Source organism: Myripristis murdjan, chromosome 18, assembly GCF_902150065.1.
Source record: "Myripristis murdjan chromosome 18, fMyrMur1.1, whole genome shotgun sequence".
NCBI classification, from domain to species: Eukaryota; Metazoa; Chordata; class Actinopteri; order Holocentriformes; family Holocentridae; genus Myripristis; species Myripristis murdjan.
In genome coordinates, this window is record NC_043997.1 from 20,862,113 (window position 1) to 20,913,294 (window position 51,182).

General features: G+C 42.3%; 3 protein-coding genes, 1 long non-coding RNA gene and 1 other non-coding gene across 6 annotated transcripts; 2 read left to right on the top strand and 3 right to left on the bottom strand.

Moving 5' to 3' along the window:
• The first annotated feature begins 577 nt into the window (after nt 1-577).
• On the top strand, nt 578-27,547 carry LOC115376454 (tudor domain-containing protein 7B-like). The gene is given in 21 exon segments (XM_030076027.1): nt 578-948; nt 2,078-2,284; nt 3,673-3,817; nt 7,789-7,996; nt 11,881-11,963; nt 13,728-13,936; nt 14,089-14,305; nt 14,308-14,405; nt 14,656-14,963; nt 15,050-15,242; nt 16,033-16,144; nt 16,609-16,811; nt 16,933-17,067; nt 18,561-18,644; nt 19,815-19,949; nt 20,220-20,330; nt 20,776-20,924; nt 22,190-22,470; nt 22,676-22,859; nt 23,550-23,710; nt 25,252-27,547. Coding segments are annotated over 21 exon segments (3,477 nt in total). The 5' UTR covers nt 578-915; the 3' UTR covers nt 25,473-27,547.
• Nucleotides 27,548-27,622: 75 nt separating this feature from the next.
• LOC115376455 (calcium-binding protein 2-like) lies at nt 27,623-33,054 on the bottom strand. Its single transcript, XM_030076028.1, has 8 exons — nt 32,974-33,054; nt 32,504-32,581; nt 32,237-32,378; nt 29,966-29,996; nt 29,022-29,165; nt 28,678-28,787; nt 28,216-28,363; nt 27,623-28,022 (listed from the first exon to the last, which is right to left on the bottom strand). Exons 2-8 carry the CDS (start codon nt 32,578-32,580, stop codon nt 27,994-27,996), a joined length of 681 nt encoding a protein of 226 aa, XP_029931888.1. The 5' UTR covers nt 32,581; nt 32,974-33,054; the 3' UTR covers nt 27,623-27,993.
• A 1,210-nt stretch (nt 33,055-34,264) lies between these two features.
• LOC115376156 (uncharacterized) lies at nt 34,265-35,982 on the bottom strand. Of its 2 annotated transcripts, none has more exons than XR_003929783.1 (3): nt 35,833-35,982; nt 35,031-35,141; nt 34,265-34,855 (listed from the first exon to the last, which is right to left on the bottom strand). It is a non-coding gene; the product is annotated as an uncharacterized LOC115376156 (long non-coding RNA). The 2 variants fall into 2 exon arrangements; XR_003929782.1 differs by lacking the exon at nt 35,833-35,982 and adding an exon at nt 35,660-35,794.
• Nucleotides 35,983-39,112: 3,130 nt separating this feature from the next.
• LOC115377152 (U1 spliceosomal RNA) lies at nt 39,113-39,276 on the top strand. Its single transcript, XR_003929907.1, has one exon. It is a non-coding gene; the product is annotated as a U1 spliceosomal RNA (small nuclear RNA).
• A 2,169-nt stretch (nt 39,277-41,445) lies between these two features.
• On the bottom strand, nt 41,446-48,262 carry tmem88b (transmembrane protein 88 b). Its single transcript, XM_030075631.1, has 3 exons — nt 47,715-48,262; nt 44,910-45,314; nt 41,446-41,756 (listed from the first exon to the last, which is right to left on the bottom strand). The coding sequence occupies exons 2-3, from the start codon at nt 45,306-45,308 to the stop codon at nt 41,472-41,474; spliced, it is 684 nt and encodes a 227-aa protein (XP_029931491.1). The 5' UTR covers nt 45,309-45,314; nt 47,715-48,262; the 3' UTR covers nt 41,446-41,471.
• Nucleotides 48,263-51,182: the final 2,920 nt, after the last annotated feature.

Here is a 51,182-nt window from a genome sequence, read left to right on the forward strand (position 1 = left end):
GCGAACTTGGTGCCGCGCTCGCTCGGATGTGACAGGAGGACGGAACTCGCTGCTGCGCGCAACGACGTCGCCTCGCCGGGCAGCACACCGGCTCCGGGACGGTCCGCTGCTGTTACTGGGTCTACTGGAAGAGTGTAAAGTTAGTTTCCTTTGTCACGTACGCAGAAAGGAGAGGACAACTTCATCCAAATAGTTAGTTAGAGACAGAGGGTGTGGAGTGGCAGTGTGACGCATTACGTCACTCCACAGTGTCCCGGTCCCGTCCGCTGTCTGCGCTGCAAAAAATATCCAGCCTAACAAGTTATCGCACCTAATATACAGTTTTACGTGTTATTCTCATAACACGTTTAAAAATACAATTAGCGTTAGCAATTTGAACTTTTCAAGTGTCTTGTTTCCAACTTGTTTAAAGGACCTATTCGCTTCAGGTGTCAATTTCTTGATGCTAATGTTACGCGTCTTTTACGTCTGCCTTAATCCAGATATCGACTCAAGTTAATAGGAAATTTCCAGAATAAGAGCAGCTCTTTGCGGGGAAATAAGTTGAATCATTTCACTCCGAAGTTTGTTCTAATAAAATAAGCCCCGAGGACTGAATTTGAGTTGGGAAAAACTCCTGTGATGTGGAATTTTTTGCAGTGTGTGCATTCCTGGATACCCAGACTCCACATAGCACCGATTTCAGAGACTGTTTTTCAGCCTCAAATCACTTTAATCGTTTTATTCGACCATTAACGGTGTATACCCCAGTAGGTCATTCATTGTTAAAGGCCATGGGCTGGCGCATGAAAAGTTACCCACTGTTTAAAGGAGAGAGGAGGCTGAGGTTATTGAGGGTGTGTCTCCACTTTGGCCAGAGCTCGGAGTTGCTTTGCGGGTCGTACAGAATCAGTGTCAGAATCATTGGTCCGGAGGATGAATAACAGCAATATCACCAAGATAACTAAGGTCCGTGTTTTAAACCAATATCCCGTTGCAAATTCCTTTGTAGGGCGTCAAACTGTGGCTGCAGCGAGGCTGAGAAAGAAAGTGTTTCCATTATAGAGCTGGAATGTAAGAGGCTAACTAGGAGAAAAAGTCAGCTGCATCTTTAATTGAAAGTACTTTACCAAAAAAAGCCTGTCTCCTGGTGTTCAAGGATGATGGTAGTCTTTAGTTTAACTATTCTACTGCTTTAAACCAAAGAAGAATGACAGTAATTGCTTATTAGCATTTTTTCTCTTGACTGAATGAGGGCAAGTAACTTGATGTGGTGCTTGACAAATGTTTACTTGGGTTTAATGATGGATCAAGTGGCTTCACTAAGGAAGCGAAACCTTAAGCAAACACAGCAATGAGGATGTTGCATCCCCCTCCATTCATCGAATATGAAAAGAAAAATTGTAAAAAGCTGCAGTACCAACATCTCTCTGCAGGCATGGCAGTGTGTAACTGGGTTTTCTAGGCGAAGTGAAAGCCACTGAGTTGTTTGCTCTGGGGTGGCATAGGAAATCTGATCAGCAGTCAAAATTAAAACCTGCCTAACAAGTCACCCATTTGGCTCGCATGCAGGGTGAATCCAGTCCAAGTGTAAGCTGTTTCAATAAACTGAACCACAGTGAATGAATTTGCCTTCGCAGCAGCAGCCACTCAGTCCTAGTACACCAACATTTACCCACCAACAGTTACCCACAAAGGGTTAAAAGGCTGAGGAAAACCATAATAAAAGAATGAGCCATTTTACTTATAAATGAAGTCAATTGAAAATGACTTCAATTGAAAATGGACTTTGTAAGGTGTTGTTAACAAGACATATTTGCCACAAAAAATCTAATTCTTGATTGATCGCTGACTTATGATCATTTAAGCATTCATTTAATCACTTGTTTGTTCAGGAGAGGTACAGCAGGACAGGTGGAATTCTTCATTATCTGTCAGCTTTTTCTCTTCATTTGCATTTATTTGCTCACATGGTTAACCTGAAGTTAGCTGTCTCTATCTGTTTGTGCGTTAATGTATTCCATGTTTCAGTGTCATGTTTGCATGTTTTCTTGTTTTGTGTATTGAATTGCTTTCTTTTGGTTTGTTCTTGTTGTAGATGGCTGACGCGGAGCTGGTGAAGAAGATGCTGCGGGCCGTCCTCCAGGCCAACAAGGGCGGTGTGTCACTGTCCCGCCTTCAGTCGGAGTACAAGGAGCTGACCGGGGACCAGATACCACACAAACAGATGGGACACAACAACCTGGATGCACTGCTAGCCAGCATGCCCTCTGTTGTCCGCATGGAGCGCAACCGCTCTGGAGAGGTGTGTGTGTGTGTGTGTGTTTGCTGGGAGGTGGGGTGGGTATGTAGATTAATGGATGGGTGGATAATTACACTCATTAAACCATTGTCGCAAAGTCAGGGCACTCTTTTCTCCTTCTTATACACTAAACCCAACTGCAAGTGTCACTTCGAACAAAGAGCGCAAAGCTCAAAGGGCACAAGGAGTGTGAAATCATTCATGCAACTGATTTTAATAGCCACTTGCAAGCTATTTAATTAGTGTTGCTAGTTAACTTGAAGCAAGTAAAATTGGACAGGAGGAAGTTAGTAATTGCTCTGCTTTTTAAAGAACAGATTGAGGAGCTTGTTCTGAAATGAAAGCTGCGGCTAAAGTGAACTGCGAGGATGAACCAACAAAGAACAGTGAAGTTCACAGGCATGGAGACGCCCCCTGTTTGTATGAATAAGAGCAGGGCTTGAAATTTTGTGGATTGTGGGAGGGTGGAAGTGTAACGGCAAGAAGGTGGCACCAAAAATAGAGCTCAACTCTACTCTATGTAAATTTCAGGAGAGTTGAGCAGGCACTAAACTGAATGGCAGGTGTCCGTTTGTTATCTGTTCACGACATATCCACTTCCACCACCATCTGCCTGTTCAAACTGAGAGAGCGTTCCAGAAAAACAGCTCACATGTAGGAGCTTAGTAGTTCATTTAATCAACAGTTTATTCAGGAATTGGCAGGAGTTGGCTCTATGCCAACTAATTTTCCTACATCCATTTCCCAAGAGTCATCCATTCATCCAATTTTCAAATGTAGTGTTAGCAATTGTCTTGTCAGTGGCAGTTGGCATTGTCATTGGATTGTCACATTCAGAGGCTTACTTCGCTCCAGGCACTGCTAATTTTGTCTTTGTCTGACACTGACATAATGAGGGCTCATAGTTTAGACATGTTCAACTTGGAGCACCTACAGGAGCACCCCCAAAATCCCTGCATCCCAAATCCCAAGACATACACCTACTGTGACCAACCATTTCACAATAACTGTTAAAAAGAAGTCGGTGTGCTGAAAACCAGCATCTGATGTGATTGTGGCCATAATATGCAAATGCACACATACACAAATGTTTATGCAAAAATTTTACCTTCACACTCAAAAAGTTAATTAACTGATCACAGCAGTAGTTAAATAGATATGTCAGTGCGAAGCTGTGTGCATGCCATGACCTCAGGACAAAGTCAACCAAATTGACTCCACTCCAAGTTTGTCCTCCCTCGTCTGGTTAAAAAATGTGTTACCAAAGGTCCATGAAGTGATGCCAGATAATTATCTTGTTGCTGGAGGGGTTATAAGCTTTGTTCAGCCATGTGGTGAGTCTCCTCTTTGTCACTGTCTGCCTCTCTCTCTGTGCCTTCTCCCCTCTCCAGATGGTGTACTTTGCCTCAGTGGCCAATGAGACAGCCCATGTAGCCAAGGTGGTGGCTCGCCAGCGCAGCTCCAAAAAGACGGGCCGACCCCATCTGGTCAACACCCAGATGAGGGTCAAACCATCCGCCCCACTCGTCCTTAACGGTAAGGTTTTGTCTGAACTGTGACGTTGATCATTGACTAAACACACAGCTGTTTTCCTCAGGGATTGCCTAGATGAGAGCTATACCATTTGTTTTAATTATCAAATGTAGCTGGTTGTTATTTTTTATCGTCTTCAACCTGCCCTCCAGCATCACTTTAGTTTGTTTTTCTCTGTGAAGGTTGGATCTAGACACTCAGCCATTTTGGTCAGAGGGAGGCTCATTTTGGCAGAGCTACTACATTCCAAGGCAAACCAAATTATGGACGGTTTGAAAACGTCACAGAAAAACTCTGTGCAGGCTAGAATGACATAAAATTGTGTCGGTTAGATGGACTGCAAACTTTCAGTAATACAGGTAGAAACAGAGATGGAAAGGCAAGGGTGTTGGATTTTTTTTTCATCATCCCTCATTGGAGGACAACCTTTTTTTCTTTAATACTATAACAATATTAAAAAAAGAAAAAAAAAAACTAAAAATATATATGTCTTGGATGTTGGACTTAATGGTTTTACCCTTACAATATTTATGAGGCTGTAATCCAATTTTCCAAAATGCACATACCACCTGTAATCTTGTAGAATGTCCCTTTTATAAACCCCCACTGAGGAACATGAAATTAGCTTTATCAAATTACACAGGATCACTTTGACTGAGTTGCTTGGTGCTCCTTGCCATGGGACAAAGGACGGTTATGTAATATTAGATGTATTTTGTTTGCTTATTGTATTTTTAAGTCTGTTAAGTATTGCTAGTGCATAATTACAGATGTCATAATGTAAATAAGTTTAAATATAGAGTATAAAAATAATGTAGGACATTCTAATAAATTATTTTCCCCTTCATATGAAAATGAAGGATTACTTGGCTGTAACGTAACTTTGCACTGTTCCAAACATGCTTGACTGCATAGCACAGATAACTGAACATGATATGCAATTACTTCGGATAAACACTCTCACTAATGTAACTACTACTACTGTAACACAAAAAGCTTCCTCTGATTTATTACCTAATGATCCTCCATTGTGCCTCCTGTTTTCATTTTGCTGCTTTGTCCTTACTGTGTTTTTAATCACACATTTAAATCACCCTACCAATCCATTATACCCTCTCCAAAGCCTCATTAAAAAAAAAACATATCCAGCTAAAACAAAAGAATATCCAGCTAATTTAATTGCAGCCCAGCGAATTCAACTAATTACAGTGAATGAATGAATTCAGTTCAACCAAAGACAGAAAGAAAAATGACTGGGTTTTGTGGTGTTTTTTTGCAGAAATTATGAATTTGTGTGTAAATGGAAATGAGGGTATAAATTATCCTCAGTGAAGGAATAATATGCCCTGCATGCCCTCTACCCCACACATACGCGACAGCATCCCATGCCCTCGATAGCACTTGTGGCCAAATAAGTCTCCTGCAGCCAGTGAAAACCCACTAAGACTGTTAGACTTGCCAGACCTTTTCCACCCTCCCCTCGGGACTGGTGTTCCGGTGCACCAGTGGCTCAGCAAGCTGGAAGTGAAAAGTCCACAACACGGTGTTTATATCAGTACCACGATGATGCAATATTAACCAGATAGTGTCTGCTGGCCTGCGGTGCAGCGTGACAGGTTGTGGATGAATGACTGCCCTATTTTGCCTGTTGCTCTGCCGGGACCTGCAGTTCCTGAGGTGCTAAGAATAAAAGAGAAGCAGAACACACACACACACACACACACACAAACACACACAAACACACACACAGGCAAATTGACAGATACAACATAAACTTGATACTTACAGTATGTCTACACGGGTATATCGAGTTCACATCAGTGCCTGCATGTGCCTGTTCACATTGTTACACACATGCACACACATTTCTCAATACCACATATATTTGCACACACACAGATGCACACACACATTCTTTTGAACCTGTCTTCATCTCTTCTGTCATCTTCAGTCGCTGTGCAAACATTCCACTCAAAACCCACCACACGTTCACATACAAACTTACATACACACACATCTATATACACACAGGCGAACGCACACACTCATTTTTCATCTGTAGCTCCATTTGCAGTGCATACACCCCCACTAGACTGTGATGCTGCAGAAAGGGCAAATCAGTATTCTCAGAGAGAGAATGAGGTGGTGGGAGGTGGTAGTGCAGGGAGGAGAGAGAGAGAGAGAGAGAGAGAGAGGAGAGAGAGGAAGTGAGAGGGTCATAGGAAATGAAAGGGAATGAGATGGTGGTGGTGGTGGTGGTGGGGCCTAGGAGAGACAAAAGAGAGGGAGAAAGAGAGAGGGACTTAGACGACAGAGGGAGAAGGAGGAAGGGAGGGGGTAAGAGAGAGAGAGGGGAGACAGAAGATATGGAAGGAGGGAGTCAGACAGAGGGGGGGGTGTTGAGATTTCAGAGTAATACAGCCTCACAGCAGCAGCCAAGATTCAGTTGCAAGCGAAGAGCAGCTGATTCACAAAGCAACACAACCGCTCTCTCTCTCTCCTCTCTCGCCCTCTCTCTGTCTCTCTTTCTCTCTCTCTCGCTCCCTCTCTCGCCTGCTCTCTCTCTTGCTCTCCCTCTCTCTCTCTCTCCCCTCCTTGCCTTGACGGGCTGGGATATTGATATTCAGGCAGAGACAAACCGGTGACTGTGCTTCCATGCTGGTGAGGTGACGTTGCGTCGGCTCTGTGCTCCGAGTGTGTGTGTGTGTGTGTGTGTGTGTGTGTATGTGTGTGTTTTTGTGTCTGACCTTGTTTATACAGTATTTGTGTGTGCACTCAAGCTTGTGTCTGCCTGCCGGTGTATTTGTCTATGTGTCTGCAAGTGTCTGGGTATCTGTGTATGTGTGTGCATGTGTGTGTTTGTGTGTGTGCGTGTAGCAGCCGGCTTATGTGTCACTGGGTGTTGACTTAGTTAACTTCTGTTTTGATGGAAGAGGAAAAGGTGGCGGGGCTTACTGCCATAGTGATACTGAGCACCCACAGTGCTACAAAATGCCCTCTAGACTAATTGATTGATTGAGTGATTGGTTTCCAGTAGCATATATAAACAGCATATCCACTCAAATCCATTAGGCTATCAAGTGTGAATTTAAAGACAGGAGAGAAAGAGAGTGTGACAGAGAGATGGAGCAAGAGGGAGAAACGAAGGAGAGGTAGAAACAGAAAACGCCTATTGATCCATTTTCAGGACGTAGGCTGATGAAGCTGCTTGCTTGCTGCACTCTGTCACTGGGATGAAAGAATGAGACTCTGCAGAGAGAGGATGAGAAGGCAGGAGGAGCGCTGGGAGGAAAGTACTAGATTTAGCTGAGAAAAAGAGAGATGAAGGGGAGAGAGAAGAAGAAGAGAGGATGAGGTGAACGGGGAGAAAAGCATTGGAAATGACTAAGAGACACAAACAGGGAGGAACCATGATGATGTCACTATTCAGAAATGTGATGTCATGCCAGCCGGGCTGCGTGTGTCTGAATGAATGAGATATCGTGAGAGTAATGAGAGACTGGACTGCTGGCTTTTTATAGGGACTTTAATAGATCCCAGTTACTGTATTTTGTAATCAGATTAGTGTAATACTCTTATTTGCTATTATATTTACCTCTGTACTTTCCAGGTTACTCAAAAGTGATGTTATTATGTGCATTTTTAAAATCAACCAAGAGGCAAGGGTTCAAGGGTTGTCAAATGTTTCCAACCCGCAGAGGACCGTGTCATGCCGCAGTTCAAGAGAAAAGAAAAACATCACCATGGTTTGAGTTTTTAATCATCATTGTCTCAGGGTGATGTCATATTTAATGAACGACATGGCTTTGTTGCTGCTGGTTGACTGGCTGATTAAAACAATGCTGTTTGTCTTCAGATCTGTTGTGTCGATACATACTGAAATATAGATACTGCCTCAGCAGCAGGCTTAGCTGTGTGTGTTTGTGGTCATGTATTTGCGTGTAAACTGCATCTGCTCCTCTGTCTTCCCACAGCCAAACCCCAGACCTCTCTGAGGCAGCCGGACCACCGCGGGCGAGGTGGGGGGAGAGGAGGCGGCGGCGGCCGGGGGACGGGACATGGAGACTTCAGACAAGCGAGGGACATGAGGGACACCCAATCAGAGGGCAAGGGTGGGGCGCATCAGAACAAGTCGTCCAATCAGAACACACCCACCAGGAAAGGAAACACACCTTCGGAGAAGTGAGTCATGCAGATGGGTGTAAGCAGAGGGATACATAACAGAATTTTACAAAATATTCCCTTGAGTGACTTTTGACTTCACCCAGATTATAAATTTGCTTTTGAATGGTGCATGCTGTGATATAAGAACCAATATATGAGGCAAGATGCCTTAATATAGGTCTAAAAGACACAAGGCAATGCAAATAAAAAAAAAATGTTATGCAGAAAAAGTAAAGTAAAAAAGTAAATACTGGGACTGACATGAGTTTTTTTTTTGTTTTGTTTTTTTGCTGTAATCTACAATATAACAACAATTTCACATAAGTTAAAGAATGGGATTTGATTCAGTTGCAGCTCTTTATCAGTCTCTCCATGTTAAACTATGGCTAACAATGACAGCAAAAAACCACTGCTGTTCTGTGAGGCTTGATGTGAGGCTGTGTGTGATCACATAAACAGCAGGCCATCATTAATCCATAGAAAAGGAAAATCCAACCAGAAGAATGTCTTAATCATTGATCAGTTTAACCAATTTTGTTGTATTTAGTCACTTTAAGAGTGCTACAGTTATTTTACAGTAATCTATGCTGTCAGTTTCAGCTATCCAACTTAACTAATCAAGCCATGATGCTATAACCATTACATAAGAGAACATTTTTAGGCTTTGGTAAGAGAATCAAATTAATGACTTGTATTGCCTGCCCTGGTCTTAATTCATTTCCCATTAATTTGCCTCGGCTGTAAATTCCAGAACAGCTTTTCAAAGACGCTTGCCATGTAAACACCTTTTACACTGCTCTATGGTTGTGTGTGTGTGTGTGTGTGTGTGTGTGAACCCGCAGTCCCCACATAACTGTTACACTGACAGAATTGAAGTGCTCCCCAGGGTGGTAAAGATTCCCAGAGTGATGTTCTTTTGGCTGTGTAGCAAAGAGCGAGTGAAAGAATGAAAGAAAGAAAGAAGGAAAGAAGGAAAAAAGTAAGAATAGAAGAAAGAATTGGCTTAAGATGTGACAGTGCCTACTTTCACATGCCCCCCTTGTGTTTTTTTTTTTTTTTTTTTTTTCTTATTTTTAACTTCTGTCTTGCTTCATTTTATACTTCATCTCTATGCCCTCAAACTTCCTTTTGGATCTTTCCTGTTGTCACCTTCTTTTTTCCTTTCTTTCTTTCTTTCTTTCTTTCTTTCTTTCTTTCTTTCTTTCTTTCTTTTTTCCTTTCTTTTTTCCTTTCTTTCTCTCTTTCTTTCTTTCAGTGTTGTCTCTTGCTGTCCCTTCCTTACTGTCCTCTCCCCTGTGTGGTCTGAGTTGAATCAGAATAGGCTGCTGGTGAATGGGACACTGCCTCCCTACCGCTGCTTATTCAGCACTGGGTCTGATGATGCGCTCTCGTTTATTCTGTCGCTTTCTCTCTCTGTATCTTTTCACTTCACTCTCTCACTTCCTGTCTGTCTTTTTCTCTTTGCCAGCACTCTTTCATCTTCTCGTTCTTTCCCTGATCCACTTCTGTGTATTCTCCTTTTTATTCCTTTTTTCCACTTTATCAGTCGATATTGCACATGCTCACCCAGAATGCCTCCTGCTGTGCATCCTGTTCTCCTTACTTAAGCATAAAACTCAACCCTGTTCCTTCTTCCTCTCTGTTGTTGCTTCTTATCTCTCCTTTTATCCCCCCTGTCTGTTTATTCCAGGCCCAACCCATTTGTAAAGACTTGATCCATTGCTGTTAAGACAGTTCACCTGATCAGCCATCTAGAAGCATCGCTAGCTAGTCCATCTAGCTGCTTTGCTTGGTCAGTGAATCAGGATGAATTCAGCTCACTGACTTCAAACCGGTTCTCTCAATCACATCCATCCATGGCTCTGTGTGTCTGTCCGCTATAAAAACAACTGACATCAGTCCCTTGTCTGTGTCACTCCACGGGTGTCCCGTGTACCGGTGGCCCTCCACAGCACAATGGGACGGCAGGGTGGGAAGCCTGGTGTGTTGGCAGGGGACACGAGCCCGTCACTGGGGGGACGTGAGCCCTCGCTAATCCCCGTTCTATTCTCTGGTAGATTAACGCTTCTAAACCGACACAGAGTGAATCAGCACATCTCTCTGTATCCCTCTAGATCTACCGCTGGGCAGTATGCAGCCTTTGCAAGCGTTATCATCGTTTGTGTGTGTGCATGTGTGTGTGTGTGTGTGTGTGTGTGTGAGCACATGTGCCCTGTGGGATGCCTGGCAGTGCAAGAACAAAGTAGTATTGAGTATTCAGCAAAGTGGATGAAATAGGAGAGCCAACATAGACTTACAGTTTACCAAAAAACTTTTATGAAATGCAGAGGAAAGGGTAAGGGGAGAAACTGCAGCTGAGATCCTTCTTAGACTGGCAAGATTTGCAATGACACCAGCAACATCTAATGCAGAGGGAAGTCTGCAGTCCAATAGTTTGCAGAAATCCTCTGTTTGCCTTTTTTTTTTTCATCAAAGAGTGCAAGGCAAAATCCGCAATCAGATCCCTTGGCTAAAGACTGAAAGTAACACTGTTTGACTCAAGGAATTAAATTTTGACATTATCTATTTACCTTCATGTCAACTGAAACACTGTTGAAGTTTCTGTGTTAGTGTAATACACAGTTAACTGGAGCAGCTTTGTAGTGGCCTTCTCCAAAACAACTGGGCGTGAGCAGATAATCACAAATCATTTTTGGTTCAACTATTCCTTTAAGGGCAGGTGGAGTCAACAAAAAAGAGAAAAGCCTACAATCTTCCCTAAGTGAGATATCACATATTCCTCCAGATTGCCCAAAATTAAATTTAGACGAAAATACAAAACGGTTTTCCTTTACCCACCACTTCCACCAGCAACTAAGAAAAATAAATTTATGTCTAAGTCGTGTGTAGTTCACCAATATGTCTTGTATGATTTCTGAGTAATGGGGTCCATCAAACTGTCAAAAATTCACAGTCATCTGTTGCTACCACATGGGGCCACCAAATTGGAGAGAGCCTAGAAGTCTAGCACAAATTTTAGAAAAATAAGGGGAAGAGAGGAATTGAATGGAGAGAGATGAGAAAAATGAGAGAAAGGCTGAAGCAAAGCAGTCACTGTACCCAGTGATCTGATCTGAGAACAGGCATGATAGTGGAGGAGGAGATAAAGAAAGGGTGGAGATGGAGAAGATGACTACCACTGAATGCGATTCACACACAGGGGGAAACCATCCAACAGTGAACATGTGCAAGACAGCAATCCCAAAATTCTATTACAACCATGTTATCTGCACCAAAGGAGGTGTATTTTTTTTTTTTACACAAATCATCTTTCTGTGAATTCTTATTCTTTGGTTGTACAGCAGGTCTGTGGGGTTGGAGTGAAGCTGCAGGCACACAGTGCAGTACAGCAGCCACTCTGATGACCAATTCTTTTAGGCCAGCGGGGATGGAGACTAACTTCTTATTCTGCAAATAACATAATTTGCAAATAGAGCACTTGATGTATTCCCCGTGTTTCCCCATTATTGCACATTATTTTCATTTTATTATTAACTTTTATCTTTACTTGCATCAACATATGAAGACAAAAACCTGTTGTTGAACTACCTGGCATTGAATCTGATTCTGATTCTGTTTCTGTCTATCAGTTTGATTCAGGGGTTGTGGTGCTGTGTAAACCAAGCCCCTTCCTGGACAGAGATTAGGCTGTTTGGCTAAGCTTTTTAATGCCACGAGGGTTCTTCTTGATAATCCCAGGGTAGACGTCACCTCAGGAGAAATGAAAACATCTGACATGCAATGCAGAAACGTAGCTGAGCTTTTAAAGAAATGTGTTAGGAGTGACTCTTTTCTTCTCCTCTTCTGTAACGGTGGCCACTGAAAGTGAACATTTCCTCCTTGTTCTGTTCTTGTGTGTTCAGGCCAGACAAGAGGATGACCCTCCCGTCACGATTTCAGAAGGAGGTGCATGCTCACCTTTCCAGAAACTCCCCACAGACTACTTGTAAGTAGGGCAGTTGCCTTTTGTTTTCTAAAAATACAAGCCATTTTGTATAGCTTTGTCCTCTGAACAGAATGGAAAGTTACCGGGAACTCAGTTACCTCAGACACATCAACTAACAGCCGTGGCAGAGCTTGGTTGTGTGGCACCCTGGACGAACAGCCCGCCTCACTCCCCTCCACCTACGTCCCCAACCCCCCACTATTTTACTATTTATAACAATTCTGTAGAAACCAGAAAAACGTACAAAAATGCGTGTGAAACGTCATAGTATTATGAATTGTGGTTTATTTGGTAGCATTTTGTGATGTGATCGATTTTGCTTGTACTGTGCAAAGTTAGAGGTGTGCTGTTTTTGATAAATTTGTCCCCCTTAGTTGAGGTGACATCAGTGTCAACCTCCCCCCACCCACCCTCCTTCCCATCTTGTACTTGGGTGTGGTGGGTGATCCTCCAGGCAGTACAGTAGCCTGCCTCACTTACAAACCGAGAATCAGGACATCCACTTTGACAAGGCTATGACATGACGTCGTGCAAATGAGCGATACACAGACCGATAGCGCAATGTCACGTCAACATTAAAAAAATAAATAAATATCATCTGCCAGGTGTTATCTGTGTATCTATCTGTGTAAGCTTCCCTCCTCTTTAATCACTCTCCCACAGGCCTGTGCTTTGCTGTTTGCTTGGTTGAATAATGGTTAGATTCTGCATAGCCTGGAGCTGAGCACAGGCCTGTAATGAACTGCATAGCTTTGAGACACATGGTAAAGTCCCCAGTCATTTCAAACTTTGTCATTTCAGGTGTCTGTAGGCAGAAGGGACTGTTAAAGCTGTGGCACCGGCTGTTTGAAGAGCCTCTGCTTCCTGGATATAAACTCAACTTTACTGATACAGCACCTTTCATGCAAACATGAAGCCCAAAGTGCCTCACATAGCAGGATTAAAATGCAGAAAAAATAGACAATAAATAAATGTTGGTACACTAAATTACAACAGTAAAACAATAATAAAGTAAACCGAAGTTATTAAAATGAAATAAATAAATATGATAACATTATGACAATAAGATTAAAGCAGACACAGAGCAATTCAGTAGAATTTAGGCTGCAGTCCTGTGAACTTAAATGAATTTGCAAGGAACTTGAGAGCTTTGGGCAATAGCTAAAACAAGTGGGTACCAGTTTCCCCAGGATAATTTGGGGAATAATTTGTAATTCTCCTTGCAAACCAAATTTACATCTTATGCTGTTAGAAAAGTAGTTGGGTATATAACTCTTTTCTAGGAAATGGAGCCTAGGGTCTGAAGTTAAACCACCAAAGGCTGAGACAGTAGTTGTTAACATCAGCCTTAGGCAACATGTTTTAATGGAAAACACAACAGTCTGGCCGCTCTTGTAGTTCAGGGTTTAGGAAAAGAAGCCCCAAGCTCCACTGGTGGATGTCTCCGTCTCTTTATCTCTTTCCTTTGAAGTAAAAGAAGAGAAAATGTTCCAGTCTGTGAAGGGGCAAATCCAGAGGCAAAGACAAGAATATTCCAGGTTTCAATATGTGCCTCATTATCACTCCTCCTTCTCTTTTTTAATTCAAATCATCCACCTCCCTCAAAGCTCAACAAGTGCTTTCATTTGTGGAGAGGCAAGCCGTACAATCCAGCACATCCAGGGGCAAGACGATCAGGGTTGTAAACACAGTAATAGCCCCTGTGTGTTTCATCTCTTTTTCCTCTTCCATTTTTTTAATGTTCCATTTATCTCAATCCTCCAGCTCCCTCCAACCTGAACGAGGGCCCCGGCTCGGGGAAAGGGAAGCCTTACAATCCGCAGCAGGTTCAAGTTCGCATCAAAGAGATCCTTGGGAAGTACAGTAATGGGTTCTGGGTGTCCAAGCTGCCTCAGATCTACAGAGAGCTGTACAAACAGGACCTGCCTAGCGAGGCCATCAAAGACCTGGAGAGCTGGACGCACATTTGCACTGTATACTGACTTTATATTATTGTGATTATTTGTGATGCTTTGCTATCATAACAACAACTATGCAAATGTAAATCGCCGTGCTGATTTCATGAATTTTCAGTTACATTCAGTAATGAATACAGATAATCAGTCCCTTTGGTTTGTCTTCCAAGGTAGAGAAACCCTGCAGCAGCAACCCATCAGAGCTGCTCCTCTACCCTGCCAAGGAACAGACATCGCCGCTCCCTAACCCTACAGACAAAGCTGTGCAGTCCCCCACCCCACAGAGACAACCCAACGCCCATCTGAGCCGCACCAGCTCTCACCCTCCTCCTCACTCTCCCCCGTCCTCGCCCTCGTCCCCCAGCCCTCCCCCCTCCCCGGTGTCCCTCTGCCCGAATTGAAGCAGAAACTGGAGGAGCTACTGGTGAAATACCCCAATGGCCTCTGGGCCCATGCGCTGCCCAAGCTCTTCCAGGACACCTACAAGGTCTGTAATATATTTTCATAAGCTGGCTATTACATGTTAATGAGCTAGCTGCAGGTCAAATATGAATTTTATTGTCATTAGTAGTAATAATTGTGTTGGTAGACAAAGTTGTAATGATCCCTGTGGGGAAACTGGGTTGATGCAGCAGCGAATAATAGGGTATCACAAGACACTGACAATGATAATGTTTTATACATCCTATTTGTTTAAAGTTGGTATTTATTAGCTTTTATTGGTATTATTTTACAAGACCAAACTTCCTGGATATGTCCTGGAGAACCTCCAGCTCCTCTCCGACATCTGCACCATCGACTACCCGATGCCCGACAACCCCAAGAGGGCCATCCTGTACAGGAGGAACAGCACTGGAGGGGGAGGAAGAGACGATGAGAACTGCAATAGCAGGAGCTCCTCAGCCAACGAGGAGGAGCTGAGAGCAAGGCAGGAAGTGGGGAGGAGGCTCAGCAACCAGGCGGTGCCTCCTCTGCTGATCCCCAGGGAGGAGTACCCCTCTGTGCTGGTGGTGGAGGCCACCAATACCAACGGAGTTATACTCAGGTAGGAGAGCAGAGTGTGAGTGTTGTCTGATCTGTCAGAGCTTAAGAGAGGTTGCTTATCTCTCTCTCTGTCTCTCATTCTCTCAGGTACATCGGTGAAGGTTACTCCCAGGCCCAAGAGTCCATGGAGGATGAAATGAGGGAGTTTTACGGCCTGGACCAAAGCAGTCCGACTCCTCTGGCCTCCCCGGCATCAGGGCAGCTTGCTGCTGTCAGGGCCGAGGAGGAGGAGGAGATCCTGAGGGCTCAAGTCTGTGAGGTCATGGCTGACAAGGTCAAGGTGAGACATTAAAGAAGTAAGGATATATCGATCGGCGTTTAGGGTTGAAATGATGTGATGATGGCGATTATGATTAAATAGAAACAGCTCTCCAAGCAGAGGTGTGTTGTTTGAAACTGATTTGTTCACATTAAGAGGAAGGCTAGCACATAAATCAGATACATTCAAAATGCTTTAATCGAGATTTTCACAAAATGTGTTAGTAAAATTACTCATAGCGCCAGTTAAAACATCTGTGGGTTCTACCTTCTGTCAGTGTTACTGTAGCTTTTTGAAACATCACTTATAGTGTATCAAAAAAGAATTCTCCACAGAGATTTACTCTGAAACTGCCTAGTCTTATCTTTCTTCTAATGCAATGTTTTTTTCTTCAGTTCATTTTCATTCATATTCATTTAGCAGGGTAGCATCACCATATTAGCAAAATTAGTACCACCACTGAGAAAAAAGAAATTAAAAATGCTGCCTTATTCAGCCAAATATTAAAAGCTCAAAGAAATATAATTCAAATCTTAAGTTATAATTTTTTATCATAATAAAGTATCCTAAATGTAGTTAAAGTAAACTAAACATAGACACTGTGAATGCATTGTCACCATAGACATGACAGTGATGTTATGCATTCATTTTAATCATTTGAGTTGCCATCAGCTTCCATTTCCCACTCAGAAGTTCTTTCATTGTCAGAAGACTGGGACAAAATATTCATTATGTAAATAACAAGAGATGACACATGAATTAATTAATGAGGAAATTTGATAATGATGTATGTTTGCCTTTGGCTCTGTAGGTGTACTATGTGGATCATGGCTTCTCGGAGGTGATCAGCAAAACCAAAGTGTTTGAGCTGCATGAGAAGTTTTTCAAGTTGCCTTTCCAGGCAACCAAATGTAAACTAGCAGGTGAGTCTGGTCTGAATCCAATCAGGGGATCAGGACAGCCGGAAGAAGTAGGGGATTGGGGGTGTTAACAAAACCCTTGCATTTGCCAAGTCCCTCAACTTGTTGAGTCAGAGGAGCTATTCCTTTGTTTTTCTGTTGCATCTCCAAAAGTTACACAGGATGAGGATGAGGATGTGCCTGGCAAAGTAGAGCTGCATCCAGCTGTAGCTTCTTTATGTTAAAAATACAGAACGTTTGGTTTGGTTAGGACCAGATAACAACTGTAAAGTAGGTGAAGCTGTTTAGGCTCTGTTGCATTTTTGAGCAATGGATATGCAGATGTTAGCATCCCCAAAGAGCTGCAATACCCCTTTCTTCTTTCCAGGATAGAATTTAGCTGAAGCTCAAGTTAATGTACCATAACTCTGTGTGTGTGTGTGTGTGTGTGTGTGTGTGTGTGTGTGTGTGTGTGTGTGTGTGTCCAGGCCTGGAGCCATTCTGCCAGGAACCTGAGGTGCTGAAGAAGTTTGAGACCATGGCCAGTGGAAGGATCCTATTGGCTGAGATCCTGGAGAGAGGTGAAACACCACTGGTTGTCCTGTATGATACATCACAGGATGATGATGTCAACATCAATGCCGCCTGCATGAAAGCTCTACAAGACAAGACGCTAGCCAGCCCCTTACAGGTACAGTACATAGTGTGTGTGTGTGTGTGTGTAGGTATATGTGGTCACAGGCATATAAATGCTCCTATACTGGCCACACACACAAACGAGCATGCTAAAAGCCAGCAGTGTCTCTCCACAGGTGAACAGTGCCTATATGAATGTGACTGTGAGCAGTGTCTGTTCAGATGGGACCATCTACTGCCAGCTGCCCTCCAGAGGTCTCGCCAAGCTCAATGAGATACTGGAGAAGACAGAGACCTACTTCCACTCACAGGTAAACACGCTGCTTCTTCTTGACCTCTTAAAGCATTTGGTTTTATTTAATTGGCTACATCAAAACCCCACAAAATCAAGACAGGAATACCAGTTGAGGCGTCAAAATCAGAAATACCTCATTTGTCAAGTGCAATGTAGAGAAACTGGTTTTTCCACTTGGATGTAGAGATAAACTGACAACTTAAAGATACATGTGTTATTTTAATGTCATGACAACATAGGAACAGGGATGACAGGACCTCACATGTAGAGCAAAAACATGCACAAGTAATAGACTACACATGTACTATATCACTCAATAGCACATTTAATAGTAATTGCCTATGTCTGTGCTCTACTATGGCATGTATAATACACATACAAACACATGGGGCAAATATATCCTGCTGTTTGGAGTCTCTTGACTTGTTAGACACTAAAGAACAGCTCTGGAAGCTTCATAAGAATGACGATGAAAATTTAAACTCTTCTGCTCCTTTATGTTGATTTTTACATCTGAAGAGATGACAAAGCAATCTGAACCCACTTTAACCCCCGTGGATGAGTGGGTACTTGTCTGTAGAGAGGATTAAAATTAGACAGCACTGAGGTAATGGCATTTCACTCGGATTATAAGATACTGAGCATGTGTGGGTGTGTGTATGTGTGTGAATTCTGCTGTATGTCGACAGGAATCGTACTCTCAGTCAGCGAACGGAGCAGGTGACTAATCACACAGTCAGCTCAAAAGCATTTTGTGAATGTGTCCATGTTGTGTGATTTGCCTGTCTCAAGCAGAGCTGTGGACAGATTGAGATTAGGGTGATAATCTGGAGTTAGGATGTAGCCAAGCCACTTAATCTGTTAACAGGGAAGCAGAGCTGATGCTATTTTGTAGTTGTACTGTTGTCTTTTAAAACTAGTTACAGTTTGCTCATTACAGTTTTTGCATCACATGTTATGTTAATATTTTTGCGTAATATTTTCTCAATTAAAAGACAGGCCATTTGCAATCTTCAAGCATATTGGGAAGTAGCATGCTGGTTATTCTAAAACAATTTACCACATCATATTATACAGTGATACTTGATTTAAAATACTAAGTATCTTGTTTGTTGTCAACCGCCCTAGTATGAATGTATTGTTAGGCTAGTAGCAGAACTCTCCTAATTAAATTAGTTACAAATAGCAAGCCTAAAATTATGTTTCTGTGGCCTTTGACACGTTAACTTTCAAGCACTGTTTTTTAAATGTGAACCAGTCTTTTCCACCACTAGGAACCACACATCCAAAACCCTAATCTCTGCCGTCAAAGCATTGTACACCTGGTGCTGCTCCTTGGCATCTGACCTAATGGACCCATAAAATGTTTGTTGCAGTTTTTACAAAGTCATTTTGTAGCATTAATGATTAACAAACTGTTTATCCATTTTCCAAGAAAACGTGGTAAGTCTTAGCGATATTCCTTTTTTCTTGGCTTTCCTCCTTTGATGAAATAACCCCCTTTTTCAGGTAACATCAGAGTTCCTGGTATCCAGACCCTTCTGTGGGAAAGTTTGCCTGGCTCGCTACAAAGGGAAATGGTCCCGTGTTGAGGTGAGACAATATGGTAACCTGCTGTACGGTTTGAAGGAGGTTTCTTGGTGGTCATTATTAAACACATCCTCTACAAGTTTACAAGCTGTTAACTTCTTGTATAGATTCTAAAAGCATTTATTGGAGCATTGAGTAATCCATAAGCTTTATCGGCCTCTATCAGCGACTAGACAGAAATGCTGCTACATTCGTACAGCTTTTCTCCTTCTATACAAGTCCCTGGCACAGCTCACACTCCTAACCCTCCTGTCCTTTTAAGTAACATGGGCTTGCAATTAATGTAAACAATAATGTCACATTTTCAAAAAAGATATGAGTAATCGAGCTAATAAGGCAAGGATCCATCAGGAATGTCTAGCAAAGACATAATATATCATCCTGCAGTGCACTGGAGCAATGGTTTGTCACAATGCTTTGTCATGTGTCATTTCCAGACACTGGGAGTTTCCTGAAACTCCAGTGGGTAGTGTGTTATTGCTCCAAAAATGAGTTTTGAAAGGCAGAAATCTCAGCCCCTTGGCAAAGAAAGCGCTGAGTCATTGGTATTGATTAACATGTTACTTTGTGTAAAGGGGCATTAAAAATTGTACCTGTTACGCCTTTAACTGTAGTTTCTAAATGTTTGGAAAATTACACATTAGTTATTAACCAATCACAGCAGAGGCACAATTTGATTTGACATAAGGACATAACATTTTTATAAGCCATAAAACATGTAACAGCCATAAAAAAATAATAGTCTGAGCCACAGAGAGAAAAATATGTTGTCAGCTGATTGATGGGCTGGCAAAAATGCCTCACACAGCAAAGCAGTGCTCATTTTAAATGAATGGTTCCCAAGTGTCAGCTCTGTTGCTACTGTTGTGTTGCTACTGAAGTTAAAGCCACATTTGGGGCTCCTACTCCCTTTTCTCATAGCCAGATTACCAACTTGTATGGAGGCAAAAACCTGGACATTTTGCTATATTATGTTGACCTTCAGGTCTTAGCCTTCCAGCTGAGAAGAGTCACATTTTACTAAATTCCTCTCTGCACTTTGTGGATCACCAAGCCTGACAAAAGCAGTGTTGGATATTTTATTTATTATTGTGGCCGTCTAGGCTTCTGTAGCAGTGTTTGAACTGTAACTGAACTGTAACTGAACTGCTGTTTCTGTGTGTTTGCTTATAGATCACCAACCTGCATGGCAGCAGAGTGCTAGACATCCTGTTCATTGACTTGGGCGTCCAGGCTTCTGTAGAGGTGTTTGAGCTGAGAGAGATCCCACCACCATTCCTCCGAGATCTTATGGCCATCCCGCCGCAGGTAAATGTGTGTGTGCATGTATGAGAGAGAAAGAGCGAGAGAGAGAGCGAGAGAGAGAGAGAGAGAGAGAGGGAGAAAAGAAGTGTAAGGAAGGGTGCTGTGTGACCCATTTCATTGTTCATTTCACTGTGACCCATTTCCATGTAAACATATCTGTGAAAATGTGGACATAAATCGTGTGTATTCATGTTGTAATATGGAAAACCATGAATCCATCGATGAATGTGTGGGTTTTCTCCAGTAAACTGACCTCCGGTAACCCTTGTTTAGGCTGTGAAGTGCTGTCTAGCGGATCTGTCTGTCAGTTTGGGATCCTGGACTCCAGATGCTGTCCAGTGGCTTCGAGAGAGAGTGCTCAACTCCACTGACTGTAGCATGAAGGTATTCAACCTAATCCACCAATTGCATTTTGCTCAGTTACACCTACAGTCCTGGGTTACATGAGGAACATACATCCAGATCTTAATTTTGGTTTAGAGATATTGAAATGATGCCTTTTCTATGTCTGATTCTCAAAGTGAGATCCAAAGCCCTAAAAGACGAATAATTCAATTCTTCCTATAACGGACTGAAAAATTATCCCATTAAGGGCATGTAATGACTGATGTAATCATAGGTTTCACTCTGACTCTCAGTTGTCCAGAAGAGATCAGATAATTAAAGAAAATCTTCTCCTGACGTGGAAAGGGAGGACCACAATCATACGTTTCAACGTCACCTAACAGTGTGTCTTGGCTGATTTTTTTTATCTCCCTACGATTTTATGTCCATTAACATCTCAAAATCTGTGCCTCACTTCCATCCCCACCTCATCACTCACTCTAAGGTTGCCAAGTTGGATGACACCAAGCGCTGTATCCATGTCCACCTTTTCACCGACAAGAACTTCCATGACGTTGCCCGCAGCCTCAACCATCAAATGGCCCAGTCTGACCTCTTTAAACAGCAACCAGACGTCTTCCTGACCAGCCACAGGTTTCTGCCGCTTTCAAATTCCACTCTATTCCTCTTCGATTATGTTTGTGTGCATGTCATTTTTACCATTTATTCAAATTGGATGTTGATATTGTCTTTTGCAAACTCACCAAGCTTATTAGTTTTTCCTTGAATTGAACATGTATGTGTTCCCTTAAATGCCAAGTACTTTCTATGACTTTAGAGCTCATTATCTGTTATACATGGAGAAGAAGAACTTGCATGCAGACTCACAGACAGGCAGATATGGTGAAGACAATTATCTGTTGAGGAACAGGAGGAGGGAAGGTGAGGAAGGTGATGGGTGGGTGATGTGGCTGAGGAAGGCAAGTGGAGGATTGCAGAGAAGGTCCAGGTGGGCTTCAGGGACCCAGGGGATGAGAAGGTCTGAGCCCAGGAGCTACGTTCCAGCAAGGACTAGTTGTTGGTGCAGGGATCTTGTAGACAAAAAAGTACTGGCATTATGAAAGGCAGCTATTCAGGTCTGGGATCAGGAACAGGTGTGAGAGTGGCAAAAGGAGAGAGAAGCATGCCCATCACGCATCAAGTAAAGCTCCATCCCCAGCGTACGTAGATACTGACACCAACATTGTTACCACAGCAACCCATGCAGATAAGTTGGTGGTCTCTTGACACACAAATCCAACCTGATCACTTGATAATACATTTATTTAATAAAATGTATAAATAAATGTATTATCAAGTGATCAGGTTGGATTTGTGTGTCAAGACACCACCAACTTATCTGCATGGGTTGCTGTGGTAACAATGTTGGTGTCAGTATCTACGTACGCTGGGGATGCAGCTTTACAACGCGGAAGCAGGAGAAATGTACAGGAGCCTCCCCCCACAGTGCTAGTGGACAGTTTATTTCAGCGTCTGTCCATGGACTGACGCATGGATTCTTGTCAGCTGCTGTGATGGATGGCCATCACTCATCTAACGGCAGTGATGTGATTTTTTGCAATTACATACAACAGGTTTGCATTTACATCAGGCACTTGGCTGCCCCTGTTGTATAGGACAAAGACTTGGGTGTAACCCATAGAGTAGTTTCAAAGATATGAATGCTAATCATTACAAAAGGACAAAGTGATGCCTAGACCCACAGTGGGGCAAGCTTGTTTGTGCTGGCATACTTAAATATCTATATCAAGAGTCTCTTTAGCTGTTTTTTTTTCCTGCATCACCATGTACAGTGTGTTCTTATGCTGTCATATCAAATACACTTATTTAAATTAATTTCAGTTCATTCAATTCCACAGTCCTACCAAGACCTGCACACCCACGTCATCCTCCAAGACACCCAGCCCCAGTGACACTGCTAATGGGAGTCCAAGCACGACCTCTACCCCAACCAAGCCTCATCTGAGGAGGGTTCTGTCAGGGAGGGGAGGAGGAGGAGGAGGCGGAGGCGGAGGGGGAGGAGGAGGAGGAGGAGGAGGAGGAGGAGGAGGAAGCACAACCACCACTAGCCCACCACAGACACCCCCATCCCCCTCACCCTCTCTCCATCTGCCCCCTCTTCTAGAGCTCCCCCCAGTAGGTAATGATGTCAGTGGAATCTGTGTTATGTTAGTTAATAGAAAACTCCCAGGCTGGTCATTACGGCCTTAGGAAGGCTTATATGTAAGGAGTAACATTGATCCACTGCCGTGGGCCACATTTCTAAATCTGTCCTGGCAAAACCAACATCCATGTCCTGATAAAACCAGGAAAATCACACCCTTAACGAGCCTTTCTCCCCTCAGGTAACAACATGGACATCTATGTATCAGTTGCTTGCCACCCAGGCCATTTTGTGCTGCAGCCCTGGAGAGACATGTACAAGCTGGTGGTGCTGATGGGAGAGATGATTCTCTACTACAACAAGACCGAGGAGAAACCACTCAACATAGAGAAGAATCAGATATACGCTGCCAAGGTGGAGAACAAGTGAGTACAGCGGTTTGATTTGATTTTAAATTTAAATGTGAGAAAATATTCAATGTGCAAGAATTTGTGTTAATGGATGGATGGATGGGTTGTCACAGACAAACACATTTAACACAACTGGTAGGTTTTGCAGAATATGAAATATCTTAAAGGGAATACTACTTATGTAACTCTTAAAGGTATATCTTGATTTTTGAAGTTTGCTGCGTAGTTTTCTCCACCAGACACTTAACATTTGGTAATGTTCCACTGAAATCTATGAGCACTAAATGGTAAATGGGGTGCATTTATGAAGCATTTTCTAGTCTAGAGACCACTACTGAACATTTACGCTTTCAAGGTGGATAGTCTGATTAAATATTTATTAACATGCACAATTCTGGTTCAGAGCAGGAATATATAGGAGCGTGCTCTTGTGATGTACAGCCATTTTTAAATCTAATTACTCTGAGGCGCAGCCACATGATTGCTTTGCACAGTTATTCTCTCTGAAGCAGTATATTGATGCAACACCAAAGGTTCATTTGATCTCACAGCCCTGATCTCAGTATTACATGTCTTAGAGGCCAGATTGCAAGAAAAGGAAAGTCATGTTTTAAAGCTGGTGTCTTTTGTGTATTACCTAAACTGGTTAATAAATTATTCATCGTGGTTGAATTTGAACTTACCTATCCCCTCCTCCTCTCCCAGCTGGCACCGTGTGTTGGTGAAGGGAGTTCTGACCAATGGGCTGGTGTCTGTCTATGAGCTGGACTATGGTAAACATGAGCTAGTCAGCTGCACCCAGCTCAGACCTCTCATCAAGGAGTTCAGACAGCTGCCATTCCAGGGAATCACCGCTCAGCTAGCTGGTGAGTGGAGTAGAGGCCTAACTCTGAAGTCTTGGCTGTACCAGGTCTAGGCATGGGATGATATGTGAATTTCATGCCATGACTGTCCAGGCTAAAGTTATTGTGATTCACGGTATTAGGGTTAGGGTTAGGTATCCTGATAATCATCAAAATATGCTTATAAGTCTTACAGTTGCACTAAACATACTAGAATAACTTTACCTTACATGTTGTTCTTTAGTTTGCAGTCCAGCCTATAACAGTAAAACAGTTAGCAAATAGTAAAAGAATTAAATACAGGCTAGAGATGCTTGAGCTGCCACAACAGGCTGCCACTAGCTCAGTGCCTTGGAAACAGAACTGTAATAATATATATTTAGCCAAACAAATGCAAAATACACGGACAAAATACATTTAAACTACATCGAGATAGACAAGATATACCACTGAGTATGATACAGATATGATATGATAAAAATTCTAGGTGACCAGATGTGGTCCAAAACAACATCACAAAACATAAAAACATAGCATCTATCTTATTTATCAATAAATGTACTATACTACAGACCATGCCTTCCTCCTGCCCCTTACAAAACTGTATATTAAATTATATAGCACATCAAGTAATATTTGCATCCATATGAAAGTCATCTTTGTTACCACTTCCCACTCTTCTGTTTGTGCTGTAATTCAAACTGCCCAATAAAACACTGCAGGTAAGAGCCCTGCAATTATTAACCATAATTAATCACATATTTGAAATATATGAATTACTTGCTTGTTTACCCTTTTGTTGTTGTATAGTGTATTTTGGAAACAATTGTTGTTCTATAAAGGGTTTATGTAATGGATTTTCTAGTGTAATCTGATGTGTTGACAGTTGACAGTTTTGCCCCTTATGCACTACAGCACCGCTGCTGGACTGCTAACCTCACTGCTATTGAAGGAACTTACAACAAAAAAAGTTTGGCATTTAGCTGATATTTTAAACTGGTTATGCTCCAACAGAAAGACATTTCAATGTTGCAGTGTGTCCATATGGCTTTGTGTATGTCCAGAGATCCATCAGGAAGCTTCTTGAAAGAAAACTTGCCATTTAGCAGGCCACAGGTTGTCTAGTCATTCATTTTGTTTGTTACCAGTATTCAGTGCCGGCAGCATGTGCTGTGTCATGGCTGATGTCATGTGGGGTCAGGAGTCAAAAGTGGGTCAGGGGCGCCCTGGTGGCTAACCTGTTGGAGCGCATGCCACTTACCATGGCTGAGTCTTTACCGCAGTGGCCCCGGTTCAAATCCTGCTCAGGCCCTTTGCTGCATGTTATCCCCTCCGTCTTTCTCTGCTGTCATGATCAAATAAAGCAGAAAGGCCAAAAAATTATCTTTAAAAAAAAAGTCAAAAGGGGGTCAAAGTACAACACTGCGTTAATTTTTGGATAATGCATAAAGAGCATGCGTTAACATGTTAATTTGACAAATCTAATTAAAACACATGACAGCTCACGGGCTGTATATGTAGCTGAGCTCAATCCTCATGACTGACTGGTTCCTCTCCATCCACAGGAGTGAAGCCGAGGCAGTGGTCGGAGGAAGCTTCCATCGTCTTCAGGAACCACGTGGAGAAGAAACCCCTGGTGGCCCAGCTGGAGGCTGTGCAGGAAGCCTCTCAGCCGTGGGACAGGAAGTTGACAGTCTTCCTGGTCGACACTTCCCAGGAGGAGAAGGACATCTGGGTGCATGACATCATGGCCGAGTTTGCGGACGAGCAGGGGAATGAGTTGTAGAGAGCAGAAGCACATCGACGCATGTCAACTATCCAAACCGTCGACCTGTTGCTCACAAGGCTACCTTAAGCTGTGGATAGATGAAATAGAAGAGGCTTACCAACCTGTCTACCTACCTACCAACCACTTTTGAGGCTGAAAGAAATACAGAATGGAGGAAAGGAAGGAAGAGTTCAGGAGGAAACAAGAAGTGTGGAAGTGGAGCAGATGCATAGCATAATGAGACTGGCAATGAAAGATGCGAGGAGCAGTTGTCTACCCACTTGCTAGTTGTGTTTCGGGCTGTACAACAAAGAATGTTGTGATGTGAGTTTGAGTGACTACCGTGTGATAGCTGGACGATACGCACGCATGCATGATGTTTGTGCTGACTATACAGCTTGCCACACACACATGCATACACACACACATACGCACACAAACGTGCAAGACGCACTTGAGTCTACGCATAACGGTTTCTCAAAGCTGTGGAAAAAATGCAACATGCATAATTATACCATTTGGTGGGCGCTTTAATCCAAAGCAGCAACTTACAGTACCAGGAGTGCATCCATTTTTTTAATGTGAGTCATCTGTGGGAAAACTGAACCCCCTCAGCTCTGCCGATGTTACAACCAACAAAGAACCACAATACATGTAGTGCATTCTAAGAAAAAGCGCACAAAATGAAATATTTAATAAAACAACTTGTCAGATGCTAGGAAGACTTAAAGGCCTACGTTTACAAAAATCTGCTTATTGGACTCTGACAGTTGTAAGGTTTACAAAAGCTAGTCCAAACATTCCCCTAAGAGGAGAGAAAGTGGAGGAGTCAGTGAAGTCTTTGAGTCAGAAATAGGAGGTAAGATGACCAGTGAGAAGATTCAGGGTCAGTCAGATTTGAACTGAAAAGGAAACACACCTTCGTCTTTGCTTAAATCTCTTTATACAGATGAGACTGCCTTTGTTTCTGTCATGCGACAAAGTTTCAGTTTTTTTTCAATTGACTTATTTGACCCAGTGGACTGAATATGGTATTTGACTTCATGATAAGCTGGAGTTATGTGTAAGTCAGTGACAACCTGGCTATTTTCTTTAGCAGTTGTTCCCTTTTTACACATGGCAAACCAATGTCTGCTGCTGGTTACTGGCCAAGCTAGCTAATGTTGAGTGGTAATACACTCAACGTCAGTTATGATGTATTGTTTTTTTTAATTGGCCATCGGCTCTTCTTATTTTTGTACCTCCTGTCACTGAAAGCAGGTGTGGATGTGTGGGGTTTCCCACAGGTGATCAAAGACTGAAGACGGTGTATTCCTGTCATGGGACAAAGACTGGTTACATTTTTTTCTCCTAATACCTTTTTTCATTTTTCTGTTTTGTGCAAAAGAAAGAAAGGAGAAAAAAACACTGACTGTTAAGTGAAACTTCTCACTGTGAAATTGTAAAAGTGCTGTTCCTGACTCCTGTGATTACAATGCCTCCTCTATTTCAACTCCACCTCTGAAACACTGATGCCAGAATGGTAATTATTTTGTATTTTTTCCCCACTCATGTGACTTCTCTTTGCTTTTTTAGGGGGTTGAGAATTTCATATTTATTTTTCATTTGTTTTTTGTCTGACAATGAAATTTCCTTTATTTCAGCAATGACATGCTGCATGGTATATTGGAGATTTTACTGACTTGTGTGCACATATAGTTTGACATTATAATAATATATAGGTTAAGTTACCAGTAGTGTTAAGCTTATAGACTTCCAGATGGGAGATCATTCTCCTCATGTTTGACACCACTAACAGATGTTAGCCTTGTCAAGCTACAGTACGATATGGGATTATCCTCTGAAATGTGACTTTATCCCCGACACCCCATAACTGTGGTTCTGGATGTGCAAATGCTTCTCCACCTCTCAGAATACTGGACAAAGCTCAAAGCTTCATTAGAAAGAGACAGGGGTGACATGAGGTGAACTTATACTGTTTAATTTATCTTCTCTAGATGAGGATCATCACTTTATCATTTCCATTTTGTTTAACAATGACCTGGAGGGAATGAAAGAACCGTTTTAGGAATAAAGTTAACTTGAGAAATTTCTACGTGGTCAGTCCATTGAGTGGTTTGACAGTGCTGTGGTTTGTTGTGTTGCTTCAGCAAAATGAAAAACCCACACAGTTTTGGTTTATTTATTAAAGTAGCAAAATACTGCATTCACATGTATCACTGCAAAAAAAAAGTCCATGCATCTATCAAAAAAACAACAACAAACAAACACATATACCTTTAGTAACTCTTGTCATCTGCAGTCACTCATCAAATGTATGCACCATATTTGAAGTTATATGGAGTCATGCAACATAATTACCACTCCATAAACAAACTCATACACATTCATTGCAGAGTTAGGCACACATTACACCGAATCAGCCTATACCTACAGTACAGTTACAAGTTACCAAATGGAAGCTATATGCATAGATAGTTGTTTTTACTGAATGTGGAACAACTGAGAAATGTCCACGCCGACAAAATCCTCTCTTCAGCTAGCGAATGGAGAGCATCATCACAAACTCTGAAGAGAAGAGAAGAGGAGAGATTGGATGAGAATCTAAATGTCATGTTTCAGATGACATGTGATACAACTGGACAAGATGTTAACATGTCTGCCTCAACATTATAAATCCACATTGCACCGAGTAAATGTCACATCTGCAAGTGTGCATGTGCAGCGTCTACATGCTGATAGGCCTGCCGCTGCTTCTCACCTTCAAAATCAATACAGCCGTCGGCGTTAACGTCCAACTCCTTGAGGATCTCCTCCAGTTCTCCCTTCTTCAGCTTCTCCCCCAGCAGTGTCTTGACTGCCTCCTTCATCTCCTCCTGGTTGATCTTCCCATCTCCGTCCGTGTCAAACTGACAGAGAGATGATGATGATAAATCAGAAGAGTACAGGATGAATACATGGCAACACAGTGAAGAAATCAGTAAATCAACATGTAAAGTACAAAATGTCAAAGTGAGAAAACAAAAGTCTTCACTGACAATAGAACTTGTGTCAGCTTCCATCATTGTGGTTTATATTGTACTACTAAATTGTATTCACCTTAAATGACTGACATGAAATAATTTTGCCTTCTTTTTAGGCCTAGAATGTCAGGTCACATCACAAAAATTCATCTGATCCATTAAGCCTTTAGATGGATTCCTTCATGAATGAATCATCTGACCTGTACAAAGGCTGACTGAAGCTCCTTGAGCCCGAGCATGTCAGCGGTTTCTCCCATCATCCTGGGTCCCATCAGCTCGATAAAGTCATCAAAGTCCATCAACCCGCCCACTGTGGAGAGGAAGGATGACACGGATCAGGGACTGGTGGAGTTTTCAGTGAAGCATGCAAATAGACTTTTGTCTTACTGGAATGTCCTACATCTACATCATTTCTAGATTTTAGACTGAAAATTTCTAATGAATTAATTAATTCTACAGCTCAAGAAAACATGTTTTAAAAAATCAAGGGGGTGAATAATGTTACAGCCACTGCAGGCTTTTCTTCCATAATCTTGTAACTCACTCCGCATCTTGATTTGTTGTACGATCTCCAGCAGCTCCATCTCTGTGGGCATGTATCCCATGGTCCTCATGCACTCGGCCACGTCTTTGTAGTTCAGGTAGCCATCCTGGTCGTAGTCAAACTCCTTGAAGGCCTCTGCCAGTTCTTTAAAGAAGGTCAGGGGGTCAGGAAAGTGATTACAACACTTCCAGGTAGAGTTTATCAGAGTATAATGGATGACGGTGGATGGATGACAAAAACAGATCCACTGTCTATTCCAGTGGATGCAACTTTTCTAGGTGTCTATACCTATGATTACTGTCATTTGAATCCCCCCCAAATGCACAAATGTTTTTATTTGTAATGATTTGCTAGTGCCTGTACAGCATAAATCCATCAGTACATTTGTTTTTAAACATAATTGGATTCTGAACGGACTACACAACAGTGTAGCTGGTTGTGTCAAAATGTGTTACCATTTCATCTGATGGTTTGTGTTACTTTCCCATTCTGTAGTACAAGAGAACGCTTGGTGTTGTCTTGCAGTTATGTTCAAAGGGGAACATCAAGGTTATGCAAGCTGATATTGAAAATTGTTTGTAGTGTATGTTTGAAATCTATATCTATTCAAAAAAGACAGTTCTATTGAAGTCTATGCATGAAAAAAAATATTTATATGTATATCTGTCTGTGGAGACATGAATGGGCATGGGCAGTGGTGCAGTTGTCACTTCATCTCCCTATGGATGAGAGGCTCGGGATTAATTCAGAATGATGAAGCCAAGTAGTGAATAATTCATGTAAAGGGGGTTTTGGCAGGTGTATAATTTATTACTATACGCGTGGCCACCTGTTTTCTGTAATATTTCAATATTCAAAATTGGAATTTCAAAGTGATCTATCAGTATACATTTGAAAGATTCTTTGGTTTGAAGTGAACACTGAGCTGTGGCTGTGACACTCACCATCCAACTCCGCCTGGGCCAACTCCCTGTCCTGTAGGAAGACAACAAAACAAATGCAATGAAATAAGAGGGGCAGTGTTTTGCAAGCAATTATAAGGGCAAATGCACACATACATCAGGGGTGCACAAAACTCCAATAATAGTTTGAAACTCTATCACTGTAGGCGAGCCATGTACATCTGCGTATGTACCCAAAGAAACTGTAATTAGTGAATAACTGATCATTTATGAAACACGATGATTGTCTAGTAATACCAAAATTCAAATGACAACAAGCAACAGTGTGCTCTACTCGCTGGAAAAAGATATACATTTTTAAGTTGAACCAATCAAGTGTTTTGACTGTGCTCATCACCTGGTTAAGCCTAATAAGCTGCGGCACTGAGTCTCAGGTAACAAGCTATTAATACTGCAGTCACACCAGGCTTAGTTTCTGGGAAGCTAACCATCTATCTACTGGTGGCTTAACACACACACTCACACACACACATACACACACACACGGTAACAGTGGCAGTGCAAAGATCAGGAACTAAACTCTAAGTCGGCTATACCTGCTTTCCACCTGACTTCTGAGACCTGATTTCTCAACGTCTGATATCTGAGCAATGTTTTGTCAGGGAGGAAAAGCTGTCAATGATCAGCTGTAAAATATTTAATCTATTTAGTTATTTATTTATTTTGACCTCTGACTTGCCAGGATTATCCCTTTGACGCTAGTAATCTCTTTCTCAAGGGAGTTCCGGCCAAGACATGCAGCAGAGCACGACATTTCAATTTTTTAAAAAGTCAGAGTCCTAACAAACAAAATGCAGTTCTCAAAATACGCTGATGTACAGCATGCATCAGTGAAATGAATCTAACTGACTAACAGCCTATGTTATGATTCTCAATGGCCTTCAACATTGACATAAAAAAGCTAAGTTTTTGTTTAAATGCTGCCACCAGGAGGGGCTAACTGCTTTAAATCACCACCTTTCAGACAAAAAGGAACTCAGCACCCTCCTCTGATTTGCTTTAAAGTTGACTGACCGGCTCATTCACAATAATATCTGTTTGTTTGTAGATGAAATGTATATGCAACTGATTGAGGTTCCTATGGACTCTTGTTTTTCTCCAAATTATCTATTCTTTGGCTTTTGGGTCAAGAAATATGTTTTTAATCCTTTTCATCACTGTATCACCTGGTGTGACCGTGATAATGATAATGTGTTAATAGTTTTTAGGATTTTCATGAATATTTGAATTCTATTAATCACAATATTAGGCTCTCTGTTGACTATTCTCAGCAAAGCATTTGTGCAGCTTATACAGTTGTTTTTCCTATATAAGCTGCACAGAAAGACACCTGAGGGATCTGCGTTAGGAATCAAGATCCCCCATGGTTTGACACTAAAGTGAATTTCACAGTGCAAATGATTCCCAAAGAGTGCACTGAGTACATTAAACCTCAGGGAGGGTGACAGAATATACAAACTTAACCAAATGGAAGCTTTTTTGGATCAGTCCACCCAAGTTTTCCATAATTATGTCTATACTGGCTCTCTCTTTTTTATTTTCACAGCCTAATAGCCTGATTTTCACTCATGATGTTCATGTATATATTGCTGTGTAATCTCATCTAATGTTTTTTGTGTGTTTTCATTATTCTCTATGTGTTTACTTGTCATGATATTTCTGGGTCATGCAATTGCCTGTTATTGGCTGTTGCAACCATATAAGTGTTTGTTTTAAAGTCCTGATGAAGACCTACAGTGGTCAAAACATGCTGATTTTTTTAATGATTCAGCCACCACAATAGAGAATTTTTTTTTTTTTTTTTTTAATATTCCCTTGTTGTTACCTACGTTGGTACATTTTCTGATACTTGGAGTGACTGGATTGCCTTCTTGTTTGAAATATGAATTTGCATTGATAATGGGCTTATACCCATATTTTGTCTTAATGAGAGAATTTGTATATTAAACAACAATTAAAAAGAGGTCTTTAGGACTTCAGTAGTTAAAAGTAGGCTATAATACTATCCATGAAAATGTTCAGTTTGGGGTTCTGGTCATAACACCTCAATTTGCAGGTGTAAGTTGAAAATAATAAATCTGGGGTGAATGCACCTAATAAAAATGCATGCATCACCACAAACTGTAAATTTGCCACCAATCAAACTGTGAGTCCTGTCATTGGTTGATTCTGTTTTTTGTAGGTCTGTCAATATAATTTCTAAAAGCTCCAAGCAGTTTCTTGGGGTTTCTGTTTATGTCACCGTCTACATACCGCCCCGAAGACGCTGTTGAGCACCGACGTGTACACCTTGTTCATGCTCTCTGTGTTTTTCTTGGACTTCTTCTTCTTGGGTGTTTCAGAGACAGAGCCCTGTGTGGAACTCGATGTGGAACCCTTGGGTTCGCCATCTTTACTGAAGGTGGGAAATGAAATGAAATGATTTTATGCCTTATACCTGTACCTGTCAAAATGTGCCTCACTAATAGGAAAATGCGCAAATACAGTGGGAATCATGCACGTGTATGGATGCACTCTTACCCCTCTGCTGGTCCTGCAGACCCAGAAGCTTCAGCTTCAGCAGTAGCAGAGGAGGTGGACTCCCCTTCCTTGGACATGCTTTGGATGAACAGAGACACAGGTCATGCATCTAGAGGGAAAATCCATTCTAAAGCTGAATTTAAATATACTAGGTCTATACATATCGCAAATACTGCTTTAGACATGAAAATGAAATAGGTCTTTGTATTGTGGGTCAGGAAACGAAAGGTGGGTTGCAAGAGGTTAAAAAGTGATGTTTGTGGAGAAATTGAGTTCAAAAGTTATTTCTGTATCATTGCCCAACCTTTAAGATCTACAATGCAACCAAAGCTGGAAGGTCAGCGGTGTGACTTTCACTCCAATAAGCAAATCAAATACAGACACCGGTGTGATCCTCTGCCTAGTCACAAGATGATCTTTCTTTAATCTGCAAGATTTTTAATGTTAAATTACCTCTGTGATTTCCTTACCTGAACTCCCTCTTCTGTCTGGTGGAAAAAGAAAACAATTGCAGAGGCGTCAAGCAGTCGCACTGCTCTGTCTCCCTGAGAGTCCCACTAGTATTGTGAATGACTTTAAAGTGTTATCCTTCCTATCCTGTCCTCTCTCCCTCCCTCTCTTTTTTCTTTCCTTGACCTCCTTCCATCAGAGGGGCTTAACAGGTAATTACCTGGCTAAACGTGCAGCCAGAGATTAGAAAGCAAAACGTGTAGCGGCTATGTGACTGCCTTGACTTTTTAAGAGGTGACTTGCATGGATCAAGGATCAAAACAAGGCTAAACCAAAGCTTGATGATTATATACGGCATCATAATTCTTCCCAGAGCCAACATTTCTGTGTTTCTCCTTGCAGCCTTGTGCAACCTGAAATAATTCACCAACTTAAGTCTTAAATACAAGGTTCAGAGAATAAAAAGGCAGTTCAAACCACTCAGCCTCTCTCGCTGTTGAAGGAAAAGGTTCAGCTGGAGGTGTTGCATCACATGAAAGCCTCGAGTGAGCCATTAGATTTCCTCAAGAGCTGCTTTGTTGTCTCAAATAATCCATGAATAATGACTCGGCACAGTGATTGACCGGTGTGCCACAATACTTGAACAACTTGAGGTAGAAAGAGAAAGATCAGCCAGCAACAGGGTCTAACAGGTAGACAAATCCACTTAAATGTTCCCAGGAAATTCAAGTGGACTTGATACAGCAACAAGTAATAAGCAGGTTAATGGAATCAGTCTGTGGTAGATCTCAATATATTATATATTCTCAAGTATCTTCACTCAGAGGAGTAGGCCATCAGCTTTCTAATAAGGTCTCTCATTCATCTTACTGGATAACCTGCAGCCAACAAAACCTCCAACAGTTGCTCAAGAGCACAGAAACAATCAACTGTTGAGTGAAAACTTACATTCAAGATGCTACTGAATGAATGGGGGGGATTTGCAGCACTTATGAAGCTGCTCATGAGATGACAAAATAATATGTCATCCTCAACAGTGACAGAGGCTAATAACTGAATCTTCCTTGTAGATATTTTGATCTGCTATTGTACTAGCCTTGGTGTCTTGGTGTGAAGTATCTCAAAAAGTCCACAGTGACTGTAGCAGGTACACGTTCTGATTGGTCTAAGTCTGCAGTCACTGTAGACTACCAACCACATGTTGCACACACCAGTGACCCACATCACACGAGTGCAGATGAAGAGGTTCAGGCAATATAGTAAAGACACAGATCAAGTAAGCGTTGATTTGATTATTTATTTGTTGTGACACAGGAAGCGCAGAATAGCAGAATAAATGAAAATTGCTCAAATTAGTGATATGTTAATCACTTCAGCTAAATGTGTTTGTTTGCTTTGGTAATTAAAAACTGGTAGGTGATAAAATCTAGACAGTTACAATACATTCAAGTCTGTGATAGCTGGGTGCAGTGCTGGCCTAAACCGCAAAGGCCAGGAGCTGAACACTGAAGTCTGTCTCAGATGACGATGTTGTCTGTCCACACTGTGAAACATGTTGGCATGATTGACCGCCTCACCTCATCACCTGCTGTCGGCAGCTGCTTAGAGACACTGTGGACAAGAATTTCAGGGCCCCTGCTGATGTCCCTTTGAATGAGCTCCTCGGGTTGGAGTACCCCTTCAGCCAGAGGACTGGTGATTCTGGGGCCCTCTCTCTTCAGGACATTGTCAGTGATGGACCTGGTCCAGAGGAGGAGGTGCTCCAGCCGGGCAGCCCGATCCAGATCCAGAGGCAGACGAGACATGACCGTGTGCTGAATGCCATCCTGCCCCACATCACGCTCACCAGCAGTGAAACCTCCATTGTTCACCCTGTGGCCTTTGTCAGCAGCTGTGTGCCTGCTAGAATGAAACACAATGCACTGGTTGCTGGACAGCGTACACATTTGAACTTATTGCATTGCTACAGTATTTCCTAAAATGAGGATGTCTGTAGTCTAAAGCCTCTTCCTGGCTTTTAAAAGCTGGAAATGTTCTGGTGGAGGTCTGGTCTGACAAAGGACAAGCTGTCACTTACCACTGAGCAGAAGAACCAGGTCCTCAACATCTGGAATGCAGTGGAGGAGCTTGACAAGCAGCCGCAGACGTTCAATCAGCTGTACAGAAGACACTGGGGCAACACCTTTCACTGCCACAAAAAAAGAGATGATCTCCACCATCACAAAGATCATCTCCATTTCATCAGTGGACCTACCACCTACCATACCAGCCGGCAGCCCCCCTACCCCCCCCCTCCACCATCCTGCCCCCTGCTGGAATACAAGCCCAATGTGTTAAAACATCCCTGTCTGTACACTTTTGTGGCCAACCAACCCAGGAACATTATATATACAAAAACAAGAATAAAAAAAAAAGTTTCTGCCCTGTTAAAATTATGTCTTGTTCAAAAGGTCTGGACACCAGAATGTGCAGCTTCTACGGACACTCGATGTCTGTCTTTGAGATTTTGGAGGAATGAGCTGTGAATATGCCGTAATAATTCTGTAAATATGATGTGGTTTCATTGTACATATGCACAGTAAGTGTGCTCAGTATTTAGTATATTGGTGACTATAGGCCCACTATATGCGTAAAAATATATACTAATTATTTTAGTAACATTCTGGTGCTCATACCACAGTTTGACCGCTTGGGGGAGCCACTCACCACGCTGCACCACATACGCAGTTTGGGTGCTGTAGATTTTAGATCAATTACGTTCAAGGCAACTACGGTACAGCGCAACCCCATCCGCAGCGGTCATGTGCAGCGAATTTTATGCAGTTTCCCTTGGCTGGCATTGAGCTTGTGGGCAAATATATTAAAACATGTGGACTAACCTCGGTGGACTAACATGGAGGGGAACTATACAAAGCTCTCTGGTGCTAATTGGACAAGTCTGACCTTCCTCGTCGCTTATTTCCAGGCGATGGCTTTACTCCCATGAAGAGGTAAGGCTACACCTTCGCATTGCTAAGCTGTTGCTTTGTGTGTGTGTGTGTGTGTGTGTGTGTGTGTGTGTGTGTGTGTGTATATATATATATATATATATATATATAAACTATAAAAACTTGATTAAATACACTCTACGTGTGAATTCTCCTAATTGCCTCCAGGTGTGCTCGCATCGTCGGTTAACCTATTAGTAAAATTTGAATTATTTGTGAATTGTTGTCGCACTTAAATAACATGTAGGCTATACAGAAGACATATAGTGAAATGTGATTGAGGTATTTGCCTCTTAAAAACCCAGGACTAGCACTAGCTGTTTCTCCGCTGTTTTTGGAGAATTTCTTAACGTTTGGTGTCACGTCGACGCAGTGAAGGCCTGCGCGTCTTTTTTTTAGGGCGCGTCATTTGGACGCATTATTTCTTCGTGAGTGTGTGTGTAGTTGGGTTTCCATCCAAATATATCGAAATTTTTGAGCGAATTTTGTCAAAATGCGCAAAAGAAAATGCGAATTTATGCCTGTTTCCATTAGTTTTGTTTTGCGATTATTGAGAGGAGAGTGTGCCGTGAGATGACGCCATAAGATAGCGTCTGTGTCCACTGAACAACAACAACAACACTGAACAACATTGAATTCCCTATAGAGGGAGTAGTGAGTGAGTGAGTGATTTCGGACACAGCCAAACACTCAGCTGACACTCAACAGCTGATCATGGACAGATTCCTGCTGAACTTGTCGGCTCTTGGGAGAAGTCTGGTTACTATTTTGGCAGCGCTAACTTCGTACTGACCCATCCTAAATAAGGAATAAGAGACTAATAATAATAATAACAACTAATAATAAGACTGTAGCGTAGAAGTTTGACGTGGTATCCGGTCCAATCATCGTTTATTCGCAAAACCTGTTTCCACAGCAAAAAGTCGCATTTTCTTTTATCGATAGGCTGAGAAATCCACCCCCTCCGAGCGTAAAACCTTTTTTGTGAATTTTCGGCCGTTTTTCGAATTTCTGGCGTTTCCATCCAAGTTTTTTTTTTTTTTTTTTTCGCAAATTCTGAAAATGCGAAAAAAAAAAAAAAAAACTTGCTGTGGAAACAGGTTTTGCGAATAAACGATGATTGGACCGGATACCACGTCAAACTTCTACGCTACAGTCTTATTATTAGTTATTATTATTATTATTATTAGTCTCTTATTCCTTATTTAGGATGGGTCGGTAGGAAGTTAGCGCTGCCAAAATAGTAACCAGACTTCTCCCAAGAGCTGACAAGTTCAGCAGGAATCTGTCCCTGATCAGCTGTTGAGTGTCAGCTGAGTGTTTGGCTGTGTCCGAAATCACTCACTCACTCACTACTCCCTCTATAGGGAATTCAATGTTGTTCAGTTGTTGTTCAGTGGACACAGACGCTATCTTATGGCGTCATCTCACGGCACACTCTCCTCTCAATAATCGCAAAACAAAACTAATGGAAACAGGCATAAATTCGCATTTTCTTTTGCGCATTTTGACAAAATTCGCTCAAAAATTTCGATATATTTGGATGGAAACCCAGCTAGTGTTTCATTGCAGCCATACCCCACTTAATTTCATCAGATAATTTCGAAATGATACACTGGGGTACACCTGTCGTAACATGGCAAAATGAAAGTTATTTACTGCGCAAGCGCTCTTCTGCACTGCCCTGTGGTGCCAGCAGAGGTGCCAGCGTGCACTTTGTTTAGCAAGCGCAGACGTATTATCCTTGGCTACCAGCCACATTTTTCTGTTCACATCAACCGCTAATAAATACAAAATGTAAATCAGACAAAACAGAGTGAAGAGTGGCCTACATGAGTGCAGTTAGTTTGACTCTGCACCAGGTGGCGCCAAAGTTACATTTTCCGAGTTAAGATTGGCCATGATGTTTGAAAGTATTCTATAAATATTTTTTTCATCAACGCATATTCACTGTATATCATTGGTTTGCGTTTCTGCCATTCCCTCTGTAGAATCTGTGTTCGCATTCTGCCCTGATTTACGTGAAAAAGAAATGTAGAAAATGTAGAAAACGGTGCAACAGCCAAAGTGACGCTACAAGGTGGGTCTTGTAGCGTTAGTTGCAGTTCCCCAAAAAATAAGCGTGTAAATTACTATCTTCACTGTGTAATACTGTCTTCGGTTTTACCAGCACATTTTTATGTGTCCAGTGGCATAGTGACATATAATTGTTATCTGTAGTTCATATTAGATGTGTGATTTTTTCTTTCTTTCATTTTTCTCAACGATGAATCTATTCCAGTTTGTTCCTCTCTGTAAAGCGGGTACAGTATTAGTTTGATTGGCGTCTTCAGGATGCAGATTATAGATCGGAGATCCCGACGTGAGTTGTGCGTCATGTGTGGGGGTGCAGTTGGTTTGTTTCTCCAGCAGCTCGTGCCAAAGCTCAATTTGTTGAGTCGCGGTAGAGTGGATAGAAAAAAACGTATTTAACTCATCACCAGTGTCGCACGCATATATTATCATTAACAGCACGTTGCTATTATTATTATTAGTAGTAGCAGTAGTAGTAGTAGTATTGCAGTATTGCATGTTATTCCTACCGATGGTCCCTCTGCAGGATCCGTGTTTTTTACAAGTTGATGTAGAGTATAAATGAAACGGTATAGTGATTGAATCAAACTGTAGCCGATAGGGACTTTAAATGTCTCTGTAGAGAAAATAATTGACGTTTCTTTCCTCAGTGTTGCCTTTCGCGCTGACGTCACGCTGACGTGCTCGGTACCGGACGTTGAAAACGCGGAAGTTGAAGAATGAATTAACCAGGGTCAAGATATGAAAAGTATAAGATGTAACTTATATTTTAAAAAGTAAAAGTTATCATAACAACAGGGATTTCATTTTGTGGTTGGCTAAAGCGGTGAACACGCTTTGTGGAGTAACTGCACCACGTGACATGCAGGTCAACAAAAGAGTGTGGCATTGCATGATGGGAAAAAACGAAACGTGCCAGTGTTGCATCAAATATAACATACTTTTCTTTTAATTTTTTAGTAATGCATGTAATATGGAGGTCTAACATGGTGGTGTCAGAGTTGACCAGGGAGTTGTAGTGTTTCCATGTTATTGTGTAAACCCTGACCGAGAAGTGTGTGTGTGCGAAAGGCTTCCGCATGTCTGGATTGTAGAACTCATACTTACCTGGCAGGGGAGATACCATGATCAAGAAGGTGGTTCACCCAGGGCGAGGCTCAGCCATTGCACTCCGGCTGTGCTGACCCCTGCGAATTCCCCAAATGTGGGAATCTCGACTGCATAATTTCTGGTAGTGGGGGACTGCGTTCGCGCTCTCCCCTGATCAATTGTTAAAAAATAAATAAACTTTTGGTAGTAGTATATAGTAGTAATAATGCATTGTACACCAGTGTGTTTCATCATGTGTACTGTCATCGTGAATAATTTTGCAATCGCTAACGTGACTCGACGTTAAGGTATCTGATAAATTTCTCGTAACCGCTGTAAGTCGATCGTAATATTTGTGGAAAACAGTGATCTTGTCAGGTCGCGTCTTATTATTATTATTATTATTATTATTATTATTATTACCCACTCCCTTTAAATGGCTCACCAGTAGTTGCTGCTGCTCTGCTGAAGAGTGCACAAGATATCTGAAAATCATGTTCTTGAGCTGTGGCAGTGTTCTTACCATTTCACAAATATTTATTAAGATAATCCTTGAATGTTAATGCTGACGGGAAATTCTAGTAGAGTTTAATAGAGTTTAATTTGATAATCTTACAGTTTCAGTCGGGTGACATCATCACCATCAAAAAAAAAAAAAAAAAAAAGAATGATACCATTCTGATACACAAGAAGTCATTTGCCATTGTGGTAAATAGTTGTACATGTTATGCAGGTACAGGGAAAATTAAAGAGAAATCATTGAAAGGTAATAACTTTCTACAGGATTCATCTGAGGACATTAAATGATGAATAAGTGTTCTCAATATTTTGTGCATTTGTTGAAAATGAGAGTCCTGTATTTATAATCTATATCTATATTGATTATTTTTTATGGTAACATTCTGGTACATGTCAACTGCACTGTGATCATAATCTCTTATACACTGTGAGACTTTTTCTTTGTCACAAATTACACAAAATAATCATCCCTGTTCCATGAAAAATCAATGTAGCTTTGAGGACTGGCCAGTTGTTTAGTCAGCTTGTCTAAATTTATATGAATTTTGGCTAATTTTAAAATGTATTTAATGGGATGAGTTTTTATTATTATTATTATTATTATTATTATTTAAATTAAAGATATGAGGTAAATTTGACATCAAGTTGGCAGAGTGGTGGTATGTCTGTATGTACGTGTGTGTGTGTTACTGAACTGTACGTGCACTCACATTGGTGTTGGCCAGTGTTCAGGTCATTTTACAAACTCTTTTGCCAGGAACGGTCTTACATAATCCTTTCCTGCCCAACATACTAGACCCAGAGTTCATGCTCACAACACTCCCAGGCGGACAGAGGACACAACAGCTCAAGTTAGTTGTAAAATCTTTATTTGAGTAAGAAAATATAGAAGAAATTGTCGTCACAATCTGCAACAGAGCAGTATACAAAACTACGATCTACAAATAAATGTATGTTTTTTTTTTGTAATACATGAATGTGATAAAATACAGTTGTGTTTAGTGTCAGTACAACCTTAGTGAGGTGTGTTATTCTGAAATTTCCTGTACATCATTTCCTGTTTTATTCAGGAAATTAAAGGTTGCCTGTAGTTCAGATTAGATGCTTAATGTTTCTAATTGTTTTTTCTGTTTTCCTGTTTAGTAGTAACAAATCATTTCCATTTTACTCCTTTCTGTCAAACATGATAAGACTTTGATTTGAATGTCGCATGTTGCTTTTTTTAAATTCTGTGATTATTCACCTGAAAACATAGTTATATTTGGCGCTGGGTTTGTGTTCAATATGTCATGAGACCACACTGCAACTAGAAGGTCACAGTGTAATTTCCAGTAACAGCCAGTGTGTTCATCCCTGTCAAGGTGTCCTGGAGCAAAACCCTGAACCCCCATCATCTCCAACCATGACAACCCCTGACCTCTGACCCCTCTGGTGAAATGTGCTCCCTCATATGTGTGTGTGTATCAGAGGAATAATATGAGCAAACACCATGTGTACTTTCTCTTATCAGTATATTAATAACGTAACAGTGAAGTTAAAGCAAATTAGGGAGGTTTAAGGAGGTTCCTTTGCTCTTCTGAAAAATCATTTTCTTGCAAAGTCTTAGTGATTTGGCCTCCAGGATGTTTGGCTGGCTGCTGTAGTAATTGTTTTTTACTTCCTCCCTTCTCTATTACTCCCACACCTGCTCATTAAATCTGCTGCCTTTTTTCTGGCTTAGTCAACCCCATCCAACCCCCTTGTTCTCCTGTTTAGTCCCCTCCACATATTTCCTCTAATGCTACACCCAGCCCCCCAGTTCCACCCTCACCTATCTATCGTCCCCTCTTTGTATCTCTCACCCCTCCATCTCACACCCAGACCTTTCCTTTCCCGCTGCCCTCCGCTCCCTCTCGTCCGCCGCAGCAGCCGTTGCCGAGGCCGCGGTGCTGGGTGGCCGGCAGGTTCTTGTAGACAGCTCGGCTGTACGGGATGAAGCAGAGGCCCAGCTGTAGGTGGCGGGCAAGGCGGCAGTAGGCAGCCAGCGCCAGCACCAGCAGAGGCGTGACCAGGAGGAAGCCCACCACCAGCAGAGCCACACAGCCTCCATCAGTCAGCAGGTCTGAGCAGAAGGGCGACGTCCCGTGGGGGCGAACCTAGAGAGAGAGAGAGAGAGGCAGCAGGTGGATGATATGGCAGCACAACCAAAGTGTTTGGGTTTTATCCTTGGTGTGAAAACTTCTACTTGAGCAAGGCACCTAAAGATACCTAATGTAGCTTTGACCACTAGTAAAAAAAACTAAGAAAACCGGGTCCTCGTTTTCTTTGCATAACCTTTCGCCTACTTCCTGCATGCCATGAGCATTGGGATGAATTATTCCACACACAGATGAAAACAATGAAACAGTCAAAACAGTTCAGAAGAAAGTGTTGACTTTTGAGGTAGGAAATTCATTGAAAATATTAAGGCCTAAAGGACATATACAGTGTGGTTTGGTGAGAAATTATGTTTACAAGGAAAACTGTGGGCAGTTGATCCCTGAAGGAGAAATTTTCTTTTCACTTGTGTCCTCAACACCACGGGGGCCAGTAAAAATTCAGTGTGTGGCTCACGAAAACTTCAGCTGGATTGATGATTGTTGTCAGGGGCTTGGACACAGCGTCCCTACTCACTACACTACTCAACCCAACTATCAGAGCTGGTTGAAAATTACACAGAGACACAGCATGAAGGTTCCTCTACTGTAGATGTAATTTATTAATACACTGATGTTCAGCAGACAACAACATCATGTGTTGCTCTCAATATGTTTCAGATGTCTATTCATATATGGAACAGGAACAGATGATAAGGACCGGAGATGATGTGTTCTGTGTGGAATGTGTTTCTGTAGAGAGGACAGGCGGCAAATGGTAATCTGACACACACACACACACACACACACTGAAGCACTGTACTACTTAAGCCTTTCATGTTAAGAAATACTCTTAACAATCATTAGCATCTTTTTCTTATCTGTACCTGACACAGTTTTGAGTAGTAATGTGTTTTTACTTCTGCAAGTGCTAATGTGAGGAGGTGAAGGGGTTTAGTTAGGATAGGAGTGTGGGAGAGGAATGGAGAAACACCAGGGCTGAATCAGCCTTATCTGCCTATGAGGTAGAAGCAGTACATTAGTGTGAAGGAGGAAGAGGAGGAGGGGGAGGAGGGGAGGTACAAGGAACGAAAAGGTTTGTTTGAGTGAGGGGGTTGGAGGAGTATTTATTGTAGTGGACGGCATAATGATGAACTGATTGCCAAGCTCCAAAGTAAAAAAGAACATTTAGCTGAAAAAAGTGATCCTAAAGTTCATCTCATGAGTTTTGGTTGAGCAGGGGGAAAATTGTGGGGATTTCTGTGGTAGCAGTTTGTGGAGAGCCTACACAGGTCCTGGAAACAAAACAAAAAGTAACTTCCAGGTTTTGGTAAGTATGGAAGTGTCACAAAAAGTTTGGGAAAGGAAAAACTAGACTGATGTGGTTTTATACTCCTATCTTCTCATATACCATGCTGTTAGTCAGTATGTGACCTTTTTGTGAGGAATAATCAACATAGTTAGTGGGCGCAAGATGATTTTTGAACATCAGAGTCTTCAAATATACAACTGGTGTGGGAAAGGTGTGAAAAATTTGGAAGTGAAACTGTGTAGGAACCCTGAATTTTGTCCTGAAAGTAATACCAGGTAGAGAGGAAAGCAAAGAATTTAAGAGATTTGTCAGTTTTTCTCCTGTCAGTTTTCACTCGACAGGAGAAGAAACAGGCCAGGGAGGGTAAAAGCAGGGTGAAGGGGGGCAGGGTGGGTAGGAGTTGTTATAACAGATAAGTCACCCAAGTATGCCCATGTTTGTTTTTACATGGTGAGGCCTGCTTTGTGGCTCGAGATCAGAGAGCCAACTTTTTAGGAGGAAGCCCTCTTAGAGTATTCTCCTCTTACTCATGCATATGCTTTCATTGAGTGTATTTTTTTTTTTTTCGTTTCTCATTGAGTTACCTCATATGCCTTCAACAATCTGACGGTCTTAAAAGTATTGCCAGATTCACAGGGAGTCCTCAGTACTATCTAACCTCCTCTTTCTTTTCATACCCCTTCTTTCCTTTTGGTTTCTCCTCTCTCTCTCCATCCTCCCAGGTCCTGGTTAATCCCTCTCTAAGCTTGTGTCACATGAGGTCTAATTGGTGGGAGTGGGGGAGAACAGAGAGAATTTTGGTCTCTCTGGTCATGAAAAAAGTGGTTGGTCTGCAGAAATGCTGTCATTGCCTATTCAAAGTCTCTGAACCATGATGACTTAATGAGAGACTCAGGGATAAGGCATAATGATTAATAGGTCAAGTAGGCTGTTTGTGCTTGTGCATTCTCATGCCCTTTTTATGTGTTTAGTTGCTTCCTTCACATTATGTGCACGTATGTATTCACATTGTTTTCTCTGTTCCATATGCCCAAAGAGTCAGTTAAGCCTCAGCCAGCTACCAAGCTGCTTTTAAAGTGTTCAGCTGTGACGTCAGGCTCCTGAGACTGCTGACCCATCGTCCACTCCAGCTGACCCTTCTCCTTGACATCTGAAGGAACTTCGGACTTATCAGATTATAAAAGCCCTTATCACGGACAGAGCCAAACTCCACCCTAAGCCCCAGGCAGAATGAGTTTGAACTCATGGATGAAAGTTACGAGATGAGGATTTGTAGGTATGAGGGGATGGATGTAACCTCATGTCTGTCTAATTTGTCTTTAGATGCAGCTAATGTGTGAAAGAGTGCCTCAGACTTTTTTCCTTTTCTTTTTGAATTATGAATATGATGATAGATTACAAATGACAGAGGAGTTTTGCAACAGAGGAATTTTGCAAAAGTAAATAATACCCCACTGAAAATTATGTATCCTAAGACATGATATACGGTATGTCCTAAATAGTTCTGCAGAGGAATGTTTGCACCAAACAGTGTTTGCTCTTGTTCAGTACATTTTTCAGCAGGGCAGACAGGAACTGCACAGCTGGGATGGTGATTACATAAAACCTAATAGATTGTCTTGTAATTGAAAATTCATAGGTTCCAGTCCCTGAGGCAGCTGAAAGAAATTTAACACAGTGCCCATGAGCAAGACACCTAACGTACTCCAGTGTAGCTGCTAAGTGGCCAACATGTAGGAGACTTCTTGCCCAAGGTGAGTATAAGTGTTCGTGCTCAGCTGAGTAAATAGATGTTGAAAATACTCATGCATGCACACAGTGTACATTCACTCCCACAAACCCCCTCCTCCCTTCCTTCTTACTGTAGAGTGGCAGAGGAAGCCAAACACCACCATGACGATAGCTGGCGTCAGGATGGTCCCGAACACCAACCCGGCCAGGCAGGCGTTGATGGCGGCGATCAGCAGGTTCTGAGCCGTCACCAGCACGGAACAAGCCCAGCAGTCCAGGGACCCCCGCAACTCCAGGGGGGCCTCGCTGCCTCCACCCCCGCTCTCGGCTGCAGAGTACGGAGGAGGTACCACCACACGCGAGGGTGTCTCTCCACCTCCGCCCATAGCAGCAGTGGAGGCCAGGGAGTTGGAGTGGTGGAGGTGTTGGTGGTGGTTGCTGTGGTGGTGGTGATGATGAGGGGGCAGCTCCTCAGACAGGTCCAAGGCCTGATGGTGGGCCCCCTTTTCTAGAGTACTAGTCATACTCATAGCGAACTGTGGAGATAAAGAGACATTGGTGTTGTAAGAGGAAGGTTAAAAGCTCTACTAGAATCAGTGACACAATTCATTATGGCTGCAAAGCTTTGTCTGGCTGAAGATTGTGTTCCCGTCATGTCTGAAGCGAGTGCGTCTATGATTCAGCAGGTCCTGACCAATAGAAGTGGACTAGTCTGGTGCCATGCTTGCAGAAAAACATTTGACTGTAATCAAATGTGAGTAGTGGATCTGGGTTCACGTTGAGGTCAGAGGTTTTATCTGTATGAGCAGGAAATCCGCCTCGTGAGATGCCCGTCTGTGAGGTGATGATTATCAGAGAGCTGATTGGCCAAAAGGGAAGGGGTCCGTAATTACTCTATGTAGTGCGTACCAGAAAGATGAAGGGTAAGTGTTTGTATACATGTGGGTGTTGCCTGCACGTGTGTTTGCTGTAATGCATATTCTTGTGTATGTGGGTGGTAAATACAGCTGGGTAGTGGGGAGTGGTTCAGCTCCCATCATGGTTCAATTATTGTTGGGGAAAAAAAAAGGTAAAGGTGCACTATGTAAAACTGCACTGAAATGAGCATCCTTTAAACTACTGGCATGGAATGTGGAATAAGCATGAAATTTCATGGTTGAGTCTACATGTCAAACACAAATTGACAAATTACTCCACGTATTTGTCAGATGAGTGTAAGTGGTTCTCAATTCAATCAGCCCTCAGTTTTGCATAAGGCACATTTTAAAATAAAGCTACAATAGTTATCTTCACTATTTATGTCCCATATCATGGCGCATGGCATGTGGTTGTCATGGTAATATCTGTCTCTGGAAAGACACATTCATCAACAATAGCAAGCCATGATAGGGGACAAATTGGTTTTCCTATAACCTGATTGTCAAGTTAATGTAAATACTGCAGTTGTGTTATGTGAACACAAGTATGCTGCCATAGAAATATTTGCTGTTTAATTCAATAATAATTTTGATAAATGACTTTATAGACATGAATTGGTGATATTTTATCTTTATTATATCATGATTGTGGCAGGATATCAGGCAGCTCAGATGCCTTCATGCTATTTTTGTGGCATGATTTTCACAGATGAGTTGCTCAGTTAAGGTCAAAACTGGTAGAGAACAGCAAACATATCCCATCACTCTATTTAATCCTTTAGTTTGCATTCACTAAATGTTTCAACAGTTCTAAAGTGATACGCAGCTGTGCCGGGTACAGGATATATTCCCTTCCCCAGGGTCAAGAGACAGGGCTGCCCCAGAGGTCCAGGGCACATCTCTGAACAATAGGGTCAGGTCAGCCACCAAAAATGCCACAGAAAAGGAAACCCCAAAGCAAGGATGACTTAATCAACAAGACAGTCTGCCCTAGTCAGCAAGTCAGAGAGACAGTGAGATTGTAGTTTATTCAGCAAATGCAATACCAAGTTGTCTAGCTGCACTGGTGTTTCATGGGAGAGTGTTCCTGTTATTCAGACTGTTATCCTCACCTGCCCCCCAGTCAACCTGACGGTAACCAGCCACTGCCCCAGCAACATTATTCCACAGCAAAATATTATTTTTGGATGGTTGTAATGAACTTGGGCATGTATAGGTTCAGAGCAAGTGGAACTGGTAAAAGTACAACTTTTTCACATCTTGCTCCTGCATTACACACACACACACTGACCTGAATATCAGAAGTGACAGCGGAAGACATTCATCACGATGCTATCCTTGGTGGTGTAGTGTTTACTTCCAGCGTCTCTCTCCCATTGTTGTCTAAAGTGCTGTTGTAAGGTGGAAGGTCAAGCAGGAAGGTGTCTGTGTGTGTGTGTGTGTGTGTGTGTGTGTGTGTGTGTGTGTGTGTGTGCGTGCATGCATGCATCTGTGTGTAAGATGACTCATTGTGCCCCTTGCTGAAAATACTCTGGCTGCTCCACCTATTTTACTCACTGTTCATGCCATTCTTTGAATAGTATTTCTTTGAATAACAAATTACATCATTGTTTGTCCCAAACCTGGAACTGGCTGATGCGTATATTGTATAGTGAGGATAATATAGCTACCATATGGTGACATGAAGTCACACAGCCACACCTACTGGATTAATTTTAAACTTTTCCTGTCATATGTGGTAATCGTCATGCACTACTGGTCTTAAGATGCCGTGCGGCGTTATCATGCTTGGATGCTGCAGAGAGAATTTCTATTGTCCCATTATTCTATTGTTTGGAACAAAGCAGCTGCATCAGTGTATGCTATGCCCCTCAGAGACCCTCATTTTATTCATCGCAATTTGTTTGCATTAAACACGAGCAGTAAAGAAGGACCTTGAGTTGCTTCTCACTGAAATCCATTAGAACATCTTTGGTAATGTTTTAAATGTGTTGACTATGCAGCTGCACGTCTACTCACATTGTGGTGTGGGGCCCGGTTGATCTCTTGCTGTTCCTCCTCCAGGTTGTTACTGTTTCTCTTCTCTTTTGAAGACACCAAGGGGCACTTCTGTTGAGTCACTTTAACAAGGTTTTCACCTTGCACCTCAACACAGACTTGTTAGTTTTCTCTTTATTCTGTTCCTGCCAGTCCGCAACTCCTCTCTCCTGGATCAGGGTTCCTTTTCCCCCTCCTCTCGGGGTGTTTTTGAGGGGTTCCTTCCTACTGCCTTATCTGTTGGTGGTGGTATGCTGGTATGTTGGCTTCCTACAGGTCTGCTCTCCTGCTGCTTCTCCTCTCCACTGTCCGAACTTGTCAGTGGAACTGATTAAGTTGCGGCGTCGTAAACTCTTTCTGTGTGCAAGTGCAACAGATCGCCGTACTCTTGTGATGAAGTAGCCGTGTAAAGATGCTCTTTCCTCAGCTGCTGAAGATGAAGACAACTCAAGTCACAGCAGCTCTGGTCTTTCTCTGTAGAGGTTCTCCAGACCTCCTCTGTCCGTCTGCCTGACCCTCCTCCTTTACCCCACCCCACCCCCATATTAGTTGTGAGAATGAGTCGTGCTGGCCTTCCTTCCCTCTTCCTGCGCTCACTCCATGCATCCCTCTCTCTCTCCACCCACTTTGCTTAGCAATGCTGAGCGTTATCATCAGCCCCCCTCCCTTTCTCCAACAGCTCGGCTCAGTTAGTGCACGCATTCCACCTCCCATATCCAGGACATGTACCCCCCAGCCCACCCGCCGCCCAACACACACACACACACACACACACACACCACCCTTTCCCTGTCCCTGTTGCAGAGGGGGCTGGGTGTTGGGTGTTAGGGGTCAGAGTGAGGCGGCTTGCCTGATAAGTTGAGGTTCAGGAGAGAAGAGAATGAGGGGGAAGGGCAGCAAAGCCAAGCTTGGTGTGTTTTTAAGAGCAAGAGAAGAAATAACCTTGTGCTAAACATATTAGCATCAGAGTCATGTTGAGCAGCTGCTTTTGATGTGTTTTGCAGGTTTGTTTTTTCTGTAACTCATTACTGGTGGCACATCACATCATTAATGTGATGGGATGGCAAGACTGCTGGTAGTGCATAAGCTTGTCAAAGTTGTAAGAGGGGCAAAGTGTAACATTTTTAAAATCAAGTTGTTGTCTAATTGTGATATACAGGAATAAATACTATAACAAATGAGACTATTGTTGAAATAATTTGGAGCCTGCTTTGCAGAACCAAGATCACATTTCCCATGAATCTCATAGCCTCCTGTCAGAAACAGGATGTTAACAGTTGCACCCCCATTCCCCCTTACACTATACCTCAGAATGAATGTGTGAATGATTTAGCCGTGCTAAAACACGACAGGTAGCATTTCTGCTTCCCATAGGAAAATCTTCTTGAGTTTACCTTGTCAACTACAGAGCTGGAAGGGTTAGGACACGAGAGTGGATGTTTGGTAGCACTGGGTCTTGAACTGGGATGTTCTCTCTAAACACTAGGTCATCTTGCAAGCCCTAAAAACATCCTGTTTTTGAAGGACTTGAAGCAGCTGTCGATCCTGGATGGACAAAGGGCTGACATCATTGTCAGGTTAGGGTTTAGTTGAGTAATTTTTTCATGTTGACATGCCTCTGAACTTTTGTAGAAAGACCGTAAGCAACCCATGATATATTTACTTGCATGCTATGATGTGGAGGCAGTCACATTATCTTGGACTGTGGAGAATGAGAAGCAGTGTTTACATCTTTAGGGTGGAGATGGATATTTCACTCTTCTAGAAGAACAAAAGCTGCCAAATGCCTGGAGAGGCCGATTCTGTCTCGTATCCAATGCACCATCAAGCAGCGCCTTTACTATCCAGTCTGCTCATAAATGACTTATCAACTTTACTGATGTGCTGTGCTAACACTGCAAAGGATATCATCAGCACCCATTTATCAGATTTGGAGTCAATCTACACCTCATGATACCCGCGGTGAGCTCACAGCATCATACAGGATCCATCCCACCCCAGCCACCACCTGTTCGACCTCCTGCCATCTGGCAGAAGATGCGGGTACATTGCTGCACTGAATACTAGGATGAAAAACAGCTTCTTTCCCAAGGTTGTGGCAAAATTAAACAACACTCCTCTATCTCCCTCTGCTTACCCCCCAGTGTGCAATAGCTCGTTTGACAAACCCAGCACTTTGAATCCACTATATACATTTTACTAATGGCTATATCTGCAATAACTTGATCACAATGGGAAACGACTAAGTTGTTTTAATTGCTTTTAGTATTTATTAATGTTCATACTCCATTTATCCTTGTAATCTTTTCATGCATCATGCAGTACAAGGGCCTCTTTCTTTATGGTCTTGAATACAAATAAAGCTCTTTTTATCTGTATCTTTCTGTCATCTAATCTATTAAGTCAAGAAGTCTAGACCCCAGCTATAGCAAGACGAACAGCAGAGAGTTTCACAGCAATTACATGATGTGGAGACGAAAGAGATGCTGCAATGTCAGTCTGTGCTGTTTATGCCTTATGAAGACATAAAAGCGTAATATCAGGAACCTTGACTCTGGGGTCCACCGGAATATGGGATTAGAAAAGGAGGATGAAGTAAGAAGAACAAAGAGCGTAAGGAAGGGGGATAATCAGTTAGATGATAAGGAAAGATCAGAGCATAAGCTCAGTAATTACTCTTGTCTGATCTCTGATTTTCTACCCTCTTTCCTCAGCTTTGAGTTGGCTGAGTTTATTTACTTTTAGCCCTTCTTTGGTCCCTTTACTGTACTTGTTTATTTTCTAGCAGCCCCATGGGTATTGAAACCATAGAGTGATCTCAAGGTTTTTTTGTTTTTGTTTTTGTTTTCCTGCAACAAAATGCAAACTCTAAATAGTAGTCATCTGGATATACCTTCATGCAGCAGCTTGATGGTCTGTAGAACTTGAGGACCTTAGTATTTCAAATGTCTTCAAACCAGCTTAGTTGGACAGTTTTTATCATTTCTATCTGAGCTGTTTAGTTGGAGGCTTGAGATTTGAGTGTTTGGGTTTATGTTTATTCTCATTGTGTTATGCAACAAGAGTGAAGAGGGTCAAGGAAAGGGCAGAGAGCAGTGAAGGTCAAGGGCCCAAAACAATATTTAAAGCACAGCAGGGTGTAAGTGGCATTAAGGAAGCCAGCACTGTTTGACATTGCTGGACCAAAATGATGTTGGTCTGTCACCGCGAAGGGACTTGTGCACAGTTCACACAGGCTCACACAGGGAAACGCCTCGTTACAGTCAGAGTAGGCAAGACGTAATCTTTCCTCAGGCTCAGCAAGAGCAGCATAAATACACTTCAAAGGTTTGTCTATCATGAGTGGAGCGCTGAGGTATTATGTCTTTGTGGAGGCAACAGTCTCTTCCCCCCTCATCATCACCTGACTGCAGCGGGGTGGACAGGCGGACGGATGGAGGGCGTCTTCCT

Excerpts from the sequence above, each read along its gene's own strand:
- LOC115376455 (XM_030076028.1), bottom strand. The coding sequence starts at position 32,580 with ATGTCCAAGGAAGGGGAGTCCACCTCCTCTGCTACTGCTGAAGCTGAA. Across the intron at positions 29,997-32,236 it reads TCAACAGCGTCTTCGGGGCG|GACAGGGAGTTGGCCCAGGC; the intron begins GTATGTAGACGG and ends GTCTTCCTACAG. Across the intron at positions 28,364-28,677 it reads TTCAGTCAGCCTTTGTACAG|TTTGACACGGACGGAGATGG; the intron begins GTCAGATGATTC and ends TCTCTCTGTCAG.
- tmem88b (XM_030075631.1), bottom strand. The coding sequence starts at position 45,308 with ATGAGTATGACTAGTACTCTAGAAAAGGGGGCCCACCATCAGGCCTTG. Across the intron at positions 41,757-44,909 it reads GCTTCCTCTGCCACTCTACA|GTTCGCCCCCACGGGACGTC; the intron begins GTAAGAAGGAAG and ends CTCTCTCTCTAG.